General features: G+C 42.9%; 1 protein-coding gene across 1 annotated transcript; it reads right to left on the bottom strand.

The window, feature by feature from the left end:
* Positions 1–21,297: 21,297 nt before the first annotated feature.
* SLC25A46 (solute carrier family 25 member 46) lies at positions 21,298–53,340 on the bottom strand. The gene is made up of 8 exons (XM_090038362.1): positions 52,953–53,340; positions 41,159–41,201; positions 38,013–38,070; positions 37,380–37,457; positions 36,198–36,298; positions 31,955–32,011; positions 29,537–29,594; positions 21,298–24,644 (listed from the first exon to the last, which is right to left on the bottom strand). Exons 1-8 carry the CDS (start codon positions 53,200–53,202, stop codon positions 24,066–24,068), a joined length of 1,224 nt encoding a protein of 407 aa, XP_089894488.1. The 5' UTR covers positions 53,203–53,340; the 3' UTR covers positions 21,298–24,065.
* Between the last annotated feature and the right edge of the window lie 18,749 nt (positions 53,341–72,089).

Here is a 72,089-nt window from a genome sequence, read left to right as displayed (position 1 = left end):
CAAACATATGTATAGAGCGTGGTTTATGCCAAAAATATACATAGCACAGTAAGCACATTATAGAGTACTAAAAGCTTCTCCAATTCCCCTCCCCTATCAATTAAGATACCTAGTATATCCACCACATGTCCCACCTCATGTGTTGGCCCCATTACTATCTGGGAAAGTTCCATGGTAGTCATGGAGGCCAGGAAGTCCTACTCAAGCCCTAAAGAGTGGGACTCTTATGCTGAGGCTGGAAGTCACCCAAGGCAATAAGTCTTGGTGTCCTCAACACCACTTCTGCTAAGCTCACTTGGTCAGGAATCCAGTAGGTAGCAGAGTGATCACTGATCAGTATAACAACAGAATCTCCATTTTATTTCCAGAATCAAGCACTTCATGTTGGACAAGTCTGGTTGTAGATACCTTCTAGAGTCCCTATTTTCTTTGAAAAACAGAGCCACTCTGATCTCTCCAACCTCTGATCATAGGCTGTTGCTGCACAAAGTAGCCGGCTTGGACCATCTGGGCAAACACCAAACTGAAAGCCTCCTTCTGCCACATCTCAGTGAAACATGCAAGGTATTCAGGATGCAGCTGCCAAAGATCAGAGATGACCCTGACAAGGGCCATAGGAGGAGAAAGACAGGGGAAATAGGCCCCAAATGCTACCTTTCTGCACCTCTGAAGGCATTTTCTCCTCCAGCTGTGTATCTCCTCCTGCCCAGTATGAACTCAGTAAGCACACGTACTTCCCCACTGGGTCCTTCCCAGATCTTGCCACCTTCTTTTAGTTTCTTATGGATTTCACCAGGTCCCCAGGACTCCCAGTCCACACCAATCCATTGACTCCCCAATGGAATTGCTGGTTGGGAAGGATGGCCTGAGTCTGACACCTTCCAATAAGTATTTAGCAAAGAAGTAAATTGAGAAAAGTTTCATGCCACCCCTCCTTCTCCCACTCCTTTCTCTTAGGCAGGGGGGCCCCCCATCTGCCTCCCCTAGAGCCCTCTCCCTCTGCCCCAAGCCTGACCTTCCCTCTCATACCAGAAATTATATGTTTCTCTCCCCTCCCTCCAGCTTCCACTCAAGATTTGAACTTTGTTTTTAATCATGAAGTTCCTTTGTGTGGGGATGGCTGATATCTGAGCAAAACAGTTCTTCAAATGAGTACCAATTTTCCAATAAATGTACATTATGAATCTGACTTTTAAATGGGGCTTCTCTCTGGTTGCCTTTTGCCAGCACACTATTTTCCATGCCCAAAATGACATGCTGTATTTATTCAAAGGCAAGATGACTTCAAATTTAAGATAACCCTCTAATAATTAGATTTTAAACATGTAAAATTATAAATTATAATTAGGCAGCATCAGCAGAATCAGTCATGACCCTGGCACTCAAACCTAAGATACAGCTGAAAAACTTCCATCTGAGCACTGCTGTCACTTTTAGGAAGAGAGTTGCCACAGGAGTCTGCAAACTGAGTTGAAATATTACCTCTTACTACTTGGTAGGGCAAATTAGTCAGAAAAAATGCTACAGTTGGGAGGCATTTATTAAAATTTAGAAAATAATACCCTAAACATAATTGTTTGTGATTCCAAGGAGCCCAGAGCGGTTTGTCCATTGTTGAAGACAAAAATATCCATTCATTTGATCACAGCTACAGTGACACATACACAGAACAATGCAACTTAAATGTCTGAAGTTGATTATACAATTGTCAAGAGGCCCATACATACATGACTAAGAGGCTGATATTCCACACTTATTCACTCTTGCATGGCCAAAAAAAAGTGTGTAAAGCTTGAATGAACCCTGCTGCTCTTGGAATGGGTGGTCTGTCCGGTTATAACTATTAGAATTAAGAATGGGAGTTAGCAACAATCACTGGAACACAGGCAGGCATTGAAGAAGGTGTTTTTCAGAGTCAGTTAACCTTGGCATAATCAATAGGACCATTAGCTATAAAGCAATTGATCTGAATTCAGCTTCTGGAGATGATAAGCTACACAGAATGAAGGACCAAAACCCTTCTGGTCTCCCGGGCAAAGTCCTGGTACATTGCATCACTGCACAGGGACTGCTTTGTACAGATTATATGGGTCATATGACTGACTGAATAGGAACTGACTAATAAAATCATCATTTGAGGTATCAATAAATGCTCTTTATTCTCACCCACCTTTCCTAAGTGTAACATTTGGGCGTCCTTGGATAGGCACAGGAGAATTTGGATATTTATCCTTCAACTGATTGGGATGGACTAGGTCTTAGTTTGTCTGAAGGAGGTAGATAACTTTAGGTTCCAGTTGACTTAGGTGGAAAGGGTTCATATTATCTTTGCCGGCAGAGTGGGTGTTAGGCTGGATGAGTTTCTTTAGGATTACATAACTATCCATATGGGAATGATATGGCAAAGAGGCCTGTTTAACAGGAATCAGTCTTGCAAGGATCTTTAGGGAGATTTTGAACCCACTGCTTTATCAGAAAAGAATGTAAGAAAAATGAAATGTGTCATGCTTTCAGGGAGCTGTACATTTGCTATCAGTTTCACAGAGTAGAGGAGCTAAGAGGGGTACACCGTGGGAAGAAAACTAACTGAAAAAGTAGAAGTAGTATATAAGATAGCAAGCAAGAGTAAAGTGAAAAAAACAAGTTATTACCCAGAGAATGACTCTGCTATGTCTGGAAGTGAAGATGTAGGCTCTGGGAGGAGTTCTCGGGTTAGAACTGGAGAACCAGGAAGGAAAGTGGAGGGTAGATGAACCAAAAAAGGACCCTCACAGTATGAATACAGTTGACTCAGTAGGAAAAGACAGACAACCTGGCAGATGACAGTAAGTGCTAAGTCCAAACTGTAGAACAAAAGAAAAATCTTGCTCAAAAGCATGGCTTGATTAGTACCATCTTGCCTAAGGAGAGGATGATGAGAGTGAAGATCCTGATTTATATCTTCCTATTAGGATTATGAAAGAAGATGCACATACCAGTTGTGGAGGGGCTGGGGGACACTAGGTGACTAGCACCTATGGCACCAGTAATGACTAGGGAACAGAAGAGAACAATACTAGGGGTCTGGCAGAAATTATTATTCCTAAATCAAAATCAGGACCAGTCTATATAGAAATGTTTGTAGCCTCTCAATGCTAAAAATCCTTAGGCTTGGATACTAAAATTAGAAAATGAAGAGACAGAAAGGCTCTAGACAGAGGGAAATTATTTCAGTGCTCACTGAAAAATGATTTGTGCACCTCACTTTACAAAGATATCAGGCAGGTGAAAAAGACATTGAAAGACTGAATGATGCCTTTAAATAAAGCCTTAGCATCTGTGTGCCACAATATAATGACTACTTCGGTAGTAAGCAGGTATCAGAGAATACCCAAAGGAATAAGAAGTAAGATTGTGGTTTGTGTTCAGTTATTTAATACAGGGCCTCATTTATCAAAAACCTACCTGTAAGATTATTTGTAATCCAGCTAACAGCTGCGAGGACAAACCCTCAGGATGCCCCCATCCCCTGCCATATGGATGATGCAACAGGCATGTGACACCCTTCCCCCCCCCGTTCATGCTGTTCAGACAGTGCTGGTGGCACAAGCCCCTCCACCCCCACTTCCCAAGCCCTCCTCTGTCAGGTGGCTGTAGAAGAGGCAGTTGCAGGGGCCTATGAGTCACTAATTGATCCACTAAAAAACACTGTTTATAAAGTGAGGTGAGGGAAGGCATAGGGAGACAGATGTCAGTAGTGGATTGCCCCAGGAGAAAGAAGAATGATGGTCAGAGATCAAGAAGGAATAATTAAAATAGGAGGTCAACAAATGGGTAAGAGCCAGACCAAATGTAGAAACTCAGTGAGAAAAGTGCTACCATGCAACCTCACACTGCAACAGCTGAAACACAAAGGGAACATGCAGGGAGGTGCATGCTGGCAATTGGCCCTTACGTTATCTAGTGTAGGAATGTGATAAAGGATAAGGAAAGTGGCTGAAATCAAGGCTTCGGCACCTCTGGGATAATAATGCTTCCAGAGCTGCTCTTGCAAGTCTCTGGTCTTGTTATTCACACTCTATTTAGACAGGAAGGGGTGTCCTACTGTGAAAATCAATGGGCGCATCTACACGATGCATGTGACAGTTAGACCATACTCACAAAAATAAATCCCAACCTCTTCTTTTAACATGAACTGGTTAATTTCCTTTATTTCTCACCCGCCATGACTTTGATGGAATAAAGTGAGGAAATACAGTCCTGAGAGATGAAGAAGATATCATGTATGTGGTTCAGCAAAAATAACTCTTCTGCACAGTTACTATATCTCTCTTAGGTAACTAACGTCTTAGATATATGTAGTTCCCTCTCTCTTTGGGAGCTCTCAATGTCTTGGTTGCTTGCCCTGTTCGCCACACGGGTCCCAAGCAAATGGCAAGTCTATGTCACCTTGTATTTTCTACTGATATCAAAATGTGGGGTTCTCTTCTCTTTGTTAATCTTTATACATTCTCATTCCTTTCTCTTTTTTAGGTCTCTGGGACATTACCCAACATCCTCAGGTATCAGACTCACCAACTCAGAGTTCTCCCTTGTTACCTCACTTGAGCTTCCCAGGTAAGTCTCTCTCCAGGACCCTTCTTCCATTCCCTTCTCTCTGTCGTCTGTTGTCTCTCTCTTCTGGTCTCTCCCTATTTCTTCTGGGTTTCTTTCTTCTCCTCTTAGGCCAATGAGACCGATGGGCACCCTGGCCCTACCTGCTCCACAGGCCCTCTGGTCTCTTTTCAGGCCCTCCAGCCACTGCTTTCTCTCTGGGCCCTGAAGTCCCCCTCTCCCTGAGCCATCTGGGACCTCCTTATCTTCCCTTAACCCCTTGCACAAACCACCAGCTGCCCCCCAGCCCTCAGGCTGTATGCTGGCTGCTTTGCTGGCCCTATGGCTGCCTATCCTAAGCATCCTTGGTTGGAGCCAGAGTCACTCTTGTGTGGATACCTTTAAGAGTGTTATGTATAAATTGTTACATTTGCCCAGGGATGGCAGGAGGGAAAGTAGAACAGCAGGCAGAGCATTGCTCTCTGAATAAACGAGCTTTATTGTTCTACAAGGGTAACTCCTTGGATTTTGAGAACAATATATGGTACCAGGAGTGGGGTACAAAGCAAGACAAAGACAAGGAGCATCTCAGAATTCCAGAGGAGTTAAAGCTGTCTAGAAATGCAACAGAAAACTGGAAGTAATTTAAGCAGAGCTTCACCATATAGACGACAGCCAGTGGAGCTACAGAGAAGGAAGATTCACTCAAGGTAGCTATTTTTTAAAATATAGCAAGCCAAAAGCTCTGTCTCTTTAAAATAGCTGACAACTGTTGGAAGCAGAACATAAAAGCTATGGCACAATATTAAAAAAGTTTGAGGAATATTGTATACCCAAATAAAATGAAATCTTTGAATGGTATAATTTCCACATGAGACAGCAAAAAGAATGTGAGACAATAGAGGAGTTTGTTAAAGACCTTAGACTGCTGAGCTTTGGAAAGCAAAGAGTCCGTGATCAGAGACAAAATAGTATTGGGTATAAGGGATACAAGCCTCAAGAAAAGGCAGCTAGAAGATTCTAAGCATAATTTGGAAAAAGCAGTAAAAATGTACTGTTGGGGAAATTGGCTAGCTACTGTGTAGCACCTATACACCGAAGGGTGTGTTCATATACAGAAGAACACTGGCCTCCTCTCATCTTTGGGCTCGTTCCTAGCTGTGATCAATTAGGCTGAGAACGAGGGGGTGTCGGCAAGATGATTTATTACTCTGCAGAGGGGTTACTCAGGGCCTAGTAGACCAAGAGGTCCCCTGATCTGAGTTTGGTAGCATCTTTTACACTAACAGGTCATACATATGTAAATATAGATATACATAGGTATAAATGCGTGCGCATCTTTGGGGAATTTCCATTAGCTTTGGGGTTTTATTTTCTTGCATGCTGTTACAGAGTTACAAAATACACAGAACAAGTTTGCTTACTGTCAACAGAAGGCTATTTTTAAGTTTAGCATTAGATCATCTGTTCAGCAAGGGGTCATCTGCTTTTCACGGGTTATATTGTTTTTCTGACAGTACCAAGTGGCTGAAATAAATGCCAGGCTGCAGAAGCTGGAAGAAAAACACACAAGCTAAACTAGACAGAATTACAAGGCTGCACAACCCTAAGGCAACATACAAACAATACAGAAAGGAAGACCTCAGTATGAAGCAGGCAAGTGGAGCCCAAAGAAAATTGCTTGAAGAAACAATGCTCAGCTGAAGATGGTGTGGGGGTTACCACAAATCCATTTAATACTCTTCATTTGGTAAGTGCTGCAACAAATGCAGAAAATGCAATCATTTTGCAAGAGTTTGCAGAAAGAAGCTGGATGCACCACACAAGAAACAGCAGGTGCGTGCTCTATGCAATTAGGAAAAGGAAGAATTCCTCATTGGCACAATGCAAGATGAAGTTCATTTTTCTGAGGATTAGACAATTACCGTGGACACCAATGGACTAATGGCAAGTTTTACATTAGAAATAGGGACACAGGTCAGTGTAATACCAGAATACTTTATTCATAAAATGAAAACTAAACCCGTGTACTATGAGAATAAGAAAGTGAGACTTAGAACATACAATGTATCCAGCCCCACTCCCCCTTTCCCCCTCCCCACTTCAGGGCCCAGGGCCAGGGCTGAGCCACCCCCTCCATCTGCTGGCCCAGGCCCCTGTCTACTCCATCGCTGCTGCCTGCAGGGCCAGGGGCACATGGTCAGCGGTGCTGGCCATGTTCCCCCATCCTCTTCATTTTTGCAGCCTGTAGGGAGAAGGGAGGATGGGGCCAGTGCTGCTGGCTCTGCCCCCCACTCCGTCTGTTCCGTCGCCACTGCCTGCAGGGTCAGGGGGATGGGGTCAGGGCCAGCAGTACTGGCCTTGCCATGAGGGGGCTGGGACAGCTGTCTACTCCATTGGCTGCTGGGGGGGTGGAGACAGAGGTCTGGGGCAGGCTTGCTCCCCCCCACCCTTGCCCCCGCCACCTCGGGACTGGGTTGGCGCAGCTGATCTCTCCCCCCGCCCTGCCCTGATCCCTGGAGGTGGCAACAATGGAGCAGACAGAATGGGGAGGGCGAGTCCGGCAGAGGTGGCAGCGGTAGTGGGGGGGGGGGCATGCCAGGCTTGGCCTGGCCCCAAAATGGATGGGAGGGCCAGGCCTGCCCTCATGGAGGAAGGAGGAGAGCCCCCCCCCCCCGCTCTGTGGAGGTGGCAGCTCCACTGCACTGCCACCTCCTGTCTGAACACTGAATTTGCACTCTGATTGGTTGTTTCCATCAGCCAATCAGAGTGTGAATAAAGTGTTATGGACAGACAGACAGACTATGACTTTTATAATATTAGAATTCAGTTTATGACAGTCCCAGGAAAGCTAGTGTCAATTATTGGGTTGTGAACATGTAAAACTTTAGGTTTGATTTAGAGAATGGATACCATTAACTAGCAAGCAAGAACATACAATAAAAGTGTTATGTTGTGTTTCAAGGCATACAGAAACTATCAACTGAATACAAGACAGAATTAAGAGAACCAGATACTCCCAGAATACCTGCTTCAAGAACTGTTCCCCTTATACGAAGGGAGAAACTGAAAAAGGAATTAGATAGATTAGTTAACATGGTCATAATAGAACAACTACAGCAACCAACTGCTTGGGTTAATGCATTGGTCAAAATAGGAAAAAATATGGCTCCTTTAGATTGTATCTAGATTATAAGGAAATGCACAGGTACATCAAAAAGGAGCATTTCCCCATTCCCACCAGGGAAGAGTTTTTTGGCAACGTGGCAGAAACTAAATATTTCTCCACTTTGGATTCCTCTTCTGAGTTTTGGCAAATTCCCTTAAAAAACAATAGCACTAGATTATGTACCTTCAATACTCCCTTTGGAAGGTCATAGGCTTTGTATTGGACTGTGTTCTACACCTGAAGTATTTCACAGAAAGGTGCAACACATTTTTGAAGGTCTTGATGAAATTATGGATTATATTGATGATGTATTAGTTTGGGGAAATACTAGGGAAGAACATGACTTGAGGCTAAGAAAGGTACTAGAAAGAGCTTACAGAGCAGGTTTGAAACTGAACAAACAAACATGCAAATTCAGGGTCAAAGAAATAAACTCTCTGAGAAAGGGGTACAAATCTATCCTGCAAGGTTTAAAGCCATTACAAGTATGCCTTCCCCTAAAAATAAGGAAGCAATGCAAAGATTACTGGGAATGATCAATTTAGTAGGAGAATATCTACCTAATTTAACAGAGCAGACCAAACAACTTAGATCACTCCTACAAAAGAATGCTCAGTGGATATGGGAACATGAAGATGAAACTGATTTTAAAAACTTGAAGAAAAAACATAATGAAAGCTCTGGTACCAAAATACTATGATCCGAAAAGACCCATTAAATTGTCAACAGATGCTTCTAAAGGTGGCATGAGGCTGAAGTTGGTTGCTTATCCCCAGTTCCCTTTTCAAAGCTAATCAATATCCAATAAAAGCTTGTTATTAATGAATTACACATACTAGACAGAGATAATTTAATTAGCTATGCATAAGTACTAATTAATAGGGTTGTGTGAAGCTTCGGTCCCTTATTTGTTTGGCGGAGATTTCGAGCAATTTGTTGGCTGAATCTCTGAATCCAAATTGAATCAGGAGACCCTTTAATCTCTCTGAATTGAATTGGAACTCTCCAAATCGATTTGGAGAGATTCAGAAAGATTTGATGATTTGGACACAGACACAGCTTTAAATGTTTTTTCTACATACCTTAAGGTACCAGGTGGTTTGTGAATGCTGAGATGCTGGGGCAGATGGAGCGTCCCACAGGAGTGCACGGGGCTCCCCAGCGCACTAAGCAGCAGACCCCGAAGTGGACCAGAAGCACTTCCGGTCCACTTCTGGGTCCACTGGGGAGCGCGCTGGCCCCCACCCCATGCTTCCCTAGCTTGGTGACTGGTGCGCCTCCTGGGTCTGGGGGCCTGTGGCCCATTGCTGAGCTGGGGGGGCTTGCCCTCCCACAGCGTGATCACCAGTGGACCCAGAAGTAGACTGGAAGTATATCCAGTCCACTTCCTGGTTTATCGCTGAGCACACAGGGGGGCCCCCCTGCACTCCTGTGGGATGCTCCATTCATCCCAGGATCACAGCGTTCATGAGTCGTGCCTGGTACCTTGAGTACATGAAAAAAAACATTTAAAGATATTGCTATGGTTTAATTGCCGATTCTCTGAATCAGCATCTAATCTTTAGATTCAGATTCACCCAAATCAAATTGGGACAGTGATCCAAATCAATTAATCGAATCACTGTTCCCGATTCGGGCCGAATAGGAATTGAATATGGCACATTTTGCATACTACTTCTGATTAATATGCAAACTAATATCCTGCATCAAGTACAGAGCCCTAAATGAAGGTCAGATTAGGATGGGAACCAGGAATAAAGAATAAGGAACTGGGAATAAGGAACCGACTTCAGCCTCATTTCAAGCCTACACACTTAGTGCAGGGGGAATGGAGGAACTGTCAGTTGGCAGCCAGGCATGGCTAAACTGCACTTTGGGCCGGGCAAGACCCTGGTCGGAGGTGCCCAGGAGAGTCCCCCAGTGCCACAGAGGCATGGTGTGGGGTAGCCCAAGAAGGATTTCCAGACATAAACCAAGCCCAAAACCAGTTCCTTATTCAAGCTATTATACTGAGAACAGTGGCTGGGGTGCTATTAGTTGGCAGTCTGGCACAGCCAAGCCATGTTTTGGGCCAGGCAAGACTCTATAGAGTCAGGAATGTCCAGGGAAGTCCCCCAGTGGCACACAGGCATGGTGTCAGGTGGTCCAGGAAGGATTTCAATCTGTAATCTCAGCCCAAATGCCAGTTCCTTCTTCGAGCCCATATACTTAGTATAGTGGGCATGGGGGGGGGACTGTCAGTTGGCAGCCTGGCAGGTACAAACTGCACTTTGGGCTGGGTAAGATCCTGGCCAGAGATGTCCAGGAGAGTCCCCTGCTGCCACAGAGACATAGTGTGGGGTGGCCCAAGAAGGATTTCCAATCACAATCTCAGCCCAAAAACCAGTTTCTTATTCAAGCCATTATGCTTAGTATAGTAGGCATGGGGGGCTGCCAGTTAGCATCCTGGCACGAACAAACTGCGCTCTGATCAGGGCAAGGCTCTGGTCAGATATGTCTGGGAGAGTCTCCCAGTGCTACAGAGGTATGCTGTGGGGTTGTCCAAAAATCACTTCTAACCGTAATCCCAGGCCAAAAGCCAGTTCCTTATTCAAACCATTATACTTAGTAAAGTGGTTATGGGGGCTGCCAGTTGGCATCCTGGCACAGCCAAACCATGCTTTAGGCTGGGCAGAACTGTGGTCAGGGTTCCTTGGGACAGTCCCCCAGTGGCATTGACAGGAAGTCTGGGGTGGCCCAAGACATATTTTGCCCCATAATCCCATCCTAATCTGACCTTCATTTAGGGCTCTTGATGCAGAATATTAGTCATATTAATTAGTACATATGCATAGTTAATGAAATTATCTCTGTTTAGTATGTGTAATTCATTAATAGCAAGCTTTTATTGGGTATAGATTCGTTCTGAAAAAGGAACCGGGAATGAGGAATAGGGAACTAATTTCAGCCTCATGTGGATAGCTGGAGACCAGTAGCATAATGCATCTAGGGCACTCTGTAAATCAGAGTGTCTATATGCACAAATTAAGAAAGCTGAGCACTGGTATATGGCTATAAGAAATGTTATACATCAATGGGAAGCCTAAGATAGCTGAAACTGATCATAAACCTTTGGCAATTATAGCAAAGAAAGGGTTATCAGACATGCCACCAATTTACAGAGAGTTTTCTTTCAACTGCAAAAGTATGATCTAGACATGCAGTACACACCAGGGAAACATCTACTTATTGCAGATGTGTTGTTTAGAGCATATGGCATAATAGAAAATGACAGAATTACAGACTCTGACATAGAACATGCTAATCTAACTAAAAGAGTGATTCCTGTCACAGATAAAATGTGGGCACTAATTGCAGAAACTATTGCTCAGGATACCATATTGCAAAAAGTGGTAACAGCTATTTGGTCTGGTTGGCCTGGAAAACATATACCTAGCCCCTACTCTCAGTTCAAGGAAGAACTGTTAGTACTGGATAGTATTTTGTGCAAATGTTCACAACTTGTTTTTACATCAGTGCTAAAGAAAGGCATGTTAAACCGAATACATTAGGGGCATCTAGACATTGAAAAATGCAAAAGGAGAGCAAGGGGTGCTCTAGATTGGCCCAACATAAATAATGACATAAAGATAATGTAAAGGCTTGTACGTGCCTAAAGTACAGATCGGTGCAAAGAAAAGAGCCCATGATGGTCATGGATGAGCCCACAGATCCGTGGTATCTAGTGGGCATTGACTTACTCATTCATGCAGGAAAAAATATGCATTAGTGCTGGATTATTATTGTCACCATTCTGAAATTGCATTGCTCAAAAGCACAACAAACCATAACTGACATCAAATTGATTTTTGCTAGGTATGGGACAAATTGTGAGAACAGCCAATGGACCTCAGTTCAACTGTCTTGAGTTTAAAGCGTTTGCAAACGAATTTGGATTCTGTCACAGCACTTCAAGTCCTAAACACCTACAGTCTAAAGGTCTGGTGAAGAAATAGTAAAGAAATTGTTGAATAAAGCTGCAGATTCACACACTGATGTTTACCTCACTCTTCAATTACAGGGCAACACCCATGAAAAATGGATTGTTCTCAGCAGAAATGTTGTTTAGCAGGAAAATCAAAGCCCAGTTACCAAACTTTTTGGATGATGCTCATCAGAATGAAAAGCGAGACGTGAAAATTTTTTTTTTTCAATTGACATGTAAACTATTTTTTGTCAGGCAAAATTAAAGATGGACAGAAAACTCCCCTAGATTATTTAAGTTGGTAGTTAATAGGGAAAGGGTAGTTAATAGGGATACTAGAGTAGAGATAGGGATATTAAAGTAGAGAAAACAAGTGACCTATCATATCTGGCCTGTGGATTATTAAATTGATAAAGAACCACATGAGTGTTCTTTGCCCAAAAACAAAAGACAAGGGAGATGTGTATAATGAAATCAATGGAGATCCTTTGAACTCTCTCCATAGGGATGAGTGTGGTTTATATGTGGGTCTTCCCCCTGTTGATAAGGAAAATGTTGCTGGGTTTACAAGTCAATCTCCCCATGGCACTTGTTGGAGCCAGGAGCCATGGTACCAGCACTGAACAGAGTGCTCCCCCCTGGCTGCTGCCCCCCACTGCCTTCCAGGGCTGTGTGCCATGGGGGGAGTGTGGGAGGGGTCCCCACACCCTGCCACCTGAGCTCTGCACTGCACAATTCATTGGGGGGGGGGGGGACTGCAGGCTGGATGAAAGTGTTTGGTGGGCAGAATCCAGGCTATGGGCTGTATTTTGCCCCACCCCCCCACCGATGTAGAGTCTGAAGCTAAAAATGTCACACTGAGGCAGTGGAGTAGAAAATAGGTGTCACTTTCAGAGTGAACAACCTGAGGGAACTAATATATTTTATCCATTGCTGATGCATTCCCTACATGAGGAGGCGGCATTTCTTTGGAAATCAGCAGTGTTGAGAGAGCAAGCGTTTTCTAGGTCAGAACCACTGAAAGTTAGATTGTGATACATGTGCAAGTTTGGGGGAATCACAAGTAAGGGCCAGATGCTTTATTCATCTCAGCCTTCAGGTCAAGTATAAAGAATGAATGGGACTCTTAAGAAAATACTTAGTAAAATGATTAAGTAATCTAAAGGAAATGAAATCACCCCTAAATTAAAATGACGTTCACAGCAATTAGTTATAGTACTACTGAATACCATCATGCAAATTAATGAGGATGAGTAACAGCTAACTTTCAACATGCACACACACACAGACACGTAGACACACACGTGCACAGAATTTAGCAAAAACAACTGTAAGAGAGGTAGGGCTAGAAAGAACCGATACTGGAACCTTAAACAACAAGCTAACAGCACATTACACAATGATGTGTTTTTTTACAGAGAAACTATAGACCTAGAACATGATATAATCAAAATCTACAAACAGGCTCATCAACAGGTTTTAACAGGGTGGGAAACTGAGCTTAAAGTGTGGCTACAGGAAAGTTACCTGAGTGATGGCAAGTAAGTAAATACAGAATCAGTTACCAACTATATTACAAATAAGTTTTTAGAGCTTGCTATAACAGTACCTACAAAGTGCCATCACAGAAGAAAGGTATGATTTTAAAGAAAACATGGGATGGAGGTTTAGTGCACTTGACTAAAACACACTGGGCATGTCTACATGAGATGCTTTACTGCACAGTAGACTAATTTACTGTTCAGTAAAGCATCACCATCTATACATGCAGGTGCCTACTGCACAATATATTTGTCTACAGCATGGTTAGTTTGCTACCTGTGAATAAATTGGAACAAACTTGCTGCTCCTGGAATGGGTCCATCCTGCTCTAAATGTTTGGATCTAGACACAGGTAGCAGGAACATTGGCAGGTGTTAGAATAGGCATTTAACATAGTTATTTAACCATGGCATAATCAAATGGGTTTAGTTCAGGGGCAGGCAATTAGTTTGTGTGGAGCACCACTTAACGAGTTGTGGTGAGCTATCGAGGGACATGTGGGTAGCCCTGCCCCTTGACAGTTGTCCCGAACCTTTGCCACCATATTGGGACTCGAAGTCCACCCCTAACCCCTGACCTTTGCCACTGGAAGTCCCTCCTCTTCCTCCTCCCCATACTACTTGGGAGGGGCAGGGGGGGTTGCCATCTTAAAACCAGTAAAAACCAAAATCATACTTCTGGTCCACCGGTCCACTTCTGGGTCTGCCTCCGAGCACACAGGGGACCCCCCTGCACTCCCGTGGGACGCTCCATCTGCCCCATCTCAGCATTCACGAGCTGCACCAGGTATCTTGAGGTACGTAGAGAAGACAAGAAAAGCCGTCTATGGCCAAATCATTGACTCTCTGAATCGGAATCGAATCGGGACAGTGATCCGAATCAGTGAATCGAATCACTGTCCCCTGAATTGGGCTGAATCTGAATCCAAATCAAATACTGCCCGCTTCGCACACACCTACTGGCCACTCCAGCTCCATGCTGCCACCGCCCCCACCCCCTCCAAGTGTGAGCTCCATGCTGCTGCCAGCTCCAGCCACAGGCTCCCTCCCAGTTGTAGCACCACCCCTGCTGCTTCCCTACCTGCTGCTTGGAGCCAGCTGGAGACCAGGGGAGCGGAGCAGGTTCCTGGGGGCTGCAGCAACCCCACCCAGAAGCTGAATGCTGGCCAGATGGACCCTTCTGTCCACAAGGGTGGGAGTGAGGCAACAGGGTATGTTTGAGGGGCAGGTGTACTTGTGGGCACCTCGCTCCCAGCCTCATGGGTGGAAGGGCTAGGCAGGGCACCATTTTTTGGGGGCCCCCCCAGGCTGGATGAAAGTGCTTAGCAGGCTGGATTTGGCCTGCAGGCCATATTTTGCCTGCCCCTGGTTTAGTTGTTTGGAGAAGACTAACTACACAAAAGTAACAGACCAACATCCAGCAGAAAAGAAGACTGAATTATATCAAAATGACCCTGGATAAAATAGGAACAACTTCCCACAAGAGCCTGACAGATAGTTGGTCAGTCTGCCAGGCATCCCACAATGCTTTGCTTCCCATTACTGCATTTCCTTGAAGTGGCTTCTAAATGATTCAATCCCAACTCTACTGCTGCGGGGATTACAGGTCCTACCCCTTATGTGATATCACCTTTTTCAAAAGTGGGAGCAAAGTCGTAGCCCAGCCCATGTTTTCTGTATCACCCTGCTGGAAACTTGGTTTCTCAAGTGTCGTGAAAAAACCCTGGAAGCATGTACACACACATACATGGATAACCTGCATCATGGAATATCCGCATCCAAAAAAAGTGTTTCACCATATGGCAGTGAGAGGACCTTATTTCCATCTGGGGCAAGGAGAGCACCTAGGAAGTTACAGGAATCAGGCCACTTACAAACACCCCCCCTGAAAAGGTGGGTCACAGATCCAACTGGGGCTGACCATCATTAAGGGAAGATGAAGGTTCTAAAGATGGCTGACAAGTAAACTTGTGATATTAACTAGATTCCAGATGCCAGTTGGGGAACGTGTGCTTAGTAAGATAAACTCTTGCAGATAATCAATGGGTAATGGTGCCATATAACTATGCTTCACTTCCGTCCCTGGGGTGGATCCAAAACTGTCCTATGGCAGAGATGATGAACTGTGAGGAGTCTCCAGTCCAAGCTTTAGCCTGGGAGCAGTCCCAGGAGTATCTTGTGGAGGTCTCCCTCCTGTTTGGGATTCCCATGTAGGAAATGTACCAGGTATTAGCACAATGTGGATTAGATGGCAAAAGACATCAGGGAGAACCAGCTGATCACCCTGGCCTCATCCCACCTAACCACCCATCCAGCTATCCCACTGTTATCCTTTCAGCACCCATGGGCCAGTTGCTTGGAGAGGTCTGCACAGCCAGACCAAACCTACTGGTGAGTTGCAGCACAGTGCCAGGCCTAATGATCTTGCTCATTCAAAACAGTCAGAAACACCAAGAGACCTGCTTTGTGCCAGAACCACAACACAGAAAATTTCCTCTTGTAAGTTCCTGGTATATGGCAACCCAAAGCCTTGGAAAGCAAGCTGGGGGTGGGGGGGGGGCACTGTAATAGACTCAGAGACTGTGGGCTAGGCAGGGGCAGCCTGTGGGTCACTGTGCATACTGCATACTCAGAAGGGGTGAGGGAGTCAGTGGAGACTTATCTAGAAACCTCTCTTGGCCCATGAGGAAACTTGAGGGGGTTTCAGTCCCTAGGCAAGTAATTCAGTTAATTGTACACTCAACTGTGTCCCTCCCCACAGGGGTTATTACCCTTCCACCTCCTCCATTCCAGCACAGTGAGACAGCATAGCTCAGCACTGCACCGCACCCCCACAAATAGCAGTTATCCCATGAGAGGCCAGAGGGGCTGCAAAATGATGAAAGCCAGACTTGTTTGACCTTTGGAGCAGCCCCTCCTATCTGCCCCCACATCTTAGGTGTCAATCCAACACTGTCTTCTGTCCAACTGCTGGCTTGCAGGACTGTCCCCATAGCCCACATCTCAGCTGTTCTCCTGTCACCTGTCCCCATCCATAGTCATTTCACAGACATGTCTGTGGGAACTAGTGCTCCACCTCTTCATGTGCCAATCACTGGACAACAGGACCATGCAACCCCTGACTCCATCAAAGACACTTTTCTCCCTTCAGCACTGCTTTTGGGAGTGCTGGCACATGCCCCTAATCCCCAGCTACCTCCCTCTACCCTTTAGGGCACTAGGAAATTTTTCTTTGGGAAAAAGGAGGCAACAGGAAAAATAAAAGTGCCCTTTAACCAAAGTCTTAGCAGATTTAAGCAAAGCAGGAAGACTTAACTTGAAAAAAGTTCTTACAACAGTCGGTGCTTGCTTGTGAAGCCATTATTAAACTGTCATTTCCCCTTCCACCTTAGTCATCTAATTCTTTGGCTTCACTCTTCCTGGAGATGTAAATGAACAGAAACCATGAACAGCAGACCCACAGAAGTCACCCCTTCTCCCTCAACCAATTGCTCCAACAGCTGGATATACTCTTGTAAAAGATGGGGACAGTAACAGACTGGGGCAAATCATGCATTTTATAGCGTGCAGTTGAAACCAGTAATCTGGTCATTCAGCCCCTTGCAGTAGCACTTAGAAGGATCCACCACTGAAGCTGGATATTTTAAGGTCCAAGAAGGGACAAGAAGAGAGGATTTTATAGAGCAGCAGTTGGCACAAGTATCGTGTGGGGAGGCACAAATGCTTTAGGAGGCTGGTGCCAGCAAACAGAGAACCATTTTGGAGGCAGGAGTCAAAGCTGCACAGTATTGCTGGGCTTGTCTTTCCAGGAAGGAATCAACAGAGCCCAGGGTGAGGTATTCTAACTTTGTAAGACGGTAGCCTTGCTCTGATGTTGAAGGACAACTCTTTCCTCTCCAAGGGGCCCTGAAACTCATTTGATCCTTCCCGGAAGCAAAGATGTGAGGCAGGACTATTTGCTTCAGCAGGATGAGCACAGGCTAAAAGATTTTTCTTAGTTCTAGCATCAAGTTGGTTGCAGCTGGCTCATATTAACAGCAGGAGGCTTGCATCAACAAAAATGACAGCCTGCAAACTTGGGTTGATTGTCAGCAGCATCACGGCTTGGGAGCCAAAAGGAGCCCCAGACTCTTTTCAATTCATCCATGAAAAACATGGAGAGAGACTTGCAGCAGTTCAAGTGAGGGACATCTTCTTTAGGTTGACCCTACAGCCATGGATCACCAAAGGCAGTCCATGTGTCTAGGGCAAGCCGTTAGAGATTGACAGGAACTCCCTGTGCAAGAGCTTTTAGGCAAGTTTAGTAATCCTCCTAGGAACCTGCAGCAAGTGTGAAGAGGATCCCAAGATGGAATGTAGAAACTTGTTTGAGCCTTCACCACTTCTTATCACCAAGTCTCATAAATTTAAGGATGATTCTTTGTTTATTGTCAGCAGCTGACAGGCCAGGAGAGGGTGGAAAGCATGGGCAGCAACATGAAAACATCTGTGCGAGCTGAAAAACAGATCCAGTATACCTTGTGGTGCTGCTCCACAAAGAGTTTCAAGGGCAAAGAGATAGTAGGTGTCTATTCTGTGCTTGCACTGAGAAGGCAATACCCATGAAACTAGCCAGCCTTGCAATAGCAGGAACCACTGAGCAAAAGCCTGGGAAACAAATACTTGGAAGGTTATGCCATTTCCACTTGGCTCCAGGGACATGAGAAAGGCAGGGATGCTATTTACTACCCTCTACCTATGGGACAGTGCAATAGCACTGGCTCTGGAACATTTTGATATACTTTAACTGGGAGGTGCTAGAATGTATGCATGATGAGGATTCATTTCAAATTACCACTTCAAATTAGAGCTGGATTTGAAGCATTTCATGTGTATATTTCACAACTCACACTAGAATTTAAGTCTTTTCAACTAGATGAGGGTATGTTGGGGTCTTTTCTAGTCAAGAGTAGTGTTTCTCCCAAATTCAGAATATGCTCTTTCTACACCCTACATCCAGGTAGATAGTAGGCTGGGTGTGGGTGCAGGGAAGCCCCTTTGCACCAAGTTATGTCTGCCAGAAAAGGCAGAGTCTTTGGAGGGAATAGAAAGAGTTAGCTCTGGGTCCCCAAACTGGTTTGCTCAGGTGAGAGCAATCTCATAGCATTCTTGCCTGATCTTAAGTACACAAGGGGGTAAAAGTGCTAGAGAAAAAGCACAGAGCAAACTCTCAGACCACCAAATGAGAAAGACGCCTCAAATGAACCCTGGACCTTTATCACTGCAGACACTTTCAGTTTTTATTCTGGGGCCCACATGCTAATTCAGGCTGGTTGCAGCTCCCATCTTCCTCCAGTTGACCTTTTTTTCCCCAGTTGTTCATTCAATACATTGGGAGGCAGCTTCTCTCGTTATGAAGAGGTAGACTGTAAACTTACTGCAACTGGCTGGTAGCAAGGGGCCCACTGCCCCTTGTTTCACCTCCTTAAAGAACACAGCAGCAATGGTTTTCCCCAAAACAGTTATTAACCCAGAACTATTTCCTCTCTCCCAACAGCTCTGCCTCTACTATTCCCTATGCCTCCATTACAACAACCCCTAGACCCTGGAAAGGCTATGCAACAGAACAATATTTAGCTAGGCCCATGAAGGGCAGTGTTTGGCACTGGTCCAAATGGATTCCCACCACTGAATGGACAATAAACCTCAGGATTCATGCAAAATTATTACCATGGCTAGAGTCTGAAATGCTGGGAGAAATGTGCAGGAGGCCACATGTCCCACAAAACTCAGATATTTTACTACACTAATGATACCAATAGGAATGATTCCGGTCCTACACATAGTGAAAGCTGGGTAAAATCTGATTTCAGAAACACTATTCAGATCTAATTTTCTTCTGCAATTGAACTGAACATTTTATATTTCTCCATGTATGTTTTAAGGCTGCTCACATCTGAAATATAAGAATGGGGCCCGTGTGAATTAACTGATTTTTACTAACAAATACTGAATATAAATAAACAATGCCAGATGATTTAAAGCTAAAATGAATGTTTACCAGCCAACTTGACACACTGTTTATTTGCATAGCTGGCCTATAGTCTTCAGAAATGTCAGAGAAGGATTAGACAGAGTATTATACAGTTACTATTCAAATCTGAAGCAATTCACATGAAGAGAATTCAATGGAATGAGACACTAATAGAGAACGGCATTACTGTATTCAAAAGTACTCTCTCAGACCACATCTCATTCTTCAAGGAAAAGAACCCTGAGAAATTTACTCCATATGAAGCAGCTGTCCAACTACTGGTGAGAGTATTTTCCATAGACAGTGTCTTTGTAGGAAATAGGTATCAGTGGCATAAACCATGGCTTGATAAGGGTGGGTACCTCTGAAACTAAAGATACTTGAGCAGAAACCTTGGAAAAGCAGAAGTCCAAAAATGATGGTTGTAATCTTCAACAGACTGAGACAATTAAAACAAATTAAAAAAAAAAAACTAATAGGAAAAAAACACAAGAAACAACATCAAATGAGGATCTGGGAGGGACTTGTAACTCCAGGGAATAATCATGATAATAGAGGTTTATGACAGATTATAGCAAAAGGGACAAAAATATTTAGTTTAATTCCTGATGCATAGACCCCTGAAGATACATGCGTGTTATTTTTTTAAAATAAGTTTAACAACTTACATGCAGCTGATAGGGAAGCTAATGGTTGCTTGTTGAATCAACTTTCAGCTGTCCAAACAAAAAGATTATCTTACTTTTGAATCTCAAGTTAGAACATTTATATCCCTACTGAGAAATGAAAAGGGTCACTGGCTTTTTCTTCCCACAGAAATCATCAAGTGATATTTGCTGGTATGACCAATTCTGACAAAAAATTTGAGTACCACTAAATGTTTTAAAATGGTGATATCATCATTTTGGGCTTTTCTGCATTCCAGCCAAAATATTCAGAAGACATTTAATATTTTCAACTTCAAATGTGGATTTCTGAAAATAATGTTTTGGGAGAAGAGAAGGCTGGTTTCAAAGAGGGCTATTCTTGTATGGCCCACTTATTAGCTGTATTATTTGGCACCTAAAGACACAAAAAAGCAAAATAATTCATATGTAAGCTTTGTAGATTTAAAGGGAGCCTTTGACTGCAGTAACAAAAATGGCCCCCAGCCTCAGCCTGTAGCTTCAGACCACCCTGCTCTGCCCTGCGCAAATCTGAGGGCACCCCCTCGCCCCCATGGTCCGTGCAGTGGCAGGAGCTGCTCTCCCCTCCCTTCCCTGCGCCTCTGGATGAGCTGCGGGACTATCCCGTGCCCCGCCTGGCAGCACCTACCTCAGCCTTACCCACTCACTCCCTTGCCACAGTGGGGCCATTGATCTGCACCCCATGTTCCTTTCTTCCCCCCTCCCCATGCACCACAAGAGGTTTACCAGCTGCACACAGCTATCCAAGCTGCCAGGCTGTACTCTTTGCTGACTACGTGCTGTGGTGCAGCTGCGCGCACGCGTGGGCATTTATCATCCAAATTAAAATCGGCCATATCAGGCTGATTTCCAATATAGTCAAATTTCTTTTTATCGGTGCCAATCTGATATTGGACCTATGTATTGGTGCACCTCAAGGTATGACAAGAGTGTTTGCTCACTCCTTTACTTTTTAATCTCTTTCAATAATTTAAAACATGCGCTAACAGGGAATCAATCCTATGCCCCCATGATACTGAACTACCCTGTTCCTGTTTTATGCAGATAATACGCTATTAGGCTCCTCCTACACCAGCTTCTATGGCTGTGACCCCACAGCTGAAGGAGCTCAATGGAGGCAGTGCAGGGAACGCTGCCCCTGCTGTGTGCTCTGTAGCCAGTGTGGGCTACAGGGCTCACAGGTGGGGCAGCACCAGGAATGCTGCCCCCACTGAGCATCACTGGCTGTGGTGTTTGCAGGAGCGGCAGCAAGGAGTGCTGCTGCCACTGCAAGCCTTGTTTCCAGTGTCACTGTTCTACACTCCTTAGGCACAGGTGCATTATTTACAGAAAGAATAAGGGTGAAAAAAAAATCAAAACAGAATGGTCCCTGGATTTATTTTACTGTCATACATTGTTCCATGTTATCTATTTTTCCTGTACCATTATATACTACTATGCTTTAACTAGCAGAATATATATTCTTACTCTTTTTGCTAAAAGCATACAATATGTTACATCATTTTATTATTATATTATATACAATTTTACTGTTCATTTCATGGTACTGTTTAAACAAAAGCTGTAAATGCAGAAACTGAAATACAGTAAAACAGCTTAAGGAAATATACATAGAAACCCAGTATTTTTTCCTGGAAGGGGTGCAAAACACAAGCAAGTGAACAGTAGCCTCTAGGCATGTTTTCAGAATTGCTCGTTATTGCTGTGCTAATTCACAATATCTGAGAACTGGTCTCAGCAACCAGAATTAATCATATGAATGACTAAATGGCAAGTTATTTAAAAGCTAGTACTAAAAAGGAAAGGTAAAAATTAGGTACTGAGTCAGGGTTCTCTGTTTATGTTACTTTCATGTCGGAGAATGGTAATGTCATGTTTGCTTTCTTATTTGTCCTTTACTGAATTTGACAAATGTTAGCCACACACATTTTTATAATTTTATTCCTGGAAAAGAATATTACCTCTTTTAAATTGGTATGTCTGGGCTCACTTTATTCTTTGCAACTTGCTTCACAGTAATTAACAGAATAATGGACTGGGTGGTCACTGGTCAGCACTTCTGAAATTCAGACTACTTAAGACATTGGTAGCTCTTTATATTTTAAAATGTCAGAGTCTATGCTGATGCACATTTCAAAAAGCAGTAATTAACAGAGAAGTATTAAAAGTTTGTCCAGTGCTGCCATCTTTAATGCTATTTGTGACTCCGAACTCACAGAACATCTTTCAGAGAGCAAACCTTGAATGCTAGAATGCTTTAAAAAACATTATACTGTAGATTTTCTATTTTTATAGATGAATCAGTCCTGATGTATGCAATGCTAGGGTAAATATATTTTTCAAATACTTTGTGTTTCTAGTTTGATTGCTTTCGTTTTGCATAACAGACTAGCAAAAACAATATTCAAGGTAAAAAATTAGATTCCAAGTTTACTATACTTTCCACTTCAACACTTCAGTGCATAAAATACATGAAAATTACTTCAAGTATAAGCAGAAGACAAGCTATGAATTAATATCAAATTTGAAAGAAGTTATGAATTGTATTAACTTATTTTACTTATGTCATGGATACTTCCCATAAATAAAAGCTACCATACATTGTTTAAAGACCAATCCAATTAAATGCACATCAATATACTGCATTTGCACAGACATTTAAAGACTCTTACCACAAAAGTGAAAGTTGAGACAGGCAATACCTTTCACACAGTTGAAAAGTGATTCTCTTACCATGCTCATCTGTTTTACTAGTTAACCACCTCAAGCCACCTTCATTAAATCAATTCTGGTAAGTAAGAAGTAAATACAAGCTATTCAAAATGATTAAAATTCGTTTTTAGATGTGGAAATCTCAGTGCAGAGGCAGACAGGTGAAATGAGGGGAAAAAGAAATATCTCAGTAGTCAGTTACATACTCATTAACAGCAACAATCAGTTCTGCTCCACAAACATATCTTATACAGTTAACATTTTAAATACGGATTTCAGTGCTAAATCGTAAGTGGGCACTACTTAAACCAGACTGCGGCTCAAAGGAAGACTAAGGACACAGAATATCAAATTCATTGTGCCTGTACCTCCCTAAGGCACCTCATTTTAATGGAGGAGTTATTAGAGAAAATAAAGGTTAATTAATCCTTGATGTTTTCAGAATAAACCTAGAACACCAGCGCTAAAACACTTCTCATGATTCGTCTACATTTATACAGAAACATGTTAATAAAACAGCTCTCCCAAAACTGTGGTCGAAAACGTGACTAAAATGGCATTTACATGTACACATCAGCTTGTATATAATCAAGTTCGCTTTATTTTAGCTACCACTAGCCTTTTAACACTCACTGAAGTGAAGAAGAGCTAAGTTACTCCACTTTACATTTAATCAAGTAAGCCACGTTCTATTTAAAGAGTATCTTGCAATAGGCGACGCTGAAAGCAGACATTTAGTTTCAGTTCCCTTTTAGAGCAGTGAAAGATAAAGAAGTCTTGCTTGTACTTGTAAACTGAAAGAATGAGGTGGAGAAAAGTATAGAATCACAAACGTTTTCCAGAGGCCATTATGACCTTAACAGCATTAAGAGTAAAGCTGCAATCAGATTTTTTAAAAGACCACGGAATCCTCATCTTCAGCATGTAAGAGATGAAGACAAACCTCTTTATTGGCTTACCAGTGGAAATTCATTGTCAAAGGTAACGACCACTACTAGGCTTTTAATCTATGTGCACAGTTCTATAGGGAATGCCATGTAATATATGCCAGTCTACAGGTAGACAGAAATGTAATCCATTTTAAAGTCAGATTTTAAATTATGCTTCTCTTCTGCATAATTTCACCTTTCTATATATATGTGTGTGTGTGTGTGTGTGTGTGTGTGTACACACACACACACTTTCTGCAATATTGGTTTAATTTCATGAAGTACTTTTAAAAGAGTAGTTCAGAATTTAAATTTATTTTTTTACATGGAATACTGGAATACTTTACCTTGAAAAAAACCCTACAACTATAGATTGTCATTTTCCAGATTTCATTTTCTTATCCATCCCTCTTTTTATCATAATTAGACAGTTCAGTAACCAAAACACATCCTCCATACTAATCAGTATCTACACAGTTTTAAGCAACATTTTGAAGCAATGTTGAGTAAATAATTTTAGTGAGCTGTAAAACAGCCACATGCAGTGTATACTGTACAACAACAGCTCCAAACCCCTTGTAAAAACCTAACATTCCTTCTTCTCGTTTTATACTATTGATACAGTCTCTCATTCCCTCATACTGAGTATTGATCGGCAGCACTTCATAGCCAAGGTCTGTATTGTCTATTATTGTGCGTGTTCCTTGAATGTGAAGACGGTGTAAAACTGTCTCCAGGGGGTAAAGCATGACATCAGCACAAAGGCTGGCAGCAAAGCTAGCAATAAGTTCTGGAAAATACGCGTCCAACATGCTCTGCACAGAATTGGAGGTCTCAGTTGGAAGGCTGTGGGAATTTTCTCTTTTGAGGACAAACAAGACAAACTTTTGGATGACTGAACTGATGATGTAGTGAAGGACTCCATGTAGAACAGTTGGAAAGGTCAAGACCACAAGTGGAAGGAGCCGTTTGCTATGAGGCACTCCCATACCCACCACTCTGCCAATCCCTTCTTTGACACAATCCAGAATTCCGGGATTATCTCGAATGATTTCGCTCTACAACAAAATGCAACAGTTTAAATTAGCATTTGCACTTCTTGATTGTGAAACAGGCATGTCCACCAATTATCAAAACAGGATTTTTTTCATCTCTACTAAATAATCACCTGCTGCAGGCTTGGTATGCTCATATATACATGGAATTCTTTGGCTGCTAGCAGACATTAATTTAGTTGTGCGACTGAAATCTGGTTAATTTTATCCCAAATCCCAACCCCCAGCCTCTAACGAAAATAGAATCACACATCTTGCCATGGGAGAAGTGCAGGAAGGATAGGAGAGTCTGGGGATTTGAGATAAAATTCTTTAGATTCCCATTTCACACACACTGCAGAGAGACCAATCCAAAAGCGAAGAGTCAAAGGAGTGAAGTTGAAGACAAATATAAAAAGGGGAAGCAAGAAAGTTCATGGTCATCATAAATCCAGCCTGCAACATCTGTCTGGACCATCCAAGCCCACAATATACCCTTTGCTTCCAGGAACTGAGTGGCCACCTTTTCTGTTGAGCAAAGTAACATCTGGGATTAGGTGAGAATAGTGTACTGAATGTTTCTCGCTCTCTGAATATATATTAACTGCTAAGGTAATACTTGTACTAATAATGTTAGACTTTGATTTTAGGACACCGGAGTTGTCTGCACTCATATTTCATTTTCCATTTAAGAGATAATTGTACTTTAATGATCCCTAAGCACTATCTGGTGGACAGCAGTGCTAACAAGAACAATAAGCCAAACACACTAGCTCCCTTTTTGATGGCTGCACAGATGCAGCACTTTATATCACAGTAACTCCAATCAAGGACCTGTTATAATTTCCCTGGGAAATCATTATGCATAAATGTTGTCTGATTGGAGTCAAGCCCTACTTGTTGAAAGGCAGCATACTGAAATTAACATTACACTTTTTAAATTTCAGGATAATGTCAGTCACTAAGAAAATGAAACGAGATCTGTTATAACAGTACACATTGAAAATAGTGATGCCACAAGGATAAACTTTCAGTCTTCAAGAAAGACTTTTTTTTCATCTTAATACCTTACAATGGAAATTCAAATTTCTTAGAAGGCAGGAAAGATCTTATACCTTTAAAAAATGTCTTGCTGATGTTCAGTTTAGGAAGTAATGCTACCCTACCTGCACAATACTAGCATTTTGTGTGTGAAGTCAAGAGTGCCATCATGTGGTTTGAAATGGTAAAAACTAGTAATTTCTCCAAATCACAGATTATTTCCCTTTATGCCAGGGGTATCAGAGTTCAGTCAGTTAGGTGGCTACATTCCCTGCTTTTCAGGTGCTGCAGGCTGCACTCCAGCAATACCATAGGCAGAGTCCCCACAGCTGCAGTCAGTGATCTGGCCGTAGCGGTCAAACTTCCCAGAGCAGCAGCCAGCACTGTGGTCAGATTCCTTACCACCATGGTCAGAGCTTTAGCTCTAGCCATGGTGGCCAAGCTCCCTGGGACAGCAGTCAATGGCACCATAAGGAGAAACCTTGCTACAAGGGTCAGAGTAGGTTTACAAGTCAGCAGGCTGGATGACTTGGCTCTGCAGGCCATATATTTGACAGCCCTACTTTAAGCCATACAAGTAGTCATTTTGGCTGAAGAAACTTGTTGAAAATAACACTTTTGAACAGCTTATTTTCGCTGTGTAAAAAACAGACACTCGCTAAAAGCTGAAATTGAAAAGCAATCAGTACCACAATCTATCATTTTCATGTGCCAGTGCACCTCTCAGAAGAGAGCTCAGGCTAATGGTTTGGTTTTTTTTTCTGTCAGGCCACATCCCAGTTCTGACTGAACTTCTGATTGAAGTTCTGTAAAATGTTGACAAAAGTTCAGAACTTCAGTTTCACTGTAATAGGAAACCTGACTACATTATAATAGTTATTCCCAGGAGAAGAGACAAGAGTTTTAAAGAGTGGATTACTTGCTTATGTTCTGAAATATTCTAAGCGTGGTTAAACAAGGTGAGGCTCAACAACCTTGAAAACAGACACTGGACAATACTGGTTTAATGAATACACACAACACCAATGAGTTCAGGGAAATGTAGTATTAGGAAAGAAGTAAATCATCTTCTAAGAAGAAAGTGTGAATTAGTATACACACAAGATGCATCAGTACCTATTGAGCATGGCAGTTAGGGGTACAATCTGTGAATCAGAATTTCCTGGACCTAAGATGCTGGATACTGCAAGTGAGAAAGGAACAGTGGAAAAAAATCCATGTTCACTCTCCCTTTCAGCATCCACTCTGCCCCATGTGACACAGGATAAGATGGACCTATGGTCCCACCTTATGAACAACAGTTCTTATCCCCTATTTTTAATTCCGATACCCATGTTTCACTTTCCCTGTAATGTTCACTGCTACGCAGCTCATCTGTTTAACCTCTATTCTTTAGACAATAGATGGGAATGGGAACTTAGAAGAAAAGGAGACTAGACTAAGATACTCTGTATTACTTATTGGGTGTTTGCATGCAGGTTGTCTGCTTTCTTTGAGTCTAGAGAGAATTGATCTTGGTACAAAAGTTATGGAGAGGTGCCTGAAGTCTAGGAAGGTTGAGAACCACTGGTCTAGTACAGCAGGTAATGAACCTACCTGGTTTCCTATTTCAAAAAAACTAAGTTAATTATTACAGTGCTTACCTCCTTGCAGAGGAGCTGGCAGTGGACATGGCACAGTGGCCAGGCAACATCAATCCAGAGCCCGCACTTATCTTTTTATACCTGCTGCCTCTCACCTTGCAGCACACCAGGGTGCCCCAGAACCCTGGCTGAGAATCACTGCACTAGGCTGCTGTGAGCAAATTCAATTGTTGAATCTCATACACTTCCAAACTACTGGGTCAGAGTAGTCTCTATGAGACACTGGTCAGGCTGTAGCTGGAGTACTGCATCCAGTTCTGGGCGCTGCACTTCAAGAGGGATGTGAACAACATGGAGAGTCCAGAAGAGGGCCACTGGGATGATCAGGGGACAGCAGGGCAGGCCCTATGAGGAGAGGCTAAGGGACCTGAACCTGTTCAGCCTCTACAAGAGAAGGCTGAGGGGGGGATCTAGTAGCCTGTTACAAACTAGTCAGAGGGGACAAGCAGGCATTGGGGAAGTCCCTGTTCCCCCGAGCACTACCAGGAGTGACCAGAAATAATGGTCACAAGCTGGCAGAGGGTAGATTTAGGCTGGATATCAGGGCGACTAGGATCTGGAACCAACTTCCAAGAGAAGTGGTGCTAGCTCCTACCCTGGGGGTGTTTAAGAGGAGGCTAGATGAACACCTTGTTGGGGTCGTTTGACCCTGGTACTCTTTCCTGCCATGGCAGGGGGTCGGACTCGATGAACTGCTCAGGTCCCTTCCGACCCTAGAAACTATGAAGAATAACATTCCAAACTAAATTTGACATAATGATTTCATCTGTAAAGTCATAAGGCTTCCTAACGCTGGCTCTGGGAACAGGAAGCGCATATCACAACTGACAGCCTTCAACTCTAGACTACACTGCTCCTTGTCCCCAAGATTTCAGTTTTGGAAAACAGAACAGAAGTATTTTGCTTTGAAATGTCATGCGATTACCAAAGAAACTGTCTCAGAAACATTCATGTCCTGAGCTTTTAATGCTTTAGACAGAATCATTGGTACCTTGGACCAACCAACAAGCCAGTAGATAAGGAACTTAAAACAAGCTGTTATATTGCTTGCAATGGTCTATTCTGCTTAATAATAAAATTATACTTTTGATATGAGCTAAAGCAGGGGTGTCAAATATATGGCCTGCAGGCCAGATTCAGCCCACAGAGCCTCTTTACTTGGCCCACCACGCTACTGGAGGGCACTAGAAGTTGGGCCTGTTCACCCAATTGTAACCCATGCTGCTGCAGTTCCTGCATCACCCCCCACAGTGACCACTGTAGCAGCTGTCATGCCCTGGATTCAATCTGGCCCTCAAGGAGCCCTAAGTAAGTTTGACACTCCTGATCCAAAGCTATCAAATGCGCTTCAGGTATGACTCAAAACAACCCACTAAGCTGTTCTCCCTAGAAGAAAGCAAGACTGAATTTCCAGACTAGGTGCAGATGGTCTGATAAAAGCTACATCTCAAGAGAGAAAATAAGCAGCAAAGACCGAGGCTAAGTCATTGCAAGTGTGACTGGAAAATTACTTGTCAGTTTGGCCCAACAAAGTCCCATTAGTCAAACTAAAATCTCTTTATTTTGTCAGGTTACTTAGCAGATAGTTTGAGGCACATATGGTGGTTGAGAAGAATATTTTTATTTTGGTTGGCAATTAAAAAATTGTGAAGTGATATTCGTTCGCTAGATAAACCATGCTTGCATTTATAGTTTTTTTCTTTCTTCTTTACAGTTTCCTAGCACCGAGACCCATAGAAAGAGCAGGCATTTTATTTCTTTAAATGAATCTGAAAAACTAAATCAGACTATGAAAGGAAAACCAACAGTCTGATGGAAGATAGCATATAAGAGCAATGGAATATAAGTGATTAGCATTTTAGGAATGATTTTTAGCTCATTAGATTTGAAGCCTTCACACACTCCCACTCTGCGTCATCAAGTCTCATTGTTAGAGGAATTATATTTTCTCCCTATTTCTTCTTGGCCTCTTGAAGGCTCAGTTCAAGTATAGTACTAAAATTATGCGATTGAATGAAGCTGCATGCTTAGTTACTTTTTAATTAAAATATAACACTGGTGCTTAGATGCATCTAAATTGAGTTAAAAAAATACAATTTCAGTAGTGTTGTACCATGCAGGAACTTGTACAAACTACACACACACACTTCACTCTCCTTAAATAAACTGTCATTTGTGATCAGAGAAACAGTATCTTTTAATAAGCAATAAACGGAGATATAGTAACTTTACCTGCACAGTTTCAATCAGGCTTGCAGAATAAAATGGCATCGCTACCACATAAGTTAAGCTGAAAAAAAATAACAAGACTATTAATTGTATGAATTACGTTAACATTAAACTGCTGGCAATATTTCCAGATGAGGATACATTTGGCTGCTAAATATCTTTTAAATTAGTCAATGGCTCATACTTACAAAAACTAGTTACTAAGACTAAACTATAATTTATTTCTAAAGCAACTATTAAAAGGTCAAAATAAATGTCAGCCTGAAGCTCAGTAAAGTGCCAGACATGTTATTTTAACAGCACTACAGAGTTTGTAGTAGTGGCTGTCGTGGCAGTGGCAGATACAGGTAAAGCACCAGCATCATTCAAGTTTAATACTCCCCAAGCTTTGAAGTGGCTATGGGACAGGAGGTAGTGGTGCAGTGGAGTGCTGCCATGATGGAAGGGACACGAGGGACAGAGCCCTGGAGGTGGTGGCAACAGAGTGGATGGAACAGGATAGGTGGGGATGGGCCTCATCCCCCTTCTGCCCTGCTCCCTGCAGGTGGCAAAGATGGGCTGGGGAGGCCACCAAAGCTGGCCTCACCACCCCCCCTGCTCCTTGGAGGTGGCAGCAGCAACGTGGGGGGGGGAAGCACGGTTGGGACACTGTGGGGTGAGAGGGGAGAAGAGGCCACCAGCACTGGCCTTGGCCCGCCCCTCTCCTCTTTCATCATTGCTGCCTGCAGGGCTGACATGTGCCAACGTGGCGGGGGGAGGAGCGCCCACCACGGTGTCTGGGTGGGGGGGAGGGAGAGTGGACCTGGGCTTACATGGCAGCAGTGGGGGGGGAGGGGCAGGCGGAGGAGGAGTGTGCCTGGCCTGATGTGGTGGTGGGGGGTAAGAAGCCAGTCTGCCGCGGCAGTGGCAGGAGAGAGAGGGGGAGCAGCCTGGCTCGATGCAGCAGTGGCGGGTGGGGGGGGAGGAGGAGCAGGTCTCCTCCCGTGTCAGCCCCGCGCACACTCCTCCTGCTGCTTCCCCTCACTGCGGTGGGCTGGCTTCTCCCCACCCTCTGCCCCAGTCCTTCCCCTCACCGGGCCTGGGCCTGCTTCTCCCCTTCTCTCACCACTGTGGTGGGGAGCAGGCCCAGATCCCAAGCAGCAGAAGGGAAGAGGGGAGCGGACTTAGCCAGGGAGGGGGGTGGGGGATGGCACAGGGCTCCATCCCCACACCCCCCGTCATTTTTGACGGCAATTGCCTAGTATGTAAATAAAAACAGGTCATAAAAGAAATTAATCAAGTAGCCAACAGACAAGAGAGACCCAGTAAAAACTCTTTTGTGTGCTGACTAATTTTTGTATCTGGGGGTGTGTGTGTGTACACACACACACACACAGAAAAATAACCTTTCATAAACTGAAGCTCAGTCCATCAGATTCTGTGAAAGGATGTGCAGAAAGCAAAGTATAATGAGATTTAAAAAAGAACTTAAGTGGATTCCAGGCATCTCAAATGTCTTTCTGGATCTTGCCCTTGACAGTTAAAATCTGATATCCATGTTAAGGTACTGCTGAAGTGATAATTTTGCTCCCTTTCTTATACTCTGCGTTCCACGTGTTCTTTCATAGCATCTGACAAAGCAAACGTCAGTGCATGAAATCTTGTGTTAGATATCTACTTTGGTTAGTCTACGAAGTGGAAAATCTATCTTGCCTTTTACTTGACTTGAGACTAACACAGCTAACTACGTCCTACCAGATTACTGAGTCAGGTTTCCCCCGCCTGGTCTTCTGACATGACGACTCTTGTACTCTTGTCTGTACAATGATCTAGCTTCAAAACAGGAGGAGGGCAGCATGTTTCCAGCCAGGCTATTCTCTGACTTGGTGGTTAGAGCACTCTTCATTGAAGTGGGGAATATGGGTTTGAATGTCCTTAAGGCTGTGGAGTTCCAAGGCCACAAGTCTATTCAAACTACTAAGCCATTATGCAATGATGTGTACTGCCATCACAGTACCACTTTGGCACCTACCCTCAAAAGAGCACTCTTACCATGGATCTGAGTGAATGGAAGCACTTAAATCAGAGTCATAGAAAATTAGCCTTGGAAGGGAACTGCAGGAGGTCATCTAGTCCAACCCCCTGCTCAGAGCATGACCATCCACAACTATATCATCCTACCCAAGACTTGTGAGTTGAAAAATGAAACTCAAAATTGGATTAGCAAAATATTACAGTAAAAGATCAGATTAGGAGCCTTCAAGAGAATAAAGTTGCTATCACGCTACATGCTTTTCTTACGCTGCTTATTTGTGAGCCTCCACACAATCTGAATTTTAAAGTGGTACTTAATGCCTTTTGAAAATGCAAAAATATTAATACGTTAAAAGTAACATATATACATTTTAAAAGAACCATCAGTTTAACAAGCATTGTACTTACCCTTTCAGTAAGAGATGTCCTCCTATCTGTTTAAGACTCCATTTATGTGAAAGTTCCCTGCAAAGGAAAGCAAAATTTGCCTGTAAGATCCCATGAGAAAGTCTCAATAAGATGTAAATAGAGATAATTGAAATATATGCTCATCACAACATTGGTTTTACAGTTTATCTACAATTAATTGCTCTTGTAGAAGTTAACATGTGTATCCATTTTCATTTTCAAGCACACGTTATGACTAATATTGATAGGCATATTCATACATATAAAGCCACAGAATTCTGAAGCAATATTTACTTTCCTTTCCCTGTTCTTAAAATTAATGAGAGAGACTATTAAACCATGTCTTCACCAGCCTAGAATTACTGAAAAATCAGTAGTTATATTTGAATTGTTCCTTCTCTTTTTCCTTGAGGTTATCCTTGTCCATTTTGATTTTTCCAACAAAAAACCTAAAAACCACATTTATACTCATGTGATTTGGAAGCATTAACTTTTTTCAGGTACCTAAATCACTTTAACTGCACAAGAGCAAGCAGTTATAAAATAATTCCATGCAGGCCAACAAAAATCAGTGAAGACAGATTCTGACCAATCTTCACTATTACTTCTTTCATAAACAAAAATAAAGCAAACAAAACCCCCTCCCCAAAAAACAAAACAAAACAAGTGTTATTTTCAATTACACATGTACGATGATGACTAGTTGACAGAAAATGTAGCCCAGTACTTAATTAGGGAAGTGCCAGATGGCAGCAAATTTAGTAAATGTTACTAAATCTATTTAACCTAAAAAGTGGTCTTCAATACTGAACAAACTGGACTATGAATGTCTATTTTCACTGCTGGAAAATAATGTGTTTTAAAGTGTGTTCAGTTTCAATTCTTATCCAAGAATCACTCACCCACTGCCTGTCGTTACTGCAACTCTAATCCAAGAAAGGAACCTTTTACTTTTTTTCTGTAGAATTGTGTGTTACTAGAAGGTATCACTTTCCTAAATACAAGGGTCAGTCACTGAAGAGGAAGTGGAAAATGATTAGACAAAGGTACTATGGGCACTCAGATTACAACCTAAGAAACTGGAAAATGAAAATCAGACTATGAAATCTGTCAGTCCACAGGCAGGGCTACCGTAAAAATGTTTTTTGATTTCCTAGAAGTACAGGATTATGTTCTGTCTTTTACATATAGCAAAGGACCCACCTTCTACCATGCTTTTTTTATATCTGCTTTGCAACCCCTCCTTAAAATACGAAGAAGTTTCATAAGTCTGAACTCTTTTCACTGTAAGAATTCTACCTCATCCCCTTATCTCATCTCTCTTCTCAGAGTCTAAATTTGCACGAAAATGTCCTTGTTTACACTGCACAGCATGCAGAACTATGAATGACTCCTACAGCTATCTGAGAATGGACTTACACTGCTGAGTGCTCAAAAATAAGCTTCATTGGTTTATCTGGGTGATTCACAAACCAAAAAGGAACAGAATTTTCAGGATAAGTGATTTAAGGGTAACTGGTGTGAGAGACACGAAGTGCAATCGAGGAAGGATAATGAAGAGCACTTTGAAGAACCAGGATTAAAACAGAAAAAGAAATACCTTCATATACTATGAGTGAGAAAGTGTAATCTTCATAAAAGATGTCAAATCCTGAAGACCCAAACATACTCTTATTAATATCCATGCTTTAAAATAATAGTTGGTGAAACTTTTACTTTGATAGAGTGATGTACTCTATCGTTTTTTGTTTAACTTAAAGATGACCCTACTAAAGGGTAATTTTAAAAAAAGCCAAACACACCCACATGCCCATTTAATGATTAGTTTCTCTTCTCTGAAACCCCTACCAGTAATGACAATTTTGGAGCCTATGGGAATGTGACTTAGACCAATGCACCAGAAGACGTGACCTAGTGAAGACAGACTTGAAATCCATTAGTGACAACCGCTGATAAAGTTTACAGATGACAGACAATCATACAGTGATCTTAATTTTTTTCGAGTTGTGCTCAAGTAACTTCAATAGATTCTTCAATGTAACAGTCAACATTATAACTAGATTAAGAAGCTAGAAGATGGACCTAGACAAATGTAGAGATTAAAAATAAAAATTTACATTTAACAGTGATAGCAATTAAACTTGGGGAAGAAAAAAACCACAATCGCCCCCTCACCTTCCACCCCCAAGAGCTATGGTGTCCTTTCCATCAGTTAGATAATCTTCATCTTTTAGAAAGATATCCAGTCCTGGTTTAGATTTTAGCATTAATAGAAGTTATCGTTTAATTGCAGGAATGACTGCAGGAAATTTTATGGCACCAGTTATATAGGAAGTCAAACCAGTCTGGTTACCCAGTCCTCTGCCAAAACTTAATTTAGGAATTGTCTTTCCTAAATTAAAAAGGTGAGATTACTACATGCAGCCCAACATGGGACATCTTGTTTTGCTGCTGTCAAATTTCTGCTCTGCATATCAAGGCCTGGACATGGCACATGGGAAACATACTTCACAAGTGAGAATACACAAAGGATAACTTTAGTAAGAAACTGTATAGATCAAGGGCTGCTTTAGGAAGAAAACACGTGTAATTTCTTCCCTTGCCCCATGCATCGGATTGTATTCATCTTTGTGCATGCCTTCATTGACTCTATTTCCACTACATCAAGTTCTAGCTTCTACTCTCACTTTAACTCTGCCTTGCACTGCCATTCTATTGTTTCAGTAGTTTTATTCATGGCACCAGCTTTGCTATAACTTGTCTACGTCTTCCAGAAGTGTCATTGATATAATTTTGCCAAATACATGGTGTTTATACTCAACAAAAATCAATTATATTACCTGAACTTCCAGCCCTCTCTAAATTTCCTTTCCATTTGAAGTCTCAGTGACTCATGGCTATTCATATAGGCATATACTATAATGTAGTGGGTTGCAATTACAGATTATTAATTCTGAAGTGCTAGGAAAAAGACAGAGCCATAGCTGCATACAGCCAGACTCCAGAACAGTGAGAATTCTCTAATTGAACTGTATTATCATACTTGGGGCAGAAAATTGTGGCTCTTTTTTAAACCGGGAAATCACTGTAGAATGGCACATGTTTTCTGCCAAACCATGGACAGACAACCAAGTTACAGCAAATTAAAAGTGGACTTATCACAGAACAGATGCTCTGAAGTAGCTTTCATTTTGCAGCTCTCTCACAGTATGTGGAATCTGAGCCATGGTAAGTGATCAGTGGTCAACTGCTCTGGTTTAGTTTCCACTTACTTCAACAAAAGAGGTCACACAAAATAGTTATCATGGATCAGGTGACACCTCCACACATTTACCTCTACAGTGTCTTTCTGTCCACACCCACATTTACAGGGATAGGGGTTATTAGACTATTCTGAATTACAGCACTTAAAAGTTACCCAGATGCAGCCAAATAGCCAAGTAATGCACACCCAAGCTTCATCTTTAACTTCATAAGTTTTCATTTAGCCAAAGCCTTTCTCCTAATTTTGTAGACTTTGCTAACATATAAATTGATGCACTTTTTGTACCTTATTTTGCATCTGATAAAAAAAAGTCAAAATAGAACACACATTATTAAAAATATTTTGCATGCCTTAGACTGTGGAACATAAAGCTGAAAACACTCACATATGAGCAATGTATCATTGGTTAGAAAAATTATAATAAAAGAGCATTAAACTGTACCTATGTAAGAGTTGATAAAGCAGAACAGAAAGAGCACTAAGAGAAAGAATTCTTTTTACAGTGTCTTATGTTCTTAATGCAGCTGACTACATTTTTTCTTACAAAAGGCACTGAAACCATCTGACCAGATTTCAACATCTGCTTATAAAGCAAGTTTTTTTGTTGTAGTACAAAGTAGTGTAACCCGGATTTGTATTTCAAATGTTTACTGAACAAGTGCCTCACTTTTCAAAAAAAGGTTTTACTATTGATTGTGATACCTTGTTGAAGACTAACTTACAAGGTGCTTTTCATTCTCAAACTCTTAGGGAGACTCACCAACTACATGTTTTTTCTCAAAGATGGTCTCTTTCACAATTTAGTGACATTAATTAATGCAGAAACAAGAGACTGAATGAAACTTCTTACGGAGTATGTGGCTCTTAATGTAGATTAAGTTTTTAAACAACTTCATATTTTTAATGCCTTAAAATTTGTTAATGTCTACAATATGTCCAACTTGTTAAAAAAAAAGTGAATGATTAAATGTGTGATACCTAGGCAACGGTGTAAATTCACTGATGATGCCTTCTGTTCCCAGAGTTATGCCTTGAACAATGAAGGTGCTTCCCATTCCTTTCCATAGAGCTCTTGGACCCTAAAATTTAAGGTACATGGTTAGGTTCAGTGATGTATTTATAAGTGAAGAAAAAATCTAGACAGGGCACATACTGAATACTGGGTGTGGATGCTCCCAAATTAAAGGGAAGTTTAGAGCCCATCCCAATCATTTCTAAAATTCACTTCTATAATATAATTTCTATAATATAATCCCTCAAATAACCCCAAATTTTATAAACTTTAATTAATTAACCTTTCCAACAATTTTGTGCTACATATATTTCTCAGAGTAAAGCAAGTCAGCGTTTCCCAAACAGTGTACTGCGGCAGACTGGTGTGCCATTAGGCACGTCCAGGTGTGCCATGGCATCTTGGGCTGGACCCATGCCCCCTGCCTGCTGCTGCTGCTGCAGACACAGATAGATGGGGAGCATGGCTCCAGCTCAAAATGCTGTCCAGCTGGCTGCAACCCCCACCCCCATTCGGTGTTCAGCAGGCCGAACAACCTTTCTCCCTACCCCCTCCCCCAGCTCTGCCATGGTGCTTTATTATTTAGGTAAGTGTGCCGTGGGGCAAAAAAGGTTGGGAAACGCTGAAGTTAGTTACAAAAATTTAGTGATTTGTCTATGGCAATATAGAATCTCTATGTTAAACCCAGAAACAGAATCTGCCCTCTTTCCCCTGCCTTTTCCTGTTCCAAAGCTTAAGACACAAACAGTCTTTTCTCTTGTGGCAAGATGGACTTTTGTAAAGGGATCCAATAAAATTGTGATCAGGAAAAAAGTAGTTTTCCAAATGTTTAGAACAGTCACTATTTAATCCTAGGTATATCTATATTTTAAACTGACATGAAAAATACAATCCATTTTTAACTTCAATAATGTGTTCTAATTTACAAATCTTTTTTTCCCCAGCAATTAAGCACAGTAAAATAACTGTAGAAAGTAAGTCCTATATTCAATATTACTTGGTAATGAAAAAGAAATTTACAAAAGTATTTTCATAACACTCAGTTAATTAAAAGAATTATGAGCACTTTGCTTCAAGACTTAAATAAGTGATAACAGAACTGCCATCACTGTTTCACTTATTGTTATAGCCTGGCATGAAATACTGACCTGGGCTTTATTGATGCTGTACATAATGTTGACAATTGTAAATGGAGTAAGATGATAATTCCGAGCATGATAATTAACCTGTTAAAAATAATGCATACATAAAATATTATGCATGTAGATGATAAATATTTATTCACTTAAGTATTAGACTGCAAATTAAAAAATAAAATAAAATTAAAACATTTTATAATAGTTGTTTGATTGTTAGCATGCGATTTCTTTTCTGGTTCCAAGATGCCTGCCCTCCCACCTACTTCTGCAGGCAAAGGGAGGGACTTCTGGTGGCAAAGGTCAGGGGGGCAGGACTTCTGGTCCCAAAATGGCAACAGAGGGGAGGGGGGCACCCGTAAAGGGGTGGGGCTACCCTTGCAGCTCTGGACAGCTCACCAAAACTCATTAAGTGGCAGTCCTCTGAAATAACTAGCCAACTGCTCGTCAAGAATGACCAAGGGGAGTGGGCAGCCTGCCCCCCACTCCAGGCCCGCTCCCCCTTCCATCCTGCTGCTTGGGGTCTGGGCCCACTCCCCACCACCTGCACTGTGGCGGTGCTTCCTTATGTACTCTAGAAATAATGAAAAAGTGCAACTTGTCAAAACGGATGAAGTTCAGTTGCAACAATAATAAAAGATGTACCTGACACTGACGACGCAGAACAATGCAAGGATGGGCCAACACGTTTTCTGTAAACAGACTTTAAAATATGCACATATAGTTAAAACACTGAAAACAGAGTATAATCCGATTAAAACCTGGTTTGTTTTATTCTCTGACAAACTAACACTTGGTCAAGAATACTTGGGCATACAAAAATTTCAAAGCCTCAATACTCATCTGTATCTAGGGGGTTTTCTTTTATGTTAGAGGAGAACCACATATTTTCCCAATAATGAAAAAAGAACACAGGCTCAAGACTTGTTCCATTCACATGTAGGAGCAAAATAATTAGATTCCAGCCCCAAACAAGCAGTAGTACAAGCACAATGTGCCTGTGAATAGATGTCCTTGTAACAACAGTTTTATGGCAGGATAAAATGCAAGTATATAGAAGTTCTTCCCACTTGTCTGGCCACATTGCCACAATGTGGGTGATCAGGAGTTCCCGGTGGGTTTTGAAGTCCCAAGCAGGAAAAGCCCTTTGCACCCTCTACCCCCTTCTTCCCAAGCTGTTGGCCAGGGGTAGGCAAAATGTGGCCCGGGCCAGATGCAGCCTGCTAGGCCATTCTATCCGGCCCATGGGGCCCCTAAAAAATTTAGAAAATTACAGTTTATCTGCCACAGGCTGCCTGTCATGTGACCCTTGATGGCACGCCAAAACTCAGTAAGCAGCCCTCTGCAAATAGTTGCCCTCTCCTGCACTGGACACCGGGTTTTGACAATTAACTGACTGTTGGCCCTGCCCAGACTGGACCTGTGGCTGCTCCAGTCAGAGCTGACAATTTTTTTTGACTTAGCTTTCCAAACAAGGGCCTTACTCTTTATATCTGCTTTGAAAATTGTGTGTAGACCTGCCAGTCTAAATTGTGGCATGCATTATGGAGCAACTAGTGCCACGACAACTGTGATGTCTGTTTTCAGCCCATGTTATAGCTTGCATTACCCAAGAGCACATGGCTGGTCAGTGACAAAGGGCAAAAAGGAAATTAGAAGTTCTAGCTCCCAGATCTCGCACTACCGGATCTATCAAAGAAAGGCCTTCCTCTAGCAAACCTACTAATTTCAACTAGAGCTGGTTGAAAACTGACCAATGAGAGCATTCTTTAAAAAAAGTGTTTCATCTAAACAAAAACATATTTTTTCAATGAGACTTGAATCAGGAGAGTTCTCAGGACCAGGATAGAATTTCTGATTCAAGGTAGGGAAAACATCCTTTCCCTTCCACCTAGATAGCAAAGTGGTTAGAGTACTCAGGTGAGATGTGGGAGATTCAGAGCCAAATCTCAGTTTCCTTCTCCCAGGTGAGTGCTTTGACAACCCAGGTACATTAGGGCAGATCTGTCTCACTCACTCCTGTTAGAGTTCTCCTAGCTTCATTAACAATTTTTAATATACATAGGGAAAGAGATGGAGAATGACTTTATACAGCTGCTGACTGTGCTCACATGAAGTGTAGAAGAATGAATTTTGTGTCCCTGCTTTCCTGTTTAAGATTAGAGACTCGGGGCATTTATACACATACTTTTTTTTGTCCTGTGATGTACCGGAGATGTGCTGCTTTGGAGCACACTGAATTAATTGAATCTCCTCTGCATGTGAGCCGAGGCAAACTGCACTGCGTCGTGTGCAGTTGTACAAGTGGTGAAATGCATTTCAGTGCACAGAAAATGGCAGTAGTGTGCTTTATAACTAAAGCACCCTGATGCGTTTTAGTTCAAAAATGTGCTGCTGCCATTTTCTCAGTGCTGACGTGCATTTTGCCATTTATACAAATGTAAGCATCACAGCGCGTGGTGCTGTGGCAATTGCATGTGTAAAAATGCCCTCAGTCTCCCAAATGGGGGCACCCTAGATGAGTGACCTAACCATTCTTAAGTGGCCAGGATTATTACACAAACTACCTTTGAGGGTTTTCATCCAAGGCCAATGAGGAACAAGAAATGTTTGCAAACTTGGAAGTCTTTGCTGGAGAGGAAAGACATTTCCCATCCAGCTCTAATTGCTACAGTGTATTAACTGAGCTTGAAACAGTCAGAAGTAGCTCAATATTTGGCCCATTAACAGACTTGACTAAGCAGACACCTTGAAAATTCACTGCAAATCATTCAAATACATAACAGTGCTCTGAAAACAGGATTAAATGTTAAGGTCCACCATTTTCTTAAAAAACAAATTAATATTGCTATATGCAAGGATAATACATATTTGGATCATTTTGCCACTTAAATATAATACTACCAGTATTATACTGGTACCAGTACCAGTAGTATACTTTGGTGTTTGTACTCAGTGACAGCAGTATCTACTGAGGAAGATTGGTAGCCTCTAAAAATGTTAGTGGGTGACTAAACGTTAGCTGAGTGACTAACATAGACACTCCACAAAGTACCAATGCAGACTGCTCAGATGTCTTTTCACATACAATTGTGTATTCTCAGCAATACCTCCTTCCCTCCTACTCGAGTCAAGGTTGCCATGACCCTTTTCTGGATTCTTTACTCAAAGTAAATTGCTATTATTTGAAATTGTCTGTTTTCCCCCAAGATACAGGAGGAAGAAATAACACCTTAAAGTAGTAGCCTGTTGAAATGGTATCATATGCTTTTAACTAGTATACATTATATGCTGTTGCACAACCCTGAGTCAATGCAGCTCCATCCACTTCCACACCTCAACTAATATTACTGATCTACATTTCAAATGAAAGTTTTAAGACTTTTTTTGGGCTTCCATGCAAAATTATATAAATACACACATAGTACTATATAATTATAATACATATTAGAAGGAACTTTTCAGTTAGATGAAATATAATAGATAAAACTTTCCAGTTTGGCAGGCATTTAATATGCCCCATGGTTTCAAAAATAACTATGCAGAGTTGTTTTTTACAGTTATGAGAGCTGCCAGCACCTCTTACAAAAACCTGACAGAAAACTAGATTTAAACCATTTAAAATTAAAACCTATTCTACTCATCTCAATCTATTAAATAAAATCAAAAACACCCACCCCACAAAAAAAACAATCTCATAACATAATATGGATTCAGACAGTATAAGAGACTGCGAGATGTAAAAGGCATGATCACCACCAAAAAATATTTTATACAAAACAAGGTCTTACCTTGCAAGACCAATACCAAACCCTGCAAATCTATTCAACTGCTCTGAAAGGAATAAAAATAACAAATTATACAATAGCACTGATATATACTGAAGAATAAATAGCAAGGAAAGAAAAAAAACAAACCCATGCTACACAGAATACCAAAATAACAATTTTATAGCTTGCTTGTTTCAGCAAATTACGAACACTACAGCAGTCTACAAAGTATAGCCTAATTTGAAAGGTAATTTATGCCATGCAGCAAAAGTAACAACACAAAACTATTTAACAATTTATTTGCCTCCATTTTTCTGAGCTGAAAATAGGTCACGCCCCCCTCCCCCCCCCAACCAGGACCCCCACAGGCCCCAGGGGAGGTGCACCCAGGCCTAGGGTCAGTGAGGATCTAGTCAGGGAACTTCTGGAGGGACTGGACGTCTTTAAATCAGCAGGTCCTGATGATCTCCACCCCAGAGTGCTGAGGAAATTAGCAGAGGTCATTGCGGGACCATTGGCACGGCTCTACGAGCACTCGTGGTGCTCTGGTGTGGTGCCAGAAGACTGGAAAAGGGCCAGTGTGGTTCCCATTTTCGAAAAAGGGAGGAAGGAGGACCCAGGAAACTATAGGTCAGTCAGTCTTACCTTGGTCCTGGGTAGGCTTTTTGAGAGAGTTACCCTGGCGCATGTCCACGAAGGGCCAGCAGGGGAGATTATACTTAGGGGCAACCAACACGGGTTCATTAGAGGCAGGTCCTGTCAGACCAACCTGGTGGCCTTCTATGACCAGGTCACAAAATCCTTAGATGCAGGAGTAGCAGTGGACACAGTCCTCCAGGACTTTAGGAAGGCCTTTGACACTATCTCTCACCCCATTCTCATTAAAAAACTAGGGGACTGTGGCATTGAGACCTACACAGTCAAATGGGTCGCTAACTGGCTGGAGGGCCGCACCCAGAGAGTGGTGGTGGACAAGTCATTTTCGACCTGGAGGGATGTGGGCAGTGGGGTCCCCCAGGGCTCGGTCCTCAGGTCCGCCCTGTTCAACATCTTCATCAGTGACTTGGACGGGGGTGTAAAAAGCACCTTGTTCAAATTTGCAGACAACACTAAGATGTGGGGAGAAGTGGGCAAGCTAGAAGGGAGGAACAGGCTGCAATCAGACCTAGACAGGTTACAGAGGTGGGCATATGAGAACAGGATGGGATTCAACACTGACAAGTGCAGGGTGCTGCACCTGGGGAGGAAGAACCAGCAGCATACCTACAGGCTGGGGAACTCCCTTCTTGTCAGTGCAGAGGCAGAAAAGGATCTTGGAGTCATCATTGATGCCAAAATGGACAGGGGCCGACAGTGTGGGGACGCAGTCAGGCACAGATGCATCTCAAGCAGGTCCAAGGAGGTGATCCTCCCCCTCTGTGCGACACTGGTCAGGCTGCAGCTGGAGTACCACATCCAGTTCTGGGCACTGCACTTCAGGAGGGATGTGGACAACATGGAGAGGGTCCAGAGGAGGGCCACTCGCATGATCAGGGGGCAGCAGGGCAGGCCCTACGAGGAGAGGCTACGGGACCTGAACCTGTTCAGCCTCTACAAGAGAAGGCTGAGGGGGGATCTAGTGGCTGTTTACAAACTAGTCAGGAGGGAACAGCAGGCACTGGGGGAGTCCCTGTTCCCCCGAGCACTACCAGGAGTGACTAGAAATAACAGTCACAAGCTGGCAGAGGGCAGATTCAGACTGGACATCAGGAGACGCTACTTCACAGTCAGGGCAGCTAGGATCTGGAACCAACTTCCAAGAGAAGTGGTGCAGGCTCCTACCCTGGTGGTCTTTAAGAGGAGGCTGGATGAACACCTTGCTGGGGTCGTTTGACCCCAGTACTCTTTCCTGCCATGGCAGGGGTCAGACTTGACCATCTGCTCATGTCCCTTCTGACCCTGCCAACTATGAAAACTGTCCACCCAGAATTACTTGCAGATGAAAAGCTTGCTACATAAAAGTTTGCTTGGATTCAATTCAAGTAAAATACTACCTTTCCTTACTATCTATAAGAGGAAAGAGGGACTGGATGGATAATGGGACTGGAAATAGTTGTAATACATAATACAGCATCTTCTGTTAAGTAAACCAAGTTTACCCAAGTATTCTAACAAAAACCTGTTGCACTATACAAAACTTGTGCACAAACTGGAAAAGTGCTCAGTTTGCTCAACTGCATAACAACAGTGCTGCTAAAAGTTGTGCCAACTGCTTACATTGTAACGAATATCAGTTAAGCAAATAAACGTTGTATGTGCACAGGAAGCCTTCAGCCCTATCATCTTCTCTGTAATGTAACTGCATTTAACTCAGTGCTAGCAATGTCAAGGCATCTAGAACAGCCCTGAACTGCCTGGGCCTTGTTAATTCCAATGGTACTGCTAAAGCAGTCATTCTCTGGAGTGCCACAGCACCCCAGATTACTATGGGTGCCCTCCACCCTTTGTGCTAGGGATGCTGCTACTGCTAGGTAAAAGGGCCCCAAGCAGCTGCTGTATGTGTGCCCTGTCCTGCATTAGGGCTGCCTGATATCCCTCACGCGGACAGGTGAGCTGGTCAAGTGCTGCAGCCTCTCCTACTCCAGCCCACCCCATGCTCCCCCGAGAAAGAGGCGCACAGGACAATTTCACCTATCCGTCTCTGTGGAAGACGCTGTGCAGGGTTGGACCAGGAAAGGCTGCAGAGCAAGTTGGCTCCCCAGCCTATGTTAGGCTTAACAGAGAGCCCTACCACAGCAGGACAGCACATGTGCGGCAGCCCTACCTGGGCTGGCTGTACAGCAGGCACTTGGGGCACTCTTACTTGGTCATGGTGGTTAACAACCACTGAAGTAAGTAGAAGCAGAAGAGTTCAGTTTGGAACTGAAGGAAATTCAAACAGACATTGATCAGAGGACATTAAAATAACTTTGTATTAACTCTCCAAACAGATGCAATTAGTTCATTGTTTAAACAGGCAGAACGAGAGACACAGTATCCCAGATTCAATAGGGTTTTGGGGTTTATTAAATCTGGTCAAAGTCACTGTAGCAGACTGTGCAGTGTCTGCTTTTAACTCTCCAATGCTGCTCTGTTCCAAAGCATTAAGAACTCAGAAGCCTAGTCAGAAGGCTGGTGATTCAAAGATATATTTTCATCAATCAAGGTTCAACTGATTGTGAAACAACAGGTTAAGGTCTATTTAGAAAAAACTGGACATATACAAGTCCATGGGGTCAGATGGGATGCACTCGAGGGTGCTGAGGAACTTGGTTCATGTGACTGCAGAGCCACTGGCCATCATCTTTGAAAACTCATGGCTATGAGAGGTCCCAGATGATTGGAGAAGGGCAAACACAGTGCCCATATTTAAGAAAGGGAAAAAGGAGGATCCAGGGAACTACAGACTAATCAGCTTCACCTAAGTCCCTGGAAAAATCATGGAGCAGACCCTCAAGGAATCCATTCCTAAGCAACTGGAGGAGAAGGTGATTAGGAACAGTCAGCATAGGTTCACCAAGGGCAAGTCATGCCTGACCAATCTGATTTTCTTCTCTGAGGCGATTGGCTCTGTGGATGCAGGGAGACTAGTGGATGTGGTGTACCTTGCTTTTAGCTAGGCTTTGATACTGTCTCCCACAACATTCTCGCAGGCAAGTGAAGCAAGTATGGGCCAGATGAACGGACTGTAAGGTGAAGAGAAAACTGGCTGGTGCTTTGGGCTCGGAAAGTAGTAATCAATGGCTTGTTGTTGGTATCAAGTGGAGTGCCCCAGGGGTCAATCCTGGGGCTGATTTTGTTCGATATCTTCATCCACCACCTGGAAGATGGCACAGAGCACATCCTCAGCAAGTCTGCAGATGACACCAAGCTGGAGGAGTAATAGGTATGCTGGAGGGCAGGGCTGGGATTCAGAGTGACCTAGACAAATGAAGGATTGGGCCAAAAGGAATCTTATAACATTCAACAAGGCCAGGTGCAAAGTCCTGCATTTAGGACAGAACAATCCCATGCACCAGCCCGGGGGCTGACTGGCTGGGCAGCAGCTCTGCAGAAAAGAACCTGAGGGTTACAGTCAACAACAAGCTGAATATGAGCCATCAGTGTGCACTTGTTGCCAAGAAGGCCAAAGACATACTGGGCTGCATTGGTACGTGTTGCCAGCAGGTTAAGGGAAGTGATTCTTCCCCTCTATTCAGCACTGGAGAGGCCATATCTGGAGTACTGTGTCAGGTTTTGGGCCCCCCGCTATGGAAAGGATGTGGACAAATTGGAGAGAGCCCAGCAGAGGGCAATGAAAATGGTGAGGCTGGGGCATATGACTTCTGAAGAGAGTCTGAGGGAACTGGGCTTATTTAGTCTAGAGAAGAGAAGACTGAGAGGGGATTTAATTGCAGCTTTCCTGAAGGAGCTAGACTGTTCTTAGTGGTGGCAGATGACAGAACAAGGTGTAACAGTTTCAAGCTGCAGCAAGGTAAGTTTAGGTTAGATACTAGGAAGAATTCTCTCACTAGGAGGTAGTAAAACACTGGAACAGGTAACACAGAGAGGTTGTGGAATCTCCATTTTTGGAAGTTTAAGATCCCGCTAGACAAAGATTTGGCTGGGATGATCTAGCTGGGGATGGTCCTCCTTTGAGCTAGATGACCTCCTGAGGTCCCTTCCAACCCTAATTTTCTATTATTTTATTATTCTAACTCCCCCTGGCAATGTGGCAAGATTTTTCCTACCAAGTTCTCCCCCCCACATCTTGTCTAAAGCATTTTTCCTTAGGAAACACATGGAGCACATTGCAGTAGTTCACTGCTTCTCAACCTGGGATACTGCCATGTTCAAAAAAGTCATGGTACCCTTACTCTAAAAAAGGTTGAGGATCATTTTGTTAGAAACACAAGACACTAAGATACTAAGCTTAGGGACCTTAGTAATATATATAAAAAAAAAAATAGTGAAAGCTTCACCAGCAATCAATTAGCATTCTTCACATTAAGCACTTACACAATAAAATACATACTTCAAGCAAATGTGCAGCCTATTTTCAGTCCTGGGACTACACACTTAAATGGAGTACACTGCATCTGATAGCTTTTAAGCTACCATACGAATGAACAACCTTGATAGATTCAGAAATCAAAAAGTACAGGGAATGAAACTGACAGTCTCCTTGAGTCACAGTTGAAGCATATCAAGAAACATTAGACAGCTTCGGCCACCACCACTAAACAATAACTACTCAGTTAGGGCTCATCTCTCATATGTCAAAAGGACAGACCTTTTTCATTAACACCAAGCTCCTTCTAACCTTATTCTGTAGGATGGCACCCAGACAGTAGTTTCTCTAAATGCATGGTGTCTTTTTTTTTAAGCATATAAAAGATGAAAGATTTGAAGCTTTGGTACAATACTCTTAACTTAAAGATTCATTTAGCAATTGAGAAAGGAAAACTACTTAATTACAATGGAAATTCCTATGATAGCAAGAAACTAGCTTGGTTCTTTTAATCAAAAATCTTCCTAATTAATAATCACTTATAATAAGTTTGGAAGAAGGGTGAGAGGGGACCTGGTAGCAGCTTACTGCTACACTAGGGGAGTACATCAAGGGCTCGGTGAGCAACTGTTCACCAGGGCACACGAGGGGAAAACCAGGAGTAAGAGCCACAAAGACTTGGAAGATCGATTCAGGCTCAACATTAGGAAATATTTCTTCACCGTGAGGGTGTCCAGACTGTGGAATAAGCTCCCTCCAGAGGTAGTGCAATCACCTACCCTGGAAATCTTCAAGAGGAGGCTAGACAGTCACCTTGCTGGAGTCATCTGATCCACAGTTACCTTTCCTGCTTGGTGCAGGGGGCTGGACCTGATGGTATTCTGAGGTGCCCTCCAGCCCTGCAATCTGTGAATCTCTTTATAGTTAAGACAGACTGGTTCTTCCTTAAAAGCTTGATTTTGATCCCTAGTTGATCAAAATAAGAATATGTTCCATGTTAGGTTTTGCACGTATACTCAGCTACTAAAAAAGAATTTGGAAAATTTCTGATTTGGATGACAGGTTTTCATATTATGAGTGATGAAAGGTTAGAATGTTTTAGGTCTGAAACTATGGCAAGCCGTACATCAGAACGATTTGTCCAAAAAAACCAAGCTTATTTTACTAGATTATTTCTTCAAAGATCTAATCATAAAATGATTTTGATTGATTTTAGTATTCTGAGATGAATATATATTTTTAAATATTACACCCAATGTAATTGAAGTTTGCCAGAAGCTCAGTGGAACTAAATTTTCCTTGAAGTCATGCTTTAAATCTGCATTTTTAAAAGCAGACTCTTCAATCCATGCTGAAGTGCCAAATACAGTGGTCAGTTTCTAAATCCATACTTAAGTTCTTAAACATGTTATTTGACACTGAACTGTCATAAAGGTCTGCATTCTAAGTGTCAATGGGAACCATGGGCACTTTTGACATCTCTGAAAAACAAAACCTAGGTATCTGGGTCAGTGATTTTCAACTTTTTTTGCACCAGGATCCATTTGTAAACATGGATGATCAGCCCTGACCCAGTGCCCCTCACTCCCGACCTGCTGCCTCCCCCACCTCCAGGCTCCACCCCCAACAGTGTGTGGGGCAGGGGGAGGGTATGTGGGGTATGAAACTCTGCCAGCCTGAAAGGGAAAAGTCACCATTTTCCAAATAGTTCCCTTTTAAAGGAGAATCCATTTTTAAAGTTTCTTCACAACCCTTTAAAATATTCTTGAGACCCACTTTTGGGTTGCAACCATTGTATTGAGAAACATTGATGTAGGCCACTGATGGACATGAAGGGAAAAAAGCCCCAGCTTTTTACTGGAAGAGGAAATGCATTAGTTTGACCTGGCTCCTCAGTGTCTGTATAGATCAGGCACTTCAGTGGGGCTTTTTGGCGCTTTTATCTAAATTGATTCAATCAGCTATTAGATAAAAGCCCTGCTGAAGTGCCTGATCTATACAGACATTGGGCAAGACGGGTCAAACTAACACAATGCCTCTTCTGGGTGTGCCTTGCACTCAGCATGGGGGTGCGCCAAGCTGAAAGTAAGGTGTCATCCCCACTCCCCCGCCACATTTGTAAGCAGCCCTAGTTTTTGGGAGAAAGGATGGGGTGGGAACAACTCTGCTTCACTAGCTAACCTCTTCATAAGCTAGAATTGTGAAAGTGTCTTATCCTGAAGACTTTTTGGAAAATTCACTGGGAGAACAAAACAGTTCAGGAAAGGAGTCACGTCTCTCATTGCCTGTTCTGTGTTATCACCAGCTAAACCCATCGCTATCAATCTCCTTGATTAAAGTCAGTGGCAATTGAACATAAATTTCTTAAGCATGGCAATAAGCACTTTTTCTACCCTTGCAACTTGTAATGCAAGGCAAGGCAGCTTTTTCTTCTTGATTCAGTAGTTTCTCACTCTGCTTCAACAGCTCTTGCCAATAGGAAGATCAAGGAAAAATGTCAGTGCTCCTCCCACCAGTATCTGAGCCACTGGCTATCCACCTCTTCCTCTTTGAATAGACAGAAGATGTTAGTTTAAAAGCAAAACAAATGTTTTCTGTAAATGCTCTATTTTAAGAGTGCAAGGAACAAGGCCACATATGCCACCCACAAAGCAGAAACAGCTTTCCCCAACCCTCTTTTATAAGCACCCATGTTCCCACAGACACTCTCCATAGCTATAAAAAGCAGATGCTATCCTTCTGTATCGGCATTAGTGCTTACACAGTCTTCCCATCTCCATCAGAGCGGTTGACTTCACATAGTTTACTTAAGGGTAAAAATGGCACACCTCTTCAAGAGGTAGGATGTTAAATCAACTCCATAAAAGCAGCAAGAAAATATTAATCTATGGGAATTATATCTTATTTCTGGATCCTGGGTTGGGAAAATGTGCCTGACCTAAAGGAAAAACATAGCATCTATGACACTGTGTACATACTTCAAAAAATTAGTGTGTATAGAATTAGTCATACTGAAAAAGAAACATTAAATTCACTTAAGGAAAACACATAATAAAATTAGTATAACAGTGATAACGCTAAAGAATAAACCAAAAACAAAGCACCAAACATTAGATTAAAAAAAATAGCAGAAAGACCCTCCAGTCAACTGTTATCCCTACTAGAACATAAAAGTGAACAAACATTTGAAATAAAATCTGGGCACATCTGGACAGTAACAGAATCATTCATATTAAACTGCATTTCTAAAATTATTCTGATTACAGTAATATAATATGCTGGGTACTATATAAACATAGGAAGACAATTCCAATCCTGAAGTGCTTACCAAGTAAACAGGGCAAAAGCAGAGCAAAGCTTATCTAAACAAGATGCTAGTCTTTATTATATGTTGCATTTTTGAAAATTATGATTTTTGTAAACAAACATGCCTCTATCTATCCAGATACCATCTGCCTTAGCTGAAAGATCTACAAAATTAGACTGTTTTAAAAGCACAAATAAAAATGATTCAATAATAAACAAACACATAATAAAGGATGTCACAGATGACAAACATTTGAATGCAGTCAGTAGAATAAAGGAAGAACTATTTATTGTTATTTGCAAACTAACAATTCATATCAAGATGAACGTGAAAACAAGATTTAGGTTGAACATCATTTAATTAATCAAGTGTTTTCATATTGAGATTTCATGTGTTTAACACTAACATTTTGTGTAATTTGGTAACAGGAACACACAAACGCAAGCAAAAAACAAAATCTTTGCATGAACTACTTCTCAAGGTCTTAAATAAAGCCATCCAAGCAACCATCCAAACCTTCCTGTTCACAATACAAGTACCTTGACACATCACCAGGGATCCAGGTTTTCCATTTCCACAGAAAAACAGAAAACAACGGATTTCCCCTTTTTATCAGAGAAAATGCAGGTTTCTCCTTTTAGCAGAGAAACCCATAGATTCCCTGCTTTTGCAAACAGTTCTGCATAGTAGTTAAGCTCTAGCCTTCAAGAGCTTTTTGCAAACAGAGCAGGAAACCCCTAACCCTGCCTGGCGGGGAAGGGAAGGGTAGGCCTTAGGCTCTCAGTCAGCCAGCTCAGCCTCACTCTTCACTCCTGGAACCTGTGTGGTAAGTGGGTCTTGCAGGGGGCTGAAGGCCCTTGTGGCAGCTCTGGGGGGCGTTGCAGGTCATGGCTGAGAGAACCATCAGGGCTGCAGGGGGAGCCAGGAGCTGGCCCCAGCCCACCCCCCACCAGCAGTTGGGGAGCCAGCTTCATGCTGCTTCTGCCCGCTGTTGGGGGCAAGAAGCTGCAGACTTGGGTCCGTGACCCCATAGCCCTGGCAGCTGGGAGCCCCCTTTGGCAGGGTTGGGGGACAGGGGCTGTGAGTGTGGGACAAGAGGTGAGCAGGGCAAGGGGGCTGTTGTGGGGGCAGTGAGGGGCACCAGCAGGGCTGGGGGAGGCATGGGGGGGGGGGTTGAGAGGCTAGGGGGTGCTGCGGGGGGGATTAATTTTAACAATGGATTTTGGGGTTTTTAAAATCAGAGAATTTGTAATTTTTTGTCAGAATTTGTGATTTTTTTTTTTATTAGAGAAAACCAAGATCCCAGCGTATCACACAGTTTCATCAGGATTATTTCAGGGATTTCTGTTCCCTTGAACAATACTGCTAGACAAAAAAATTGGAACAGAAGGTCTAGGTCACAATGCCATCAGAGGTGCACTGATAGAGATTTTTTGGGGCCAATACCAACAGCTGATTTTTAAGGAGGAATATCAGCTGATACCAATCTGATTTCCAGTATGCAGCCCAGCATCTTGAAGAGCAGTGTCTGGCTAGTAAGGCTGTTGTGGTGGAAGAGGAGGGATTAGGAAAGGAGTGTGGGGAAAGCAGGGCAGATCAAGGCCCCTACGATGAGGGAGGGAGTGGGACTGGGGCAGGTGCCCAAATTTGGGGTTTTTTTGCTTCTTTATGAGGCAAAGAGGGTCTAAAAGGCCTTTTTATCGTACAGCATCAATCCTCTACTTATTCTATTTTTCTAGAAAGGCAATGACTAATATATGCGATACCAAGAATCTAAAAAAAAGTTCCTATTCATACTCTTTAAAACTGCTGAAAGACCTATGTATTGTCTCAGCGTTTGGATGTGCTCTAAGAAGGTTAAGACTGGGAGTGGGTACACTCAAAGATCAATTTTTGGACAATAGCACCTTGTTGAGGATAGGTGGTAGATTATGAACATCAGTTTAATGCATTTATTTGAGGATATATTTGAAGCATACAAACAGGCATTTTTAATAAAATAATTAAGTGCACACAGCTTTTCAGGCCTCCCCTTACAAATCAAAACAAAAATAAAATCTACTTCTCTTTCTTACCTTGCAGACCAACTTTTATCTTAAAGAGCGGTCCCCATACAATAAGTCAAGCTTTCTTTAGTGTAATATTCAATTTTCAGTATTTTTATACAAGCAGACATAAAATTAGTATGGATTTCAAATCAAAGCAGGTATATAATGGGCACTCTCTTAAATGAGGACACACAGTTTTGGCATTTATTGTACTAGCATCTACTAGCATGTATTAGAAGTGTAAGGTAAACCTTTTTACATAATGCACTAGCATTACAAAATACTTTAGAAAGTAAGTATATTAAAAAAGGAACTATCAAAACATAATGGACATAACTATATTAGGTACAAAAGACAATTTTACAGTGGGCAAAGAAAACATATTGTCCAAATTGCAAGTTTTCAGAGGAGATATGAACATTAGATTAACACCTGCTTCTACTAAAGCTGTAATTAGAGGAACAAATGGGGGGTGAGATCACACAGGGTGGATGTCCAAAAGCCAAAGTGGGCTGGCTAGAGTAGAGACAGTTTACTGAGCAACTAAAGAAACTTAGGAAGAAAAAGTTTTTAAATGGATCCAGAAATAAAGGAGAGACCAGAGATGATGCAGACTGAGACCTAAAGGGGCCTATGATGTGCGATTAGTCAGCTGTCTTAGCCTACATCAACCCCAATGCTTTTGAATTCCTCCTGAAAACTTACTGCTGCTCTGCCACCAAACGGCAAGTTGGATGTAGCGGTCCAACCTATTGATTTATTGGCATCATCCTTCTCACCCACATTGGAAAGTAGGGCTGGAAGGGGCCACATGAGGTCATCCAGTCCAGCCCCCTGATAAAAGTAGGATTGTCCATGACTAAAGCATCTAATCTGATGAACTGGACTTGGGTTCACACAAGCTTGTGCTATACATGTATATGTACACACACAGGACACGGGGCCTATCTGGGGGCCAGATTTGGCCCTAAGGCCTAGTACCACCCCTCCTCCCCTGCCCCATGTGTTGGGATTTGGGTCTGGCTGCCAGCTACTGCTCTCTCCCACCACTAAGATCAGGCCCCATGGGCCCAATGCTCCGTCTGCCCTGTCCTGTGCCAGCACTGGGTCCTGGATGCAGCATGCGGGGTTTGGGGCTCCCCTTGGGGCCAGAGACTTGGTAACAGGGCAGCAGCATGACTCCCCGCTGGACCCGTGACAGGGGTCAGATGACAACACACAGGCTGGATGCGGCCTGCAGCCCAGAGACCGAGCAGCTCCAAGTCAGGCCTGAAGGCGTGCGCCCGCCCTGCCGTCCAGCTGCCCCCGAGGCTGCCCAGGGAAGCCCCACGCCTCTCTCCCCCAGCCCGGCCGGCTGCATGAGGGGCCTCCCACGGGCGGGCGCATCGGCAGGCTCCTGTTGCCCCGCCGGCGGAAGGCGCCAGGCCGCGGTGCCCCCCCTCCCGGCCTTACCCGCGCTGGAGCCGGCACCCGCGAAGCAGGGCTCCTCGTTGAGGCCGAGCGGGGTGGGCGCTGCGCCGGGCCCGGCCTGCGGGGTCTTGTCCCCCCAGTGCAGGTTGCGGCTGCCCGGGATGTCGGGGGGGCTGCTGACCCAGTGGCTCAGTTCCGAGGAGGCGCTAAAGGACCTGGCGGCTCCCGGCTCGTCGCGCCCGCCGCCGCGGTAGCTCAGCCCGTCGAAGCCATCAGGGCGCCGCGGGTGCATGGCGGCGGGGCCGGAGGAGCGGCACCAGCGCCTGGGAACCGCCACAGGCCGCAGTAACGGAGGAGCCGGCGGCAGCACCCCGCAACCTGCACTTCCGGGGCGGAAACGGAACTGGGCCGCGAGGTCCTGAAGCCGAACCGGGGTCACGTGATCAGGGAGCGGGCACATACTCCCATAGCGTCCTAGCCTCTGGGCTTTCATTGGCCAGTAGGGACCCGTGGGTGATTTCGTAATCAGAGGTAGGCACCTTTCTCCTCACATCCCCATTGGCCATTAGGGAGTCGCGGTAGTCATGTGATATTGGAGAAGCACACCCCTCTTCCCCCCCCCATCCTCCCTTAGTGCCCTCATTGGCCAATAGGGAATCGCAGCGGTCATGTGGTAAGGGGGCGGGCACACCCACCCCCCGCGTCCTCCGCTTGGTGCCCCAATGGCCAATAAGGAGTCGATTAGCGCGGGAGGTGGGGCGTGTTCCCCCATTGGTAAGCGTGAGTGCTCTTTGGTGCACTGATTGGTTGGAACCCTGGTGCGGGGGAAGAAAGGGGAAGGGGGTGGCGAAGGCACGGACTCTCGTGCGCATGTGTGGAGTACCCGGGTGGGGCGAGGCCCACGGCTTAGGAGTGAAGGCACCTGTTCTGCGCAAGCGTGGGGGTTTCGGCAAGAGCTGGTACTGGCACCGGTACGGAGGAAACGCAGGGAATTATGATATTATTACCGCCATCATCATCATTAGTAGCAATAATATTATTACATTATCAAGGACAAAGATAAAAAATTAATAATACATTATGAATAAAGTATTAGTATTTAGAATACTATCCTGAATGATGATGATACAGCGCACAATTTCTAGCAAAGCACTGACCTGCGGGACAGTTGTCTGAAATAGCAATAGACGATGTTGAACAAATACATGATAAGGAACAGCCACTATCCAAAGAGTCCCATAAATAACAGAAATATCACTGTTTCCTACTTACAGATGGGCAATGGAAACCCAGAGGTCCTGATCTTGCCCAATATCACACAGAAAGTCTGTGGCAGAACTGGGAATAGATGCCAGCTCTCCTAAATCAGTGGGCGTGTCTACACATGTATTATGCATGCCTAAACTTAATACACCTTTGCTTAAGGTGCATTAAGGTGATTTAGGTGCACATTATGGCACGTTACATTTAGGTGCAAATAGCTAAGTTGCATTAGTGCACATGCAGACACAATAATGTGCATTAATGCTGTGTGTGTCCATTGATGCTTACTGCATTAACATGCATTACCACATCCACAGTTGCACTAATGCAACTTAACTAGTCACGCTTAAATTTGATACCTGCTTTATGAAGGAATAAAATTTAGGCTCACAGGGCTTTTTGACACGTGCAAGCACCACAATGCTGGGCAGTTTGAAAAGCTCCCAGCGCTGCAAGACATATAGTTATATAAGCAGCAAAATGTGCGTCAGCGCAAAGAAAATGGCATTGGTGCACTTTTGAACTGAAACACCTCAGAGGTGCTTTAGTTCAAAAGCACACGACCACCATTTTCTGCGTGCTGACACACGTTTCACCACTTATACAACTGCATGTGGCGCAGCACAGTGTGTGTTAGTTCACGTACAGAGCAGACTCGATTGAGTTTGCTCCGAAGTGGTGGATCTCCAGTGTGTCACAGGATAATAGGGTACGTGTATAAATGCCCATATAGCCTTAAATCACCATTTTAAAGGCTCATTAAGGGCATGCACATGTAGATACGCACCCCTAATGTGCCTTAAAAATGGCTATTTTAAGCTAAACCAACTTAAAAGAGGCACATGTAGAAGCACCCAGGGATTCTCAGCCAGGGTGCTGCAGCATTCTGGGGTATGTTGAAATCCTTTCAAGGGTAGCGCAGAATTCCATGCAACGGTAGTTTCTGTAGGGAGCTGGGTCTTGACCTTGTTACATTCGTCCTCCCTAACAAGCCGGGACCAGAAATACTGCCGTGAGACCTCACTGCTGTGGGCATGGTCTCTTTAAAACCAGCATTTTCCAAGGCTGGTTGAGGAAAGCAGAAGCTTAAAAGGACTATGGAGTTCCAGGCCAGGGGGAGGCCAAAATATTGCTGACACTAAGGTATACTGATCTCCCCTGGGAAGGAGGAAAGAACTGGGAACAAAGACTTACCAGGTGTTGGCACAGAGGCATGGGCAAACAAGTTTGGGGGAAGAACCAGAGTGCCGGTGGTGAGCTAGAGGAAATTGTGGGGCTCTCTTTGCTGAACACGGTCCCAGGTAGCCAGTGACCTGCAAGAAACAAGAGATGAACAGAAATCAGAAGAAACTGTGAGTAATATCAAGAACCTGATGCCAGGAGGGGGAACTATTCACATGAATTGTGATTAGAGCCCTATTTGGTAACGGTAGGGGGGAAGAGGACTGCATGGGTCATAACGGAGGCAGTGTACAGGCCGATTGCTGGATGAGGTGGAAAGGTCGGCAAATTTGACAGGCTGGAGAGACTCGTATGACACAGCCTGTGATTTGGATGAGGAGGCAGAATAAAGGGAAGACCCTATCCAGTGGCGATTCGGTGAAGGTCACCCTGAAGCTCCACAGACTGAATAACAAGGGGAATTAATGAGAGTCCTCTGAGGTAAGAGGGTCCATATAGATGGAAGGATTACTGAAGATACGAGTTGGCACACTTGAGATTGTACTGTCTATTTTTTTTAGTTTATATTATTTTTGGTGGTGTGCAAATGGACTGACTCTGATTATGACTTACTGGGAATGTATTAGGGAGATAGAGAGATGGATTTATACTTCCTACATGACAGTCAATATCATTAAGATCAACGGATGAGAGATGGACCAGGGTGTAGGGGTGGAGGAGCCCTGGACAGAATATACTCTGTGCACAGTGAAAGACATCTCCAGTAAAAGAACTTAGGACTGAAAAGGAAATCACACCTGGAAAGTGCTTCCAGGACATAGCTTTTCTCCAGCCTCCCATAGTTTCACTAAGCATAGCAGGCAAAACACACAGGAGCAAGGGAAAATTTAGGGCCTGAGAGTGAAGAGCTGTCAAGTCAAATACACCCTGTGACAGTAACACTGTTGTATATGCAAACAGGATTCACAAGACAAACCCAATGACTTCATATAAAAATCCATAGTGTTATAAAGTTCTGATTTGTAGTCTTTCTGTCCTTTGTAATAGAAAAATTGCTGTATTGTTTTTCTATAGTAAAAAATGAACAAAAACTAAGCAAAAACTGAGGGGTACCTTGAGTCTAAAAAGGTTGAGAAGCCCTAAGTCCTACTCTCTTAATCAGAAGACCTAGCCAAAAATGTGAAATGCATGTCTTGTTAGTTGTATCTTTTTAAAAATGTAAGCTGGTGTGCAGGCTATTTTTGCCATCTGTTTCGTTTCTGTAATTAAAGACTCTTTGATCACAGCCTGCTTGCATTGCAAGGGTGGGGTCTGCAATCATGTAAGAGGTCATGTCCTTGTACAGTTCCAATTTGGAACTGGATCAGGTTACTTAAAATCAGAACAGATATCTTTTGCCACCTTAGGACATCTGGAACACATTCAAAACACCAACTCCCTCAGTGCTGATTTATTCCAGGTGGCCAAACTCTCTAATTATCCCCACCTGCTTACTGTACCACCATCGCCCACAGAGCACAGCCATAGATCCTCACAGATGAAGGACCTTTTTTGCTCGAGATTCTGTAGGTTTCCCTTTCTGGAAATGCTTAGGGAGCTTTGAGCCGTGACCTGCAGCTCAGGGATTTGTGTCCTTTCGTTGCTAAGGGTAAGATTTTCAAACACCCCCTTTAATTTTAACAGTGGCTGCCTTTAAAGATTTCCAGGTTATTAACTTTCACAGCATGAGTGGTCCTATTGAGTTCAAGAACAAAGCATGTTCATGAAGTCTTTTCAGAATCACAGTCGAACCTATTTTTAATCTATTTGTGCTTGTTCCTCCCCCTCCCTGCCATCTTTTAGAAGGGTGGGAAATGCTGCTTTATTTAGGAGTTTATGTAAAGAGTTAATTTATCATTCATTATCTTTTTCTAAGCAACTGCACTTTAGGGGGCACAGTTTACAGTCAACACAGTCAGATTCATTTAGGTGATGAAAGAGATGATGTAGGTCATTAAAGGATGATTGTGGTTTTGTTTTTTAAAAGTGTACAACAGCACTGATATGGAGATGTATTTTAGGCCCCCTCTACACATTATATCTATTATGCAATTATTAGATTAATTGTACAATAACTTTAGACTGGATACACATGCAAATTAACTATGGCCCCTTAAGAAGGTCCAACCAACTATAAAGTTATTACTAAAAAATGTGTAATAACTTCATAGCTGGTATCGATCCAGCTTTAATTTGCATGTGTAGGCAAGGAGTGTCTACTTGTGCTAAACAAACTACCAGAAGCAGAGTAGCCACAAGTTCTGAACAAGTTACTCTGTGCTGCTTCTGGTGTCCAAGCTAGGCCATGGTGCTATACACTGAACTACATTCCAAGTGTAAGCTTACCCTTAGTGACTGGAAGACCAATTTCATTACCACATTTGGTGTTAATGCATAAAGCTCCTTCCCTTCTGCAAAAGAAAGAAAATTGTAAGAACCACAAAAATGTATTCACTTTTGTGCCCCCGGTGATCAATCTGTGTGTATTTTGATATATATCCATCCTTTATACTATGTTTAGCACTTAAATGAACCTGATTTCCATGGAAAACCTTTATAAAAATAGGGAAATTAGTTTCTGAGAATGCACCAGTATCCATTAAAATGGAATATTTATGAATTTTTGTATGAATGTTGAAAGTACAAATTCAGCTGTCCATTGCAACTCAATTCAGATCAATAACTGAATTTCTACTATGTGCTGCTCCTACTAACATTATCTGATTCTGACTCCACTAATGCCTCCACTCAGAAATCATCGACTATTGTGCATCCAGGAAGCCTGAAGCATTTTAAAAGGAACTGCTAGTTACCATACATTCATAACCAAACCAGCAAGTTTAAAAAACTGAACACATTCAGCGTGAGGGTATTTCCATTTTGTCCATTGTGGAGATGTCTGTGTGACAATAAATTGTTCTGCAGTTATAAAACATTGTGTATTTGGTTGATTTACTGTGAGGAATGTCCTTACTTGCTTTGACTTTAATCCCACTGCAATTCCAAAATTCAAATACAGTATTCACGATCTACTCATATATATGAGAAAAATGCTTTCTGCTTTGCTTGAAATGGCATTTCTAGTGAGGAAGAAACCATACCAGAAAAAAATGGATTGTGTCAGCTTTAACTGTGCTCATCTGATAATTCACTATCAGATCTTTGGGAAGTGCTTTTTCATTCAAGGAGAAAGGTGAAAGGTTAAGTATCAGTGACAAGGGGCAAATGCAGTTGGTAACGTCATACATAGCTAATTATATTAGATGGGTGTCCTGCTCCTTCAGAGTTATTACTGCTGCTTTTGTCCTCAAGGCAGTGTGGTAAATTCATGATTGTCTTGACACAAAATGTCATCAAAGATGAAAAGAGAAATTACAGTTCTGAGCACTGTGAGGTGATGATGGAAGTGCTGACACTTTAGTATCATCTGTCCGAATCAATGAATGAGATTGAATGACATGTTCTCACTGAATTAATGCTGTGCAGGTTTGTAGCCAAAAAAGAGGGAGAAGGGGGAAAAAACCTCCACAAAGATGCTGAGAATACATGCAGTAAACTTTTATAACCACAATATCAAAGATTGTTAAAGGAACCTTCACAAAAACTGGGGATTTTAAAACATCTCTGCAACCACAAGTGCATGCAAGAAGGAGAATCTAAACAACGTATTTCTTTGTCCAGGTGAAGGTAAGAAAACTGGAGACAAAGTGGGAAGGAGTCACTCAATTTGCTAAGCCCTCTGTCAGTGACAAAATGCACAAGAAAAGAAATGCTAAGGCACGACTCCCAAAAGATGGTGGGATGCATTGCTTTAGGGCAAACAATTATTTTGGGTGGAGGGCCGCTTACTGTGTTTTGGCAAGCCATCAAAGGCCATGTGATAGGCAGCCATGGGCAGAAAAATATTCATTTTCTAAATTTTTTAAGGTCCCTGCAAGCCAGATAGAATGGCCTGGCAGGCCGCATCCAGCCTGTGGGCAGCGTTTTGCCCTGCTTTAGGGTTACTGCACTCTCTTAACTTGGCCTTAGGACTCAGCCTTTCTGATTTCTGTAGTGTAAGAGTGATGCTGTAGCTCTGATGGTCCAAAAATTATGTGAGGGGCAAGGACTTCTTAGGGTGAGAGCTTTTACTGGACCATCTATGTAGTTGGAATAAAGTTAGACAATCTTACGAAAATAAGACATTCTTCCTCAGAGACTATTCAGAGACCGAAGGAAGAATGGCTTACATTAGAAAGCTTGTCTAACTTTATCCCAACTACACAGTTGGTCCAATAAAAGATCTCACCCTAAGCAACCCTTGCTTTTCTGACTTCTGTCATCTGTGATGAAGCAACGCCTAAGTCATCAAGAGAGGTGGCAGCATGATGGAGTAATCAGGGGCAGTTGAAAAGGGAAGGAGGAAGCACTGTGGCAGAGGAGAGCTAGAGGCCATTTCCCCCCACAGTAGTTTGACTGATGGTGACTTGGACACCCCCTGTGGCAGACTGTAGTGCAGAGCATGTACACAGGGCAACCAGAGAGCTGGGAGAAGGATGTGTAGAAATGGGAAAAGCCTGATACCAGGCCGGAGGCATCTCTGCCTCTCAGCCCCAAGCACTGGGACTAGGCGACCTGTATGTGCCAGCCCCCAGGTGCTCCTCACAGAAGGCCTTAGCGCCTGTGTTCTGTCACAATAGGACGTTCTATCACAATAATTCCCTAGCAACCATGCCATGGCCCCCAGCGAAGCAGGCGATGCAGGTGGGCAGCACCGCAGGGCTGGGGGGTGGGTGGGCAGGGGCTGTGGGTGTGCAGGGTGCTGCAATCTAACTCCCAGCTCCCTGAGGAGTGAAGCAGGACACGGCCCCAGTGCAGGTCCCAGGGGATGACCAGGGCACAACTAATAGCCCCCTTCACATCCCATCCTGTGCCTGCTATGCATTGGGGTCCATGGATTTCCTGCCCCTCCCTGCTTTTTGGTGCGGGGAGAGGAATACACTTCCCTGGTGCCAGCATAGCCTCTGGGGGCAGGAGGTAGCTGAGCTGGGGAGCTGGGCAGCCGCTGTCTGCTGTGCACCCTTCCAGCTCCTCCCACCTGATCCTGTGGTGCAGTTCCATCTCCTTATTAGTCTTGTTCCCTTCTCTCAATAACATCCCAGCTTCTCTCATCAGCCCAGGAATTCATCTCCCACCTTTTACATTTTCCATGCCTTCCCACTGCTGCTAGCAGCCTGAAGCCCCCTCGTTAAGTCTGCTGATCCAGACAAGCGAATCCTTGGGTGGTTAATTCTCTTCTTTCTCTGATTTGACTTCAGAGAGAAATGCCTAAGCCGCCTTGACATTTTTCTGACAGCTCCCCCAGCCTCCTTTGTAAAGCTGTAGAGATGCAACCTGTCATCCCTCCTGGCTCTCCTTAGCTAACAGACACCTCACACTTCTCAAACAATTACTTTACCTGGTTTAGAAGAACCTACTTCCCTGTTTCTTCTTCAGCCTTCAGTCCTGTAAACATGGATTTGCATGATTTCACAGTGGCAGCCAAGGGGCCTGACTATTTCCAAACAAAGCTGTGCATACGCTTAAGTCTTTGCAGAGTACCATGAGACACTGAGCTGGCAAAGATATACACTCATATAAAGTTGTGTGCCCTGAGTAGCCTTGATTTCCATGCATCCATTCACAGTGCATTTAGCAAAGCTTTGTAGCTTCAGAGCCTGAGATCCCAATCCTTACACACAAACTTAATTTGAGGATCATGAATGGTTTACAATGATTTCATACCTGCAGTTTAATCAAATAGACAAGTGTTTGCACAACTAGGTTCTGCAGCTGTAAATTTTGCAGAAGGAATACCTTGGGTCTTAAGTGGTGCTAGGACTTATTCAGTACCCAAAAAATAATAGTCACTGTGAGAAAAGAGGATGGATTGTTGGGTGTGTTTCAAATAAATAAAAATGTTTCACTCCTTTAAAGGACACCATCAATGAAAAAAATCCCGAGTTGTAACACCAGTTGGAGCAAATTATGAACATACTTGAGTTTGCCTTTGAGAGTAGATGCTGAAATTAACATGTGAAAGTGTTTGCAGAATCAGGACAAAACATCCCTTTAAGGAAAGAGATTAGAAAAAGATTTCTCTCTGTTGTCTAAGTGTGTTAACTCTTTATTTTTGGCAGTATCTTGTTCATAGTACATTATTTAATATTCTTCTCTTAGTATTAATACTGCTTTTGCACAGCAATAGGTAAAAAAATATTATTGAAAGTAGACAAATGTAATTGCAAAATTGCTTAGGAGACCTGGGGCACATAGAGTACCTGAAACAACTTTTAGTATTTTATTATTTACTGGAGTTTAAGCTTATATTGTTCTTGTCATCAGGCTAAAAACACCAGTGTGACTATGTGATGTATGTGTGCAGTCCCATAAGATTTCCCTTATTGGGAAAGAGACATAAATAAGCAATTGCAGGAGCAGGTAGTACATTTGTTTCCCCTTTCTCTCATTGTTCAGTAATTGTTTTTCATTGGAGTACAACACTCTAAAACAGGGGTGCTCAACCTGTAGCCCGTGGGCCAAATGAGACCCACAGAGCCTTGGAATCCAGTCTGCAGGGCTTCCCACCAGTATGGAAATTTGGAAGCAGGGGAGCAGTGACAGTACTGACACCCAACTCTGCTACCAAAATCCCAAGCACCATGTGGCAGGATGGAGCCAGGCCATTTTCCTCCCCTCGCACGACCAGATCAGAGTAGGGATATGCCCCCTTTCCCTTCCCAAGGCCAGGTTGGGGCCAGGCCATGCCCTTCCTCCACCGTTAACCTGGGCCATGTCTCTTTCCCCAGCATGGCTGGATTGGGGCTGGCCTGTTCCTGCCCCCTTATACATGGCCAGATGGGGCTGCACTGTACCCACAGCAGTCACTGGATTGAGTCCATCAGCAGGATCCAGCCCGCAGGAGGATCAGGCACCGCCCGTCTGGCCCTCCAGATAAAAAGGTTGAGCACCAGTCCTCTAGAACACCCTAGAATAGTGTATTGTGTGCAAGAATCCTGAATGGGTTGTGAGAATAGATGACTTAATGTTATTTAGTTGCTCTTGACTTCTAAGCTACTGTGCAAAGGTTTTCTTAGTTATAAATTTTAGTGCTGTGTTTATTTCATCAAGAATTTGTTTCTGTAACAAAGAGCATATTGCGCATAGGGACTTATTATTAGAGGTTGACCTAAATTGTGGGGAGACATACCAATTTTTGCAGGTTGATCACAGCATAAAGTCATAAATTTGCAGTCATTTCATGGAGGCCCCAATCTTCACTGCTGATCAACAGAGAGGCCCCACCCTCAGCCTTGATTGGCAGTGAGGCACCAGGCAGAGGAGGGATTGGGGGTGAGGCTGCCATCTTGATTGCTGGCTGTCCTTTTTGCAGTCTTGCCCCTCAGGGTTGATTAGCAAAGAGGCGGGGGGGGGGTGAGGGGAGGAGGGGCCAGAGAGGAGAAGGGGCAATGCGGCAGCCACCATCTTGATTGCTGGCTGAATTTCATGCAGCCCCACCCCTTGGCAATAATTGGTGGAGCGGGGACAAGAGGACACTTCCTCCCACACCGCAGGGGCCTCCATCTGCCCCTCCACACCCCTTCTCTCCTCCCTCACCCCTTCCCCCACAACAGACATACCAGCCAGATGCCACTCACCATGCTGCCCAGCTGCATATCAGAAATGGATCAGTATCAACTGATATGACTCATTAAAAATCAGCCATTGGTATTGGCCCCAAAATTATCTGTTAGTACACCCCTAATTGAGACCAAAAGCTTAGTGCAGTTCATGGTCCAGGACACAGCAGCTTGTGTGGGGCCTCGCTCCCTGTCCCTCGGGGCCCACAGGGCCTGCAGGAGGGGCAGCAGGAGGGGCGGTGATGCGGCGGCAGGGGCAGTGATGCCCCGGATGCGGCAGGAGAGGTGGCGGCCCAAACAGGCAAAGATGCCTGTTCGGGCCGCTTAGTTAACTGCCATATTTTGTTATCTGGCACCCCACATTCCCCATCGGTACTGGATAACAAAGCTTTTACTGTATATGGATAGCAAGCATATGCAGACTTGTTATAAGCGATATGGCAGGATATCTCTAAAGACCAACATTTCAAAAAGAACATTGAACCCTTATCCTTTAGGACATTGGCCAACCTGTGTTAGAGGTTAGTAGGAAATTATCCATGAAGGGAAATTATCCTGTAATTGCCTGCTACAGATATTGGGTTCAGGTACTGGTACAGATTTCCTTGTACCCTCCTATAAAGGATATAGTAGTGTTCACTTTTAGGGCTCAGATACTGGACTAAGGGAAACACTGGTCTGAGTGTGCTGCTGTTATCCAAAACTTTCCCAAGGCAATGGAATATCTACTACTAGCACATCTTAAAAAAACAAAGTAAAATAAAAAGCAGAGTGTCTGAAACTAGGGGAAGTTAAAGAGCTAAATCTGCTGTGGAATTTGTTCTACTGTGCTGTGTCCAATTCTTTGATTCTATCATGATGGGTGCCATATAGAGAAACAGTTAAAACAGACACCATTACATTATTTCTCTGACCTTTGATGCATTCCTGGTAGGATTATTGGACCCATTTTTCTCAGTGCATCTCAAGACAAGGGCCTCTGCTAGAATATTCTGAGGGAATCTTCAGAGTGTATTGGTCCCCATAAGAGCACCAGAGTCTTTATTTGAGCAGTTTTGAAAGTAGGATATTCAAGGGAGATTGCCAGGAGTACAGACTTCACAGAGAAGTCCCTAGTAGAAGTAAGTTCCTATCACTGAGAGGGTTGGGGGGAAGCAAATTAAGGTTATATACCATAAAAATGTAAAAAGGCATCTGTGCTATTGATAAGTAATGCCATGAACTGCCCAATCTAACGGGGTTTTCCATTTTCAGCTCAATATATTTGGAAAAAAATAGGTTTAAAATTTCCTCTCTCTTACCTGAAACTATGCCATCATGCTAAAAACTCAAGATGCAAACCCTGCTTACATACCCAGATCATAGAAACTGAGTTACTATTATTGAACAAAAACCTTTCTAAGAGCTTGGTCTCTCAGCTGCAACAAGCACTTAATTATTGATATTGTATGTGACTGAACACCATAAACATATTTCTCTGTGGGATTTTAATTACAGCCTTCAGGAGAGCACAAAAATACTGACAAAATAAATGCTCTTTCCTATAACCTTGTGAGAGGGATTCAAGTTAAAATAGCATTCAAAACCAATTTGACCTACAAACACACACATTTCATCCTGCTATAGGGCCATTTGCCTATGTGGCTTTACATCACATTTACTGGGACTGTTTCCATCTCTTTCTTTCATGAAGCTGATACAGAGCTCACAGATTAGCACAGGTGTGCTATGAGGAATCAGGGCTGTCCTTGGTGAAATAATGGAAAATATATGTCATGGGTTAGCTGGCAGTGACCTAGCCCAGGGGTTTTGAAAGGGCAAAAGATGATTGGAGGACTTGGGATTACCTTTCCTCACCAGTCTGGTAATGATTTGGCCCAGCGGTTTTGAAGGGGTAGAAGATGATTGGAGGACTTGGGATTCCCTTTCTGCACCAATCAGGCCCCAGAGACTCACCCCCCCCCCCCCCCGTCCCCTGTTCGGCCTCTTGGGTCACCTGGAGGGGGATAAAAGAGGGCAGCGTGGGCTGACTCAGGGGAGAGACGAGCAAGGAGTGTCACAGAGCTGGCAAGAGCTGAGCAGGAGCAGTGCCCCAGAACAGCCTGAAGGAGCAGGACCTGCAGGCAGCAGTGGGACCCTCAGCAGCGTGATGTGCGGCCGGCAGGAGAGGCTCCCCTGCTCCAGCAAGGATCTGAGCAGCGACCTGAGAGGTTCCCAGCTCTGCTTCCAGATCCTCCAATCAGAGGCTAGGCAGCTTGACGTGAGGCCAAGGCTCTGGGAGGGTCAAGACCCCTAGCAGACTAGAGCAGTGGTACCAGTAGTGGCTGTGTGGCAGCATTTCTGCCTATCAGGTGGGAGATCTAGGTTCAAGTCCCAGCTGAGGTGACTTTGGGTGAGTGATCTAACAAAAAGCAAATCTTGCAATGGAAAGGGGCTATTGTGTTTTCTCCCCCTCCAGGTACCAAGGCCCTATATTTTGCATTTTGTGCCTTTTTATATTTCACCAACCCATATTGTTTGTTCTGCTGTTTGAGTCTTATATTTTGTTAACCCTATTTTTTGTCAATGATTGTAAGTGTCTAACCTTTGTTGAAATCTGCCCCCTTGGGGCACTGTAGCGTCTACTATACCCTCTGATTTATGCCTGTTACGTTCCCAGTATTAAAAGGTATATGGTTAATTTCCCATTAGTGGTCTGGCTCTGCTTTATAGGGGGAGGAGAGTTCCTACACCTCCCACAGCGCTTGTGCACCTGCTTTGATCCCTTCAATTGGAGAGGGGGTACCTCTTGGAGTACCACCCAGGTTACATATATTTTAAAAGTCACTACATATCTGTAGAGCATAAGGCTTCATGAGTGAGAATCAACATATGTGTTTAGAAAGAATACACTTGGTACTATAAACTTGACTCTTTTTAGTAGGATGATGACAAAACTAGAGGAAGAGAAATAAGGGTGGTAGATCTGGGTCCTTGTAATTTTTTTTCTGCACTGCTTATTCCTCAAAATACTGTGTGTAGATCAACTGCAGCTAAGGAAGTCTTTAAAAATTACTTGAATTACTATAGTGCTTCCTATCCAAAGATCCAAAATGCTTAACACTTGCTACTGAACTTACTTTCACACACCCCTTGTGAGATAAGGTTGTTGGCTTCTAAGGAGAAACATGGTGCTTTAATTCTGGAGTGGAAAAACCCCACTGTCAAATGTCTTCAGCAAATAGGTATATCATAATCATGAAAATGTCTTAGAAAAGCCTTGAGTCTAAACTAACCCTTGTAGAGTATATGCCCAATCCAAAGTTCCTTGAAATGAGCTGGAATCTTTCTGTTCATTACAATACAGCTTGGATCATTTCCTAGGCTACCTAACCACTCTAAAAAATATCAGTGCTTCTGTGACTCTCAGCAGCTTACCATTTAAGGTAAAAAAGACAGTTCTGTACCGTTTACGGTGTCTTGTAATTGATTATATTTCTCACTGAATTTCTATTTAATATGTTTTTAATGCATAAATTACCAGAAGGACTGGGTGAAGAGGAGAAATAAATATTCATTGACTATATTTGATGCATTTTGCTGTAATATTTCACTGAAAAGATTTTCACCAAATACTATTTTACCAGCTTTAAATCAGGCTGGACATGGAAAAAGGGTATTAGGTGAATACTTTACAGGCGCATCAAGGTGAGAGTGCACGTGAGTTTCCCTAGGGACAAACAGCAGCAGCACATAAGGTGCTTGTATGCGTGATGCAGGTTTAGTTCAAATGGTGGGTTTTTAACTTGTATGTTTTTAATTGTGACCCACTGTTTCAATTTAAGGGGCTGATGGCAGCTTGCCCCTTGGCCATGGGAGGGGTGGGCAGGCTCCGTGAGGGAAAAGAAAAAGGATTGGGCTTACTGCTTTTTTTTTCTCCCATGGCAGAGCCTGCCCACGCAAACTGTCACCGGGTCATGCAGCCCATGGGCTGTAGGGGAGCCCGGTGCTTCCCTCCATGGTGATGGCACACCCTGGGGCTACCCGGGCAGGGTGCTAGCTGGGTGGGTGTTGCCCCAGCTTGCAGACAGCACCTGGCCCGATCCAGGCGTGCATGGGGTGCTGGAAGCCTGGGTGTGCTCAGGGAAACTTGGAATTGGTGGCCTTCCAGCACCCTATGCACTGTCTCTGCTGCCTTCCTACCATCTGGAAGCACCCAGGACTGGGCCGGCTTGCCCCTGGGTGGTAGTAGGGTCGTTGGGTGTGCTGGTGGCCAGAGAAGGCTGCAGGGATGGTGCACAGGACACTGGAAGCCTGGCAAGCAGGAGAGGCTTTGAGGCGCTGCAAACTACACGTTCCCACTCATGAGGATGTGGCTTATTTGACGAATACTGATAAAACCCATTTAAATACAATATTTGTTAAGTACTATTTTACCTACTTGCTACATCTCTTTTACTATTTTTTCTAATTAAAAAGACCTTATTTTCTGGCTTCTTTTTGTTGTTTGTTTTTTCTTTCTGAAAACAGATCACATTGAGTCTTTAGGGTCTGTTTCTTGCTTCTTTCTTCCTATATCCCATATTCCTTTGTATCTCTTTCAATACAGTAAGATCTCTACTTCCTCCCTCATGTTTTTTGTCTCTTCTGCAATGCCCCCCAGTATTCCTGATGGTGGGAGACAGGATTCTAGAATGCAGATAGAGAATAGAGAATACTTATGATGTACCGCTGAGGTAAATAGGCAATACAGATGCCCAGCAGGGGTATGCAAAATGGGCCATATTTGATTCGGATTCAGCCCAAATTGGGGACAGTGATTCGATTAGTTGATTCGGATCACTGTCCCCAATTCGATCTGGCCAAATCCGGATACCAAGGCCCTATATTTCACATTTTGCATTTTGTGCCTTTTTATATTTCACCAACCCATATTGTCCGGATACTGGCATATTATTTGGCTCTTCATTCCAGAATATTCCTGAAAGTGTAGCTTGCCTCCACTATTTTTCTACATTTATTTACCAGTCAAAAGGCAGTTAGCCATGTAAGTCTGAAATCACGCAGAAGGTAGGGCAGGATGTTACCTTTGAGCTAACTGGTTCAGAGAAGCATAAGCCTTTGTGGGCAGCAACCTACTTCATCAGATTTGTCTTTGCTACCTGACAAAGTTGGCTTCTCCCATAAAAAGCTTATGTAGTTCTGAACCAGTTAGTCTCAAAGGTGCTCTTCCTTCTTTCCCAGCTCTTCCTTCTTTCTGCCTTACCAGCTAGGTAGCAAGGAGACATTAGCACAATACAATTCATGTTGCAGCTACTAAATAAAATAGAGGTAAGCTTTGGACTGCTCTAGTGACTTTGAAGTTTTTGTTTTTGTAACTTAGTTTGAGCTTTGTAATGCCTAGTTATTTTATTTAAGACCTTTGAAGAATTGAAATCCTCTATAATTGCTAGGAATGATTTATTATACTGGTTGTTTTTTGTTTCATCTCTCCTTTTCTAAAATTTTGATGTTAGTATGTCTTCCACTGACAGCATTTTAAAACTGTAATGAGTTGCCTTGACATTGTTTACCGTCATAATTTGCCATAATAAGTGGTCTCTATAGATTTGAATTGACAATTTCTCCTTTCTTGGCATTGTAATGCAGTATCAGACAAGTGCTTTAAGAATATTTTATGATATAAAGGCTTCTAAGTCCTTTGAGGAACAAAAGGAATGAAAAATGGAAAAAACTGAAAAATCTTAACCACCATCAAAAAAGAAAGTTTAAATGCCAAAAGGCCTATGTTAAATGTCAATTAGTGTAATTTTTTTTTAAAAACATATAGCTTAAAAAGGAAGAAGTTTAAACCTTGGTCAAATGATTTCTTTTATTCTGGAAAAGCATAACCTTTCCAGGAAAAATCTGCATTCTAGTTGAAATCTTCTGTGCAAGGTTCTGCTGAAGGCCATATCAAACTGCCTATAAATTATAATATGAAATAATATAAAATATGGATTTTTAATGGGAATATTGTCTATCCTCTTACATTCTCTGAATCTTTACAATGCCACTAAAGCAGCAGAGGCCATGTGTGCATCCTCAGGGAACTGCTGTGGTCAGGAAGTACCTTGTGGACATAAGGTATTGTGGCTGGCTTTCTGCCTCCATCTCCATATATGTGGTAATAAGAGGGACTATGCCAAGTAGAGTTCCTGAGGGACTGTTGCTGGCTGACAAATTTGATAAGTTTGGAGACTGTTTTAATACATGCCTAGGACTATGGCTAAAGGCAGCCTGAACCAGCTGTGTACATCTTACTACAGCTCCCATTCTGTTCTGTTGAACACAGCAAAAAATGGAGAGCAGCACAAACTGTGGCATTAAAAGTCAACAGGCCCTTGCATCAGGGTCAGGACATTTGTAGTTGAAAGTCAACTCAATAAGGCTCTCAGGTAAGATTGGGAAAATCGACTTTAGGGATTTGCACTTTTTAATTGTTTTTTTTTCTGGGGTAAGCACAAGAAAAAGCTAATACAGTCTCTGACCATAGAATCTTATGTCTTTCTATAGCTGCATTGGCTGTATATGCTGAAAGAAAACAATGAGCCACTTTCATCCACTTATTTGATCAGTCAATGTAACTGTGCTGTACAGAGCAGTCTCTGTATCACTGAAGTTTTGCATCCTATCTTCTAGCTAGGGAATCCCAAAGTAGCTTAGTGCCTCTTGAAGGCTCCAAGTCTAACTAAACTTAGCCATACCTATTATCTCCTGTGCATGTAGGAAGTCTTAAGTTTTAGTAAATTACCTTCAACTCAGAGATGTACAGAATTTGATCTGGAATCCTTGCTGAGATTTATCTCCCAAATCCCCATGTCTTTACTTTGAGAGGACCTCTTCAGAGGCTGATGCACTGTGTCCATTACACAGTAAAAGTCCCTGGTTCATTACAATTCTCAAAACCTGTAGAGAAAAATTTGAACAGTGTTAGTGTCTCCTTCAATTCTGCTTTAATGCTTTATGCTGAAATGCAGGAGGCTGTTTTACAAAACCCTGTTTTGTGTTAAAACCTGATTAGGTCCATCTTGCTTATAAATGTATATGCTAGTCTATGCCCTTATGAGAGTATCAGTCAGCTTCTTGGTTTTGAGGCTTCAGGGGCATTTCTTATGACACTTGGCCCCAAGTACTAGGTTGAGTCATGATCTTAATTAAAGCTAACTTCAAGATCACAGTGAAAAATTATCTGAGTCTTGAAATGCGAGTACTGGAATTTTTCTGTCTGGCTGGAGCTAGAGGCAGCCTTTAACCTCATCTTACATTATCAGTGATGATGGAAGCTGTAGCATTAGAAAGACTCCATAATTTTTCCTCCTTTTATTTTGGCTGCCAATAAGTTTGGAGTTATAAATTCTCCAAAAAGTTATCTTTTCACTTTTATTTCTAGTTTTGCTGGAGGAACCAGCATTTCTTGAAACTTAATATGGCGTTAAAAAAATGTATGCAAGTTTGATTATGGCTAGGCATAAACTTTTCTCATAATAATATTCTAATTTGATATACAGGGCTGTTTCATGTATCAAATTACTTTTAATTTTTTATTTATTAGTTTAAACCATTATTACACATTGTAAACAGAATGCCAATAACAATCAAAAAGACTATGTAAAGTTCACAGAGTTAACAGCTGTGCTGTAGAAACACCCAACCAGTTTTCTTCATGCTTACCACTATAACAAGATGTCATCCATCAAGTGAGCAGTTTCCATCAAAGCTTAAATAATTTCCTTGCTAAATAAAGCAGATAGAAATATCCAGTTTATCATTTTAGTACAGTCTCAGCACATTTTTGTCATAAGTGAATGAATTAAAATGAATGAAAGATCAGTGAGATAATTTTCCACCCCCCCAAAAATAAAATCAGAAATGAGGGGTTGGGAGGATGCTATTTCAATCCAGATTTTGTATAAACTGTAAACATATTCTGTACTTTAGAATGTTATATACTAAACATTTTGTACTGGTTATGAACTGTTATTAAACTTGGCTGTTCTAAATAATGCTAAGAAGAACTGGCTAGCAGTCTTCTCCTTACCAATTTAATTAAAATCTATATTTTGTCTAGTTTTCTTGGAACGTATAAGGAAAGGGGGTTGATAAAGGTGGGTAAACTTATTATTTTAAAACTTGTAAAGACATAAGATATTCAGTGTTACATTTGTGACTAGGCCATAATTGGTTCATTATTATTGGGAATAATTTTATCTCTCTCATTAGTGGGTAAAACTTTATATCAGGAGTTTGATTTATTAAAAAGGTTCCTTTCAAAGCCCAGCATTGTGCAGGAGTCATTTTTGCAGAAACAGGTTCAAATAATTTTCAGTGTTTTAGATATGGGAAAGATAGAACCAAGGGATCTAGTTTTAGTTTCATTTTTAATGTTCTATCTTATACAGGCTCTGTACTTATCCATGGATATAAAAAGGAATAGCAGTTTGGTAGGGCTAGGACAGGAGGCATCTTTATCAGTAGCTATCAGAAATGAATTCATCTATTACAGAAGCTGTAATCCAATATGTATCTTTGTTCTATGCCAGTGATTCTCAGTCGGGGTGCTGGAGCACTCTAGGTTGCCATGAGATCTTTTGAAGAGTGATGCTGAGAGAAGCTTAGGCTCAGACTTGTCCCTGACTCCATTGGGCAACCCCTCTGCAAAGGGATTAACACTGTAATAAACTTAGTTTTTGAAACATGGTGCCACTCAGGTCACAAAAGGTATGTAGGGATGCCTTGAGTCTGAAGAGGTTGAGAACTACTGCTCTATGCATATAACTAGATTTCAGTATAAATGGAGTTGTTTGTATTAAACTTTTGGAGGTTTTATTTTGATTTTTTTTAATGTATAGCATAGTAATTTACATTTATTTTACGTAGCACATTCAAGGAGTTGAAAGTGATTCAGAGTCATTAATTGAGCTGATAAACTCTGTCTTTGGACCCACTACTTTCTTACCTCTTAAGCATTCAACTATTGTTATTCCTTTTTACAGGTCGTGTCTACACATGCTTATTT

This window comes from Crocodylus siamensis, chromosome 3, assembly GCF_052110815.1.
Source record: "Crocodylus siamensis isolate JL-2025a chromosome 3, ASM5211081v1, whole genome shotgun sequence".
Classification (NCBI taxonomy): domain Eukaryota; kingdom Metazoa; phylum Chordata; order Crocodylia; family Crocodylidae; genus Crocodylus; species Crocodylus siamensis.
This window is presented reverse-complemented; position numbering and strand designations above follow the sequence as displayed.

Bases quoted from the DNA above. Each gene is read 5' to 3' on its own strand.
- SLC25A46 (XM_090038362.1), bottom strand. From the start codon at position 53,202: ATGCACCCGCGGCGCCCTGATGGCTTCGACGGGCTGAGCTACCGCGGC. The intron at 37,458-38,012 runs GTACATCTTTTA...TATTTTTAACAG, and splicing joins TTCTGCGTCGTCAGTGTCAG to GTTAATTATCATGCTCGGAA. The intron at 29,595-31,954 runs GTAAGTACAATG...ATTTTTTTTCAG, and splicing joins GGACATCTCTTACTGAAAGG to CTTAACTTATGTGGTAGCGA.